Here is a 60,948-nt window from a genome sequence, read left to right as displayed (position 1 = left end):
CAGCAACACTGGAAGTGGCCAGTTGCAGACATTCCTATGTGCAACGCGGCTCTGCTGCACTGTAGAGCAGGTCAAAATAAGGGCAGTGAAGGGGCTCCTATGGCCTCTGACATGTTGCTCTGTGAAATGCAGTGGGTTGAAAGTATGAGCAAAGAGTATCACTGGGTGAGAGAGGAGGAAGCGGACATCAGTGGAAGTCCAGTGAATAACTGAGTATCTCAAAATGAAAGTGTGTTTTACATGTTGTCATAGGAACCAGGATGAATGGGCTTCACTGAGGGGCAGGACAGGGACAAAGCATACAATTTATCAGATTTTAAAGCCTAAATGATGCGCCTGCACTTGATTCATTCATTCCATCTATGTCTCACCGTGATGTTTTAGACTGTTCTAGTTGTTGTTTCCTATAGTTTTTATCAAATGATGATGTGATTCTTCATGCTGACAGCTTGGTGACATAAAGTAATGTACCTGAATGGGAACTAGTGCTCACTAACACATTGCAAATAAATATGCATAGCTCTGCATATTGTGTGGAATATTCAAAATCCACCCATTCAAATGGACACAGTCACACTTTACACTCTGCATCATCTCCTGTTGCTTGTTTCCTTGTACGTGAGTCATTGAAGCATGTGTTTGAATTCTGTCCACGGAGCACGGTGGTTGTTGCTACCTACCACCTACTGCACATCTCTACTTTTTTTTAAATTAAATAATTTATTTTTTGTTCTGTCCAGCAGTTCAACAAGCAGCATGTATTAGGCTGAATGCCATGTTATGATGGACAGCTTTGTTTACAAGAGGGGCTGTCTGTGGCTCTTCCTGTCACTGCCAGGCCCGGTAGTCAGGGTCCAAGATCTCGTGGGTCACGTTGAACCATTTATTTAATTGTTGTGTATGTAATTTGGGGGCATATTTATTTATGTATGACCTATTGTAATGCTGGGGGGATATATATCAGATTTTCCTGATTCCTAAAACACGTTTCTTGGAACTATGCCTCACATTCTCACAACATTATGAACACACAAATCCATAAAATGTCACCAAATTCTCCAAACATCCAATATTCAGGTCAAAATGAAGCCTTGCACCGTTTCATTTTAGCATTGGAGCAAAACCATTCACTCTGGCACCAAAACCAAACTTTGCCCTCAGACAAAACACACAAACCCTCGAACATACAAACACTGCAATATAGCCTAACACACTGGTGTTCATGTATGGTGTTCTACGGCCTGAATGTTAGAGACATCCCAAACCACAACCTAGCGAGGCTGCTCCAGTGTCTGACTCAACCCTGCTGTACAGAGCAGCCTCACTGTAAGGACACCGACCGCTTCTCCTGCCTGAAGCCTTTGATGATGGAGGCCACGGTCTCAAGCCTCAGCCTCCCTCAATCATGGAAGACACGGACGTGGTCAACTCCAGTTTCATCCCACACTGGTTGTCTCCTTGGTTGTCTTCTTCTTCTCCTCTTCCACCTATTTTTTCATTACTCAGTGCATCCATAGTTCCAAAACGCAAAGAACTGATTCAGGCTCTTATCTGTGTGTCGAATCTGATTGATGTGTGTTAAATTTTGAGGTGTAGTGTTTCCAACTTGGTAATTGTTTCCTAATCAAGGTCGAGTTGCAGTCTCTGTGTCAAGAATTTTGATGATTTCTAACTCTGAGCTGAGAAACTGAGAAACATTTGTGTGTAGAGTTTGCAGAGAGTTCATCAAATTTGACTCATGACTCAAAGCTGCCTGTGCTGCTTTGAAAATGGTATTATGGTTGTGAATATTTTGTTTAAATGCCTGGTTGTGGTGTTTTTGCAATAACAAAAAAACTATAATATAGTAACTAAACCTGAACATGAAACCATAGATAACAATAAATAGAGCCTTGAGAGACAGTTTCCCTGGTTTTATGCCACAGAGGTGGAATTCGCCCCGACAAGATGCAGCACATCGCTGCAGAGACACAGGAGGAGAAGAAAGAGGGACGATACGACAGGAGTAGGAATCAGACGAGGAGGAGGGAGATGGAGGAATTTCTGCATGTAGAGACTGGAAACACGAGCTGATCTTACACATACAAAGCTACTTTGACAAAGTCTGTCAACAAGGATTTTGATTTAAAAACAATCCACAACCAAAGTAATGTTCAACAGATTTGATTGGCTCTTAATGTTCATTAGGTGATGGATTGTTTCCTGAACTGGGCTGTAGTTAATCATAAGAGCACTTAGTTTTACTCAGAATATTTTCATTACTTTAAAGGCCTGTTGTTTATTATACACACATTTAGTTAATGTTTTTGTTCATTCTGTAGTATTTTTTAAATACTAAATGTAACTTGTACTTTATTGTACTTTAAATGTAACTTGTTTATGTTGAAATCGGTTAATCATAGAGTGTTTGTGTTTTATGTGAGATCTTATCTCATTCATAAACGTTATTGTTGCCACATACTGATATGATTAGTGCTGTTAATTTTTGGGGAGTGTTGCGCACACACGTGCCAGATGATGGGAGGGACGCTTGGGGGAGGCGGGGCGGGGCGGTGTTCCAGCCGGGCGGTGTCTGCTGAAGAAAACCGGGCAGAGACGCAGCGACAGGCCGCAGACACATTCATCCCCGGTGACGTTAGTGAAGCAGCGGACAGCAGGTGAGAGCGGACGGCGTTCAGGGCGTTTCCCCGCGGCTCAGACTCCTGGACGGGTCCTTAGCTTCAGAAATCAGCATAAAGACGTGTTTTTAAAAATGCCCCGGGGAAAATGAATTATTTACCAATTACTGCCCAATATTTTATTTGATGTTATTAGGATTAAAAAAGCCAGTTATGTTAGTACAATTATGTTGTTAAATACGCCTTTAAAATATTTTAGAGAATGAAGGTGCACATGTAACGTTAATATGGCTTGGATGTTTACGCTTGTTTTCATAATGATGTTAACATGTTAATGTTAAAGGCATGAATAATGCATTGACTAGTACGCTGAGACAGGTGCTGTGGAGACCTGAGCCGGAATGACGTCCTGTGGCGGCTTCACAGACCTTTTTAAAGCCGAGTCCTTTTTCGCTGCAGTGTAAAGTGGCCGCTTTACACAGCAGCAGCGGTGTGAGCACGTGCATGCCGGTCCACCAGCCTATGATCACACTGTGTTATGTGCTGTAAATGAATACAATACAAATCTCACGGTGGTCAGAACTCGACGTAGATAAAATGAAAAATATCAGCCGACCTGATTTGTTATAAACATTTGGTTATACGCAATTTTATTTCTTCATGTTTAAGTATGTTATGTTTGATGGTTCAAGCTGAATATCGTGAGTAAAGGTCTTCTGTTAATGGAGCAGTGACATCTGGTGGCAGTGAGGGTCTAATTAATTTTCCCTAATCTTAATAGACTAGACCCTTAATAGGTAAGATTATAGTTCTATACCCTTATAGACCCTTTTCTTGCTGGTTTGATGAAATAATGATAATTGTAAAAGCACTGTCAAGTATAATAAGATGACTTGAGGGCAAAGCTTTTCCATTGGGCAGGATATAAACTCAGCAGGGACAAAGAATCACTCCACTCTTAAAGGGAGTCTCAGTTATCATTGTAATAAGTTTTTTGAAGTACAATATTTGTTGATACACACAGGCTGAAACTATCTATACTTTGTATAAAGGCCTACTTTGCATTAAGAATGTTGCCTCTATATTCAATATTTAAATAACCACATGAATATATAACTGATTTTCTTTGGCTGCGGCTGTTATTTTCTTAGACTGAGAAAAACTGTTTATTTATTTAGATGTTTCAGAAGCATCTGTGGTCCCACGTATGCCGGCTGACATGTGTGAATGTGTCGCACAGCGCGGCCGCTGTGTTTGCATGTTTTCCCGAAAGCATAGCTTATTTGTTTACTTGCAAATGTCCCAACATGGGCATGACACGCGTCAGACATTCATCAAACGCTGGAGAGAATGAATCAAACTGTCCAAAGAGGAATTAGTTGTCAAGTATGTCTTTAAAGTCACTTATGGAGTCATAAACTGAATTGTTTTACTTGCACTTAAGTTTGATTAATTGAATCAGAGATTTAATTCCATCAATGTACAATATACAGAGTTCTGTTCTATGTTCCCATATGTAAAGTAACATGTTGTTCTTCCAAATATTATTGATTGTACAGTGGACCTACATCATGGTGCTATATCTCTTTTATCTCTTATTACAGGACTTGTATATGTAAGTTAATATCTTCTATAATCTTGTTGAATTTATTGTGGGGTACGTTAGGCTCGGCAGATGCTGCTTCTAGCTGCTAAAAAGATTATTCTAGACCAGACAAAAATACTGACTGAATAAATGAATGAATTATCTTTAAATAAGTGAAAGATGAGCTCAGTAAACTAAGGCTGCACAACTCCAGCCACCATAAGCCAAAAAGGCCTTTGTTCTTATTCAGGCCAGGTTTGACCAAATAAAATATACTTTGTCAAAAGTATACTGGTAAGTATACTAATAAGTTCACTGGCCACCATTAATGACTCAAATCTGCTTTAATACTGTAGCTTCTATGTGTCTATCCAGAGTGTATTACTCGACAGATAAATTCATGCTACTACTGCTGAGAGCTGCACGTTACTGTCCAACCATCTAACAAGTACCAAATATGCCTTCTTTTATCTGTTTAACAACGTTTTAATAGTGCTGCTAGCTCATAAGTTAAAGTGCTTTCTTTGAATTGGAATCATAAAACTCCACAGTGTTCAAATGTATTAAAATCACGATTTGCATGTGTCCTCCACTCTAGAGGTGCCAGTATGTCACAACAGGTCAGTGCTGAGCAGATGGAGGAGATCAAGGAGGCCTTCAAGAAAGTGGGTAAGTTAAATACACATGTGCAGATGTTGCAAACATCAGGCCATATATAAAGTTGAGAATCTGCCAGAACAATGTTCTTATCTTATAGTAATAGTCTGTGCTATTTCCTGTCATATGTAGTATTTCCTCACCCATTTCGCCCCTCTCCCTCCAGATGTTGACGGTAATGGCTTCATCTCCTCCTCTGAATTGTCTAATGTCTTCCGTGAGGTGGGCTGTCCCTTGCCTGGGTATCAGATCAGAGAGCTTCTTCAGAGGCTGGACCGAGACAAAGACAGTCGCATCAGCCTGGAAGAGTTCACGGCTGTAGGTAACACTAACTAACTAACTAACTAACTAACTAACTAACTAACTAACTAACTAACTAACTAACTAACTAACTAACTAACATGTTAGGGTTAGTTAAAATATTTAAATTAACTAAATCGTGGTCCAGTAACTGACTTATCTAAACAATCAACTTCTTCACAAACCAAATAATTGGACTCTACGTTCTTAGGTTTAAGTCATTTCTTGGTCTTTTTAATTGACAGAGATCAGGTTTGATTCACAGATTAACAAGTCAAAACATGAGGGTGTGGTCCCTGAGAGGACCTGGTTTGCAAAGGAGAACCAAACAGTTTGTTGGTGTGTACACTATGTGACAACCACACGGTGGCAGACTCTAAACCCTGGTATTTGTTTGCTCTGTGCATTCAGATTTTCCAGGAGCTGAAGGACGATCGTCTGGCTCAGGGTTTTAAGAAAGCTCTCAACAAAAAAGAGGGAGTAGTTGCTATCGGCGGCACCAGTGAGATCTCCAGTGAAGGAACTCAACATTCGATTTCTGGTCAGTATAACACTGATACTGATGCAGTGACATCACTAATACAGCACCAATCATGACTGAGTGAGTGACCACTGTGCTGTAGACCAGGAGCGAGTGGCCTTCGCCAACTACATCAACATTTGTCTGGAGAATGACGCAGACTGTAAGCACGTCCTGCCCATCAACCCCAACACTGGAGCTCTGTTCAAAGCTGTGACAGACGGCATCCTGCTCTGGTAAACCTCAAACGCCAGACTTTATGGAAATCAGCCTTTTTCAACATCAGCACCTGGTTATTATGAGTACTGGTCTAATTGTTACTCACACTTTTATGTTCACCCTTGTAATGTGCTTATTCACTCATTTATTTATCCTCATTGATCATCATCTGTACCTGTGAACTACCTGGTGTCAGTCAGTCTATGAGTCATGTGTCTTGTCTTACACGTGTTTGCGCAGTAAACTCATCAACCACTCTGTTCCTGACACCATCGATGAGCGAACCATAAACACAAAGAAACTTACTCCCTTCACCACACAGGTTGGTCAGTGACCTAATTGCTTATCAGACGTTGGCTTTATAGCTATTGATAGATGCCATTGTTGCATAAAAGTTCAAATAAATTATTTAAAAAAAGGTCTTTTTAAACAGTGATGATTAGAATTGATTTTACTTTAGATTATATTAGGGTAGTTTGAATTTGATTAAATAACCCTAAAGATACTTTCCATTAAAATTGTGTCTTTTTTGCATAACAGGAGAATCTAAACTTAGGTCTGAATTCAGCCTCGGCCATTGGCTGCCAGGTTATCAATATTGGAGCTCAAGACCTGAAGGAGGGCAAACCTCACCTGGTGCTTGGTCTCCTGTGGCAGATTATCAAGATTGGCCTGTTTGCGGTGATAGAGCTAAGCCGCAATGAAGGTACGGGACACAATCGTCTGTGGTTATAGGGCTATGAAACACAGAAAACAGTTAGACATATGAAAACATGCTGCATGGTACAGTTATAAAACAGACAAGGCTTTTGTTTCTGTGCTACAGCTATTGCAGCGTTGCTGGAAGAAGGGGAGAGTCTGGAAGCCTTGATGAAGCTCAGTCCAGAGGAGCTACTGTTGCGCTGGGCTAATTTTCACTTGAAAAAAGCTGGAATGTCTATATCCAACTTTTCTGGAGACATTAAGGTAACGGGATGCTCCAATCACTGCTCATATTCCTGCTGTGTCAACATGAGTGAACCCAAGCCCCAACTCACTGGTTCTGTGTCTCTGTACAGGACTCGAAGGCTTATTTCCACCTGCTGGAGCAGATCGCTCCAGACGGCAGCAAAGAGGACGTTCCTCGCGTTGATATTGACATGACTGGTTTATATGTGAGTTTATAGTCAACAGCTGTAATGGCCAAACTGGTGTCTGCACCTCATACTGTACCTGGGTCTAATTTTACTTTGATGCTTTAATTTAAATAAGACAAGTCTAAAATCACCTGAAGCTGTCAGCACTTGAGTTTGAGTTGATCTTCTTCCTGCTTCTTGTAGACTTAGATGAGACTAGATGATAATATACCATCCATAGTGACTCCTTGGTTTATATTTACACAAACATGCTCCTTTTCTAAACATCTCCCTCTCCAAATTTGTCTAGGAGAAGGATCCTATGAAGAGAGCTGAGTGCATGCTCAAACAGGCCGAACGCCTGGGCTGCAGACAGTTTGTGAGCGCCGCTGATGTGGTGTCTGGAAATGCTAAGCTCAACCTTGCCTTCGTAGCCACTCTCTTCAACAAACACCCATCTCTCACCAAACCAGAGAACCAGGACTGGATTGTAGAGAGTGAGCATCAGTATCTTCTGTGAAATTCCATTGCCTGCTCTCCTTCTCGGTCCTGTTAGGCCAACTCCTGTCTCTGTCTAGGTGAGACCAGGGAGGAGAGGACGTTCAGGAACTGGATGAACTCTCTGGGAGTGAATCCACGTGTTCACCACATCTATGGGTCAGTGTCCTTCTGTTTGGAACAATTTCCTGTCATTGTTAGATAGGAATTCAGAATTCCCTGTTCAAGTGAGTGTATGTTCACATTGGCAGTGATCTGCAGGACGCATTAGTGATTCTGCAGCTTTATGAAAAGATTAAAGTGCCAGTGGACTGGGACCATAGAGTTAACCAACCTCCATACAAGGGTGTAGGAGGAGGTCATTTAAAAAAGGTACAGTACTTAAAACTACAGTACCTTGTTCTGTCTCACTGCATTGTCTCGAATCATTCTAAAACACAGTAACGTGTTTGTGTGTGACAGCTAGAAAACTGTAACTATGCTGTGGAGCTTGGGAAGAAGAAGGCGGGCTTTTCTCTGGTGGGGATTGCAGGACAGGACCTCAACGATGGGAATGCAACTCTAACCCTGGCACTGATGTGGCAACTAATGAGGAGGTGAGCTACTTGAATCTTTAACTCATTTGACTAGATTGGAAAACTGCCAAGAACTAACAAATACCCAACTCTGGGGGATGGTATTGCGAATCTGTTGGACTCTTGATATTTAGGTTGCAATACTGCAGCAATACGGTAGAGGGTGCTGTTTTCAGAGCCACTATCTCACTATCTATCTTACTGAAGCCATAGGGAAAACAAACACAACCCTAAAATACAAAGGTAACTTTCTGTAACTCAGTCCTCTTTGATTTGTGGGAAATATAGATTTAATCTCTTTTGGAAAATGAGAATAACCAATACCACCACAAAGATTATACTGTAATTGTATATATGTTCTGATCTGCATGCAGGTACACGTTAAATGTTCTCGAAGACCTTGGACATGGACAAGTTGCTGGAGATGATTTAATCATTTCATGGGTGAACAAGACTTTGGCTGAAGCTGGCAAGACTTCAACTCTCAAAGGCTTCAAGGTAAGTACGGTGCACTTGGATTTCTTGAACGTAATTATTCTGAGACAGTTCCGAAAATTAACCTAAAACTAATCAGTTACACAGATAAATATCCTACACACTATTCACATTGTTGCATACAGTTTAGCTATACCAGCATGGGTAGTGGTGAACCTGTGTGTAATTATGTATTCATCAGTGTGTCTGTCTCTTCAGGACAAAGCACTTAACACCAGTATTCCAGTTCTGGACCTGATTGATGCCATTCAGCCAAACAGCGTGAAATTTGATCTGGTTAAAACAGGAACTCTGTCAGACGAAGACAAACTGAACAATGCCAAGTAATTACACACCTGCTTTTCTCCAAATGCCTTTAGTCTGATGTTACATTTGTGTCTATGACAGTATGTATACAGGCATGAAACACTGGCAACAAATGTAGATTTACTTTAATTTATTAGCTCTACAAAATGTAACATTAATATTCCTGTATATTATTCATTATTATTATTATTATATTCAATGTTTTCAAATATTAAGAACGTAGTGAGAGAGGACATAAAGTTAGGTGGTGCGGGAGAGGAGGATGCCGAAGTGAATGGAGGCAGATGACTGAAAGGGAGCAGCCCAAAGAAAATAGATTCATAGATATTTCTGTGACAACAGTGCATCTTTCAAAGGCCGAACTCAAGGACATAAATCATTGTGTGGACTACTTCACGAGTAAGGCATTGCTCTCGTGTCATCATGGTGACAGTATGACTCTGTCCTATACCAGGTACGCCATCTCCATGGCGAGGAAAATCGGAGCCAAAGTCTACGCCCTTCCTGAGGACTTGGTGGAGGTCAACCCCAAGATGGTGATGACCATCTTCGCCTGCCTGATGGGGAGAGGCATGAAGAAGGCGTGAAGTTCCACTGACTGACTGCTGATGAGTGACAGAGATCACACCAGTAGCTTTACTCATGGTTACTGTTTGTCAGATTAGGAGTGCCTCTAATGGAAATGAAAATAGGAAATATTTGGGGTTTGTTTTCTTTTCTAGATCATAGTTTTGCCTTTGCACAGTACAGACAGATTTAAGAAGTATTGAGCTTCCATTACTGTCTATGGATATAATAATGCATTTATCTTGAACCTGAAGGGGGATGATGTAGCATCATGTGACACAGGGAACTCCTTCCTGTGGAAGTTCCAGTAAGATGCCATTGTTCACTCTCAAGGTTTCCTCTGTGTTGTTGTCTCTATAGTTCACAAGATGAGAATTATTGTTTTTAAGTCATTTTAACTTCACTGAATAGCGTTTGTCTTTTTGATTGAAGTACTACTACTAAATGCAAATTTACTGTAGTAGTCATACCAATAATGACATAGCTGGTCCTAAATGCCACCAACCCACTCTTATATATAAGTGTGTATTAAGTGTGTTTTACAGGATAAACCCTATGTTTTACAGGATAAACAAAATGTATAAATATAGACATGCCTAAAATCAAATTAAACAGCAGAGTGAGGGCTGCAACACTACAGAAGCGTCCTTCATCTACATCAAACACAGGCGAAGATGTGATGGGCTAGTTTGCGACCTATTTATGGGTCTCCCGCTGTGATACTTTATTTAACACACATAAACAAGGGCTCAAATGAAAGCTCTAATCGAAAGGAATCTAAGGATATGTACCAAAGCATGCTAGCTATCACATGTGGTGAGTTATGAGATGAAAAATGCTAAGCTAATTGCTAGCTAAATAAACAATGTAGACATTCAGATATTATCACACAAAGTCCATATTACTGGTGAATGGATCCCATGCTCTGTTATTCCTACCTTCTGGGAGGTTACTCACTCACTCAGAGCTTGTCTGAAGTGATTTATAGGGGGCGCCGTTTGGAGACATTTTCATTGCACCAGGGCCATAAAACACAATAAGCCATTTTTAATGGCTACCAGTCCTGTCAATCTTGTGTTAGTGTTTTTAGGCCAATTTCATAGCTTATAACAAGTAAAAAGACACCTCACTGGCCACAGTCAGTTGGTGCTAGGTGGAAGGTCCTGCTTCACTGTATTGAAACCAACTTTTTGCTTTTTTCAGTTGATGTTCACTGATTGTGCTATGATTTAAGGGGGGGGTAGAAGTTTCAGCTGCCTCTGCTTTACTGAGATATTCATTCTAACAGCGCATTTCTCTTTGGATAGTACTGAAACATTTTACTTTTCTATTATTCATTAACATCACATCAGTAACACCTACACTAATTTTACACCTCACAAGTGTCCCCTACATTAAGACACTATTTGCAGTCAAATAGCCTTTGTGGTTGCAGAGATATATTCATTTGAATGTAGCTATGCCATTTTTTCAGAAAACACTCACTTCTTTGGATTTAAAACAGTTTTGTGTACAGTCACTTCAGGTGAATAAAATCATTTTTTCACTTTTTGCTTTGCTTGTGTCTCTGCATAACTATAACCCTTGAAAAAATACACCAATAGTAAAAGAAATGCTCAAGTATGTATTTACTTTATCTGGATCGATTACACAAGAAAACATTTAATAGGCCTAATTAATAATAGTATGATTAGAATATATTATATTAATGTCCAATGTCAAACAACAGCAATACTTTGTACTTGTACCTACCTATATATAGTATATATATCAGCTTCTTCAGTAGCTTACACATCCCATATGGGGTAAACAATACGTTCATCAGAGACTGGAGCTGAAAGGTCCTGCATCGCTGCATCAAAAGAGTACACGGTCAAAGCCCAGGAACCAAAACAATTTTGGCCAGAAGATACTAAGTCATGTGGTTCACATCATCACATAATAATAATATGGGTGGTTGTAATCAGTGTTGAGAGGCAGCTGTGGAGTGGGCTTGATGTATCCTGGGTCTAATTGGACTAGCAGCATTCATCTGAATGCTGCCTTTGCTGTACAGTATGTGAGCACTGCAGAATGAAGTGAACTGCCTTGTCTACAAAGCACATATTCATTCCTTTACCTATTTAAAGCGCAGCTCTTTTTAACTATAATAGTTCATAGGAAGTGACACACATATGTATGTATGTATGTATGTATGTGTGTGTGTGTATGTGTGTATGTATGTATGTATGTATGTATGTATGTATGTATGTATGTATGTATGTATGTATGTATGTATGTATGTATGTATGTATTCCTACAATCGTTTCTTTTCCAGTAATAAGGAGAATATTCACACATAAGGACACAATTATAGTTCAGAGGCCACTTCAAACACGATTCATGAATTTAGATGAGCTTGCTGGTGAAAAGGATCACACGCGCACACAGACACACAATTTGCAATTTAAATGATGCTTTTGTAGAGCGCCACGTGATCATTCCCGATATCAGTTACATTTATTCACTTGATCCATCCATCCAGCCCTTCATGTCAGCATTTGTCCATCCTTTGTGATAAACAGCTTGTCAATGTGAGTCAGAGGGGGATTTACAGAAAAATAAACTGATATGATGCAACTTCAGGACAAGCCAGGACGCCAGGAAACATATCAGGTTTGTGTTTCTCTCTCATCTGTTGTCATAGTGACTATACAGAGAGTAACTATGCCATCTGGTTTCCTGAAGATGCTGACAGTATAGATGATCTCTTACTGACTGACCTACCTTCACCAAATGTTGCTTATTTGTGCTTGTTAGTGTGTGTCATATTAAATTGGATAATAAACAGACACATATGTTGCCCCGAATGGGGTCAGTGAGTGTAATATGGCAGGTCCAGCGGTGGATTCACACAGGCTGTCTGTGAAAACATGGACAGAGGAAGAGAACGACCGAGCTGACAGCACTCTCAGCAGGTAGACAAACATGAACACAGCTCCATATGTCCCATTCACTGAAATAATGTCTTCTTAGTCTCTTCTTCTCATTTAGTTTAATGTTCTTCAACACAACTCAATGTTTAAATGTAACCATAGCCTAAGCCATCAGCTTAATCCTAAAACCACCTCTGAAAGTGTACTAAAACGTGGCTCCTGGGCTAAGTGGAACAGTTTTTTTATCCATCCAGCATGGCACACTAGGATTAAATGTTTTTTCTGAGAGTCCCTGATTAATGCCAATAATAGAATCATTGTGATAATGGACTAAAATGGACTGTCTATATATTTAATTATGACTTTAAAGTCATTTTAATCTGCAGTTTGCATTTTTCGGTCTAAAGATATGCATTTATAGTTTAATTAATCTAATGAGGAATAAATCTTTCCACTATAGAATACTCCAATACTGCTGTTGATGAATCATTCTCTGTCTTAATGTGGATTTAATGTGTGATGACAGCTCTTCAGAACTCCAGAGAATGGCAGCAGCTGACCTAAGAGAAATGAATTCCCCCAATTCCTTTCGTGGACGGGGTGCTCTGTCCAGGTACAGCAACTAATAAACTATGATTTTATGTAATTTTGTATATCTATTCTAGTATACATTTGTGCAGGATGACTTCAGTTCAAATGATAAAACTTGTAGTTTTGATTTTTAAATTGGATTGGGCTAATCCCACTGTAAATGTGTTTTATGGCCTTCAGGATAGTAAGTATGGTGATGACTCTGAGAGAATGGGCTCAAAAGAGTTTAGCAGAGGACACAGAGAGGCCCGATTCATTTTTGGAGCGTTTCAGAGGCCCCGCCCACATGGAGATACAAGCCCCGCCCAGCAGGTTCAGTCGCACCCACACTGGCTCCGATAATGAAATTCGGCAATCCAGACGCATGTAAGAAAGCAAAAACACATGCATGCAAGCATGCCATCACGCAGGCACGCACTCAGGCACACAAAATACAACACATTACAACAGAATCTCTCTAACATCCTGTCTTCTTTGTGTCAGGAGGAGAAAGTGTAAGATTGTGGTCTTATCCCCCTCTGATGAGGCATACTACAACTGGCTGATAGTGATCGGTGCTGCTGTGTTTTATAACTGGACCCTGCTGGTTGTTAGGTTGGGAACTATTGTTAACTAACCCTAACATGTTAATAATGTTGTCTAATGTTTCTGATTTCATTCTTTAAACTTGTGGCATTATGATTGCCTTTTAAAAATTGTCCTTTATTCTTTAGGGCCTGTTTCGATGAGCTACAGATGAGGAATGTGTTGGTATGGATGGTTCTGGACTATGTCTGCGATGGAATCTATATTCTGGACATAGCTGTCCGTCTCCACACAGGTACTAAATATTATGACCTACGAACTTGCTAATTTTCCTAAATGGCATTCTTACATGTCTTTTATTATCTTAATAGGTCTTTATATTGTTGTGGTTTTATTTACGCTATATTCACACAGACATCAACATTTATTCAGTTATGTTTTAAAGGTTTCTTGGATCAAGGCTTGATGGTGAAAGATGTGAGGCGTCTGAGAGAAAATTACGTTCGAACCTCCCAGTGTAAACTGGATATTGTCTCCATCCTTCCTACCGACCTTTTGTATTTGATTATTGGGATCAGCTACACACCTTTTTTTCGCTTTAACCGGCTGCTGAGACTGTCACGCCTGTTTGAATTCTTTGAACGTACGGAAACTAGAACAGGCTACCCAAATGCCTTCCGCATTTGTAAACTGGTTCTGTACATCCTAGTGATCATTCACTGGAATGCCTGTGGATACTACAGCTTCTCCAAAGTCCTGGGACTGGGCTCTGATTCTTGGGTTTATCCTAACATTTCTGATCCTGACTTTGCCTCACTGACCAGAAGTTACATATACTGTCTGTACTGGTCCACCCTGACACTGACGACCATTGGAGAGACACCTCCTCCTGTTAGAGATGAAGAATATTTGTTTCTAATATTTGACTTTCTGGTAAGTCCATAAATGTAAACTCAGCAGTTAAACACAATGAGTGTTCAAATACAACTTTTGTGGTATCTCTAGGTTGGGGTTCTGATTTTTGCATCTATTGTGGGAAACGTGGGATCCATGATCTCCAATATGAATGCTACGAGAGTGATCTTTCAGAGTCGCGTTGATGGCCTGAAGCACTACATGCATTTCCGACATGTCAGTAAGGTGCTAGAGCAGCGTGTCATTCGCTGGTTTGACTACCTCTGGACAAATCAGAAGACAATAGATGAACAGGAAGTGTTAAGGAGCCTTCCAAATACACTGAGAGCAGAGATTGCCATTAATGTTCACCTGGAAACACTAAAGAAGGTAAGAAAAACAGTGACTGCTTTGTACTTTTGTCTTGCAATGTTCCTGAAACATTCACGTGTGTTGTTGTTTGGACATAGGTACGTATTTTTCAGGACTGTGAAGCTGGACTCCTGGTGGAGTTGGTATTGAAACTTCGACCGCAGGTTTTCAGCCCTGGAGACTATATCTGTAGAAAGGTTAGTGTTACTATTACAATGAAAGTACAGAAGTATTGGTACAATAATTAACATAATGCATTAATTCACAGGTAACTGGTATAAACAAATATATATACAGATATATAGATTGATAGATAGGTGTTTAGCATTAAGCAATATTATTATTGCATAGTTTCCTTCTTTTATAAAGTATTTATGTGCATTTTACTGTTTACTATCTGGATATTTTTAGATCTTGTGGTTTTTGGATTGGAGGCAGTGTCCGTCTGACTATATTCTGCCTCTTTTAAGGGAGATGTGGGAAAGGAGATGTACATAATCAAAGATGGACAGCTGGCAGTGGTAGGTGAGGATGGAGTCACCCAATTAGCTGTCCTGACATCAGGAAGCTGCTTTGGAGAGATCAGCATTCTGAACATCAGCGGTAGCAAGATGGGCAACAGGCGTACAGCTAATATTCGCAGTCTGGGATACTCAGATCTCTTCTGCCTTTCCAAACAAGACCTAATGGAGGCACTTCAGGAGTTTCCAGATGCCAGGGTCCAGCTGGAGCAGAGGGGGAGAGACATCCTGCAGAAGGAGGGACTTCTGGAGGAAGTCAACATTTCTGCAGGAGAAGAGCTTGAGGAGAAAGTGGAAAGGATGGAAGGTGGCCTGGATCGACTACAGGTCAGTACTGTTCATTCAGTACAGATGACCACTGTTGGTGGTGATAATGATATATTTCGTAAATGAAAATGAAAATTTACAAGAATGATAATGAGAACATTGCTTTCAGACATGTTTAGCTCGTCTACAGAGTGAATTCAATTCTTCCCAGCTTCGAATAAAACAGCGAATCACAGCCCTTGAGCACAACATCACCACAGCAGTAACAGGCAGTGGCTTCCTGTCAGACGTCGATGGCAGTGAGAGTATCTGTGGTGGCGAAGGAGTGCGCAGTGAAATCAACATTTGTCTCTGATGGAAACAACTGAAAAAAATAACATCATAAACATCAAATTTGTTTTGATATTAACTGCATAGTATCTGACAATACCTAAAAAAACTGATAGGTTTCTGAACATTAAATGTAAGTACAAGTATGTACCTCACACACAAACACACCCTTTATTGTTTGGTCAAGTAATTATTTTGAGTTGTACTGTAATGTATGTTATTGTATTTAATCAGTTGATTATTATCACTAGTAAATCACTTAATAAAGATTGACTTTATTTGTGTATGGTGGTAAAACATCAGGGGCCTCATGTACAAAGGGTACTTAGGCATGAAAACCTGGCGTAAGCACGAGACAGAATTATTGACAGAATCTCTAGGAGCAGCCTGCGGCCAAAGGGGGGCTGGTTTGGGGACCACAGGGTTGCATCTTGGATCAGTTGCGGATGACGTTGTCCTGTTGGCTTCATCGGACCAGGAACTCCAGCGTGCGCTGGGGTGGTTTGTAACTGAGTGTGAAGTGGCTGTGATGAGAATTAGTTCCTCCAGGTCTGAGGCCATGGTTCTCGACCGAAAAAAGGTGGCTTGCTCTCTCCAGGTTAGAGGAAAGTTACTGCCCCAAGTGGAGAAGTGGGAGGAGCGTAAGATTGATTGTCGGATCGGTGCGGCGGCTGCAGTAATGCGGTCGGTGTATCGGTCCGTCGTGGTGAAGAGGGGGCTGAGCCGAAAGGCGAAGCTCTCACTTTACCAGTCAATCTATGTTCCCACCCCCACCTACGGTCATGAGCTTTGGGTCATCACCAAAAGGACAAGATCACAGATACAAGCAGCCGAAATTAACCTCCTCTGCAGGGTGGCTGGGTGCACCCTTAGAGATAGATTGAGGAGCTGTCACCTGGGAAGAGCTCGGCATAGATTTGCTGCTCCTCCACATCGAGAGAAGTCAGCTGAGGTGGCTCTGGCATCTGGTTCGGATGCCTCCGGGACGCCTCCCTGGGGAGGTGCTCCGGGCATGTTCCACTAGTAGAAGGCCCCGGTGAAGACGCAGAAAGCGCTGGTTCGGGGAGAGGGAAGTCTGGAACTCCTTGCTTAGACTGCTGCCCCCATAACCTGGCCCTGGATAAAGCGGTTGAAAATGGATGGATGGATTTAATTCTGCCCTAATCAACCATTATATGGAAACTTGATGGCTTACTGAGCTACAGATCATTGTGTCCCACACAGCTGGCATTGCTTGGCTCCCCCTGGATGCCCCTGTGGCAGGAACCCTAGTGTGGTCAGCAGCTGGATGTGCACTGGTCGTGCGGGATCAGGCACCTCTACCAGATTCTGATAGATGATCTATTAGATATTGTAACAGATCATCAAACAGTGCTGTAGAATACATGTTTGCACCGTTTTGACCATATTTTTATATCATCATATCTAATTGCAAGCACGTGGCTGTTTATTGATTATTGATCACTTTTCTCGGGTGTGACTAATGATCGTTTATACATGATCAACAGTTTCCCAGTTTCACCTGAGTGTCGCCAAGGGACGAATAGCTGTAGAAAAGTAATTACGCTAGCCAGGGAGCTACCAAAGATCTGCTTACTTAGTTTTTGACAAATCTAAATGGTACGATCCTCCCAGTGTAAACTTGACATCGTCTCCATCCTTCCTACCGACCTTTTGTATTTGATTGTTCGGATCAGCTACAGACCTTTCCTTCGCTTTAACCGGCTGCTACGACTGTCACGCCTGTTTGAGTTCTTTGAACGTACGGAAACTACAACAGATTACATGTGGCTTGCACTTACATTTAATGTAGATTTGTGCTTATGCCGGGTTTTTGTGCTTACATTTCTTACATGAGGCCCCAGAGCTAGTGATTTTAATTTTGTTTTTTTCTCTATATGTTAACCAAATAAAATGTATGCAGAGCAACAAACATTTAATAAAGAAGGAATTATGAGTTGAGACCTACTGATGTGATGCACTGATTTCTCTGTCAATCTTTTTTCCTTCTTAAGAACGATGACCACAACATACTTCTTCATTTTCTTTTTCTTCCTGGTTTAAACAAAATCTGATAAAACGTCACTTCAAAAATTTCACAAACATAATTTAAATTTTAAAATTTTATTTATAGCTGTTTTTCAAAACAAAAATCAGTGGATTATCACGTACAAGACAATATACGCGCTTCATTCCTGTGTGTTTTATATGGAAACTGTACGTTTTTAAACGATTGAAGGTCATATCGAAAACTTCCGCTCCCATAATGCACCGCGGCTCTATTCCTTATAAATGAACGCCTGACATCCGCTCTGCCTCTCAGTCTGGCGGTACCATGAAGTACAAATGTTAACGGTGCTCTTTGTTAACTTTGGTAAGTAGGTTTTGAAAACGTTCATTTTTGGGTGTATAGTAAAGAATGAAGTGATGATGACGGTCCTCCATGAAGTCGTTTCAATCGAGTTTGTGCGATACGCACAAACGCACTTAAAATGGCTTAAATCTTGGCTGCCTCAAGTGCTGTGCGAAATATGTGATTGATGGCGGACTGTTATAAATATTAAGCTTTCACGTATTGACAAGAAGCGTTAAACTAAAGGTTTGGGGGGAAGTCAATGTAATTGACGATGAACAGCTTCAGGCCTTAACTACTCTACGGACGCGCATGTGCTTCTGTTCAAGGGTTTGGTCTGTTGCAAAACCTCAAAGCAGCACAAGGAATAATTATTAGGTGTTTTTCACCGCAAACCTGTTTATTTTGAAGTTTTAGAATGTAGATTTAATTGTAAATATATAGGAGCAATGTAAAAAATCTGCCATTTTTATTGATGGCATGTAATTAATAAAGCAATTAAATGGTCATTAATCTTGTATTCAGCTGTAAAGCTTATAAAAATAACATTGTGAACTTGCTGATCAACTTAACTCAGATGTTTTCATGTGTCCATACACGTATCTGTGTCAAAGGCACGATGCCCTGGGCCATGTCAGACATTTCACTTCATTTGGGGAGCAGTTTCTAAAGGTCTTCCAGGAGCCTACTTCTGTATTTCAAGCTACTTGTTGCTTTATGCCTGATGTCTAACTGCAAGCAAAAACCTCAAAAGCATTTTACTATCTACAGCCAACCTTTTTGATTAAATTTATCTGAATAGGTGGTCAAATGTTTGACCTTAAATCCAGTTCCAAGTCAGCTGACCAGTCAGTTTGTGTCTGGCTCAGTGTTACGGTGCTGGTAGAGGAAGTCTGTTTTTGTGCTTAGCTGTGCATATTCTGTTTTAGAGTTTGCTACTGCTGAGCTGCTGCAGAACGTGGTTCGAGAGTGGCCTGTCCTGACCCACAAGCAGGATGGGCCTAGTACAGGGCCACACATGATATTTTACCCTGAACAAAGCTGAACTTCATCTTGGTTGAAACGCTTCGATTGGGATGCAGTCTTATCCTGTTTGGTTGTTACAGGCAGAGTCTCAGAGCAGCTCAGTGGTGGAGAAAGATGTGCTGCAGGCCCACTGATGGTGAGAACTGCTTTGATGATAGTAATAATTAATCATTCTGAGATTTACTATAGTGAAACTTTAACTTTGAGCAAAGCAGCTGACTCTCAATGGTCAATGTCATTCAGCATCCCTGGTGTTTCTTCATCTCTTCGCAGGAGCATATGGAGCCTCTGGGCCTGCAGGGCAAACATCTGCAGTAACTGAATCTGAGGTGTGTGTGTGTGTATAACAGCCTAGAGTGTAGACTTGCTGTAAACCAATCTTGTACTGCCGTAGTAGAGACTTGTTTCTCTCTGCTGCGGAATCATAAAATTGGAAGAAAAACTCAGGGCTTGGCACAGATTTCTGTAAAACCAGATTGCAGAAACCTGACTAAAGACCTGGAACATGCGAGTTTGAGTTGATGTTTAGTAACCCTGCTTTTTGTCTTTAATGAAAAACAATGAATTTATGTGGTTTTGAACGGAACATTAATGTTCAAATATCCAAATTGTAATTTTTACTTAAATTCATATTTGGAAAAGCTAGCTTCAGATGGCTTTAGTATTGATGGGATTTGTTAAATGTGAGTTTCCACAGAACTGTAACATCGATTTCCTTCCTATGTTTGAAGTTATGTCATTGCCCAATATTGGATTTTTGAAAATGAAATGGTACCAGTAACTGTGTCCAGGAGCATATTTTGTGGGCTAACAATATTATGATCGGTCTACATTTGTGGACAGCCTGCCATTAGTTAATGGACAAATGTTCTACAGATGAAGCAGTGGCGGCAGAAGGGCCTGGAGTTCTTCCTGGATGTTGCACAGGTCTGATCCACAGATTATTGCTGCCAATGATGTTTCAACAAGGTATTAAACACTGTTCCAGTTCTTTGTATATTTAATGGTTGTATTCAATAAAGACCTAAAACCTTTCTTGTTTTTAATTATCTTTAAAGGCTTGGAAATGTTGTAGATCAGAAAATTATTTAGGTAAAACTTAAATAAATTTTAGCAACAAATGATTTTTGAGCAGTCATAGTCCACTGAGTCTTGCTATTTATTGGTGTTAGTTTGTTTTTAATTTATTTTTCTTAGCCAATTTTAACACTGGACCTGAGGTGTATTCCACAAAATTAAGATTATGCTGGGATCCTAAATATTCTGGTCAAATTTATCCTTGCCTTGCACAAAAATAGGATCAGTTAATTCTACTGTAGTTAACATGGAGATTTAGTGTTGCTTGCATTGATTAATTGTTCTGACCTGCACAAAAGCATGAACTAATTTTAGTGACTTGTCTTTTAGTTTGGCTGCTAGTTTTATTAGTGTTTCTAGCATTCACTTTTCTCTCCTGCCAACTTTCTTTTTCTTTTGTCCAGCGTGTAACTAGTCCTGCATACTTTAGCTATAGAAACATTCAAATATCAGAATACTCAGCTTTTTGAGATGACTTTTTTTCATTCATATTTTTTAAGTTGAGCTTTATCCAGCTTTTTTTGCCTCATTGAAATGAATAGAGAACTGCAATGCCTTATGGGTAATGCAGTGTGTGGAGTTATCCTTGTATGTGTCCTTTAACTTGTATAGATATATCCAGGTGTTAATTTGCTGTTTCTTGAGCTATGAAGTCAACATTACAGCATTTAGTATTATGCAAATTGGAGTGCATTGCACTATGGGTAGGGAATCGTGAATAATTGTCGCACCCTAACAGAAACATGTCAGAACGAGTGGCCCTTCCAATGATTGACATTGAAGTTTTGCTGGATGAGGGACCATCATGGGAGGACAAGCCCTTGCACGGGATGTACCACCGGAACATAACTGAAGTGGCTGATCTCAACAAATCCTACCAATGGCTTGAAAGGGCCGGGCTGAAGGACAGCACAGAGGCACTCATCCTGGCTGCACAGGAGCAGGCCCTGAGCACCAGAGCCATAGAAGCCCAGATCTACCACACCAGACAAGACCCAAGGTGTAGACTGTGCAAAGAGGCCCCAGAGACGGTCCAGCACATAACTGCAGGGTGTAAGATGCTGGCAGGCAAAGCATACATGGAACGCCATAACCAAGTGGCTGGCATAGTATACAGGAACATCTGCGCAGAGTATGGACTGGAAACCCCAAGGTCAAAGTGGGAAACACCTCCCAAGGTGGTAGAGAACGAGCGAGCCAAGATCCTGTGGGACTTCCAGATCCAGACTGACAGAATGGTAATGGCGAACCAACCAGACATTGTGGTGGTGGATAAAGAGCAGAGGAAAGCCGTAGTGGTGGATGTGGCAATACCAAGCGATGGCAACATCAGGAAAAAGGAACGTGAGAAACTAGAGAAATACCAAGGGCTCAGAGAAGAACTGGAGAAGGCTTGGAAGGTGAAGGCCACAGTGGTGCCTGTGGTGATCGGAGCACTGGGGGCAGTGACCACCAAACTGGAGTAGTGGCTACAACAGATCCCTGGAAAAACATCCGAAATCTCAGTCCAGAAAAGTGCAGTCCTAGGAACAGCAAGGATACTGCGCAGAACCCTCAAGCTCCCTGGCCTCTGGTAGAGGACCCGAGCTTGGAAAGTGGTTGAGACCACCCGCGGAGGGTGAGAATAGAGTGTGTGTGTGTGTATATATATATATAGTGTATTTAGATATAAGCATGTTTTTTCTTTGTTAACAGCATTCACTGTATTGGGATTGCAATCTTTATTATTACCATCCATTAGTGTGTATTGCGTGAGCTAGAGTCTGTCATGTCACAGCTACAGTGTGAGGACACTTTTTTTTAAAGACAGAATTTTTCTCTTTAACTTGTCACTACAGCCACAGTTTTCACTCTCTGAACGTAACTTTTTCACTTGTTTGTAGTCATACTTGTCTTCTTTCTAATGATATGTCTGGTTAAGCCATCAGACCTATACTTTAGTTTGTATATGCCTCAAAGCACGGAGAGTTCCACAATTCCTCCTATAGACTAATGCATTTGTCTGAGAGACTTTTTCAGAGAGATTTTGAAATCATTACCATGGTCACAATTTTTAGTCTTCAAACATAAAACTGTTACCAGTTGCTCATTTAAGCCTTAGCAATCATAAAGTCAAGTCATTTTTTGTTAGCTATTATGGTTTTGCTGTAACAGGCCTGTTTAGCTGGAGTACAACTCTGCTTTAACAGAGCAGAGAGAATGGAGCAGATTTTCCCGCCTTTCGTCTCAATGACAACAGCGCAGTTGCAGCTTAGACTGACAGGTCAAACTCCTCATGCCCATTGTAGAAGCTCTATGCATATTACTGATTAGTTCATTGCACTGTTTGATTTTTTATTAATAATCAGACGCTTACTCTGAATCCTTTCAAAATAAAGCACCAATCCAAACCTTTAGCTTTAATAGCACTATTTCTGCTTCTGACTAGTTAATTATGACTAATTATTAAGACTATTTTACTGTTTAGGAAATATTTGCAAATGCTTCCTCCAAAGCACCAAATTTTCTCAATTTCAAATTTAACTACTTCCTCTGCAGCTAATTTTAGCTATATTGATTGTTTCTTTCAGCTCTTGAACTCAAAACTATATAATTATAATGTTTTGATACATATATATTCCATCACACTAAGCAAACCTTTACACACTTCCTTGATTTTCTGCATGTCTTTAATTTCAGCTCATCTTTTTCAAGTTCCCTCCATTTGAATTTTAATTACTTCAACTTCTGCAAATATTCAGCTCTCTTTAAACAACCCCTATTTCTCTTCAGATATATTTATCTATGATTTACATGTTTTGGCTATTTTTAGCTATGTTTTAAATGTTTCATCTAATTTCAGCAATTCCTCAGAAATACATTCAGCATGGAAGCATTCACTGTGCATTTTCCTATGGAAATGCTTTATCTGGTTATCATTGAAATTGTTATTACTGATTATTCATTAATTACTTTTCTTTCATGTATAGTATATGTATTGTATTTATTTATTTGCTGTTGGTTGCATTGTCTTGAGTTCAGAGGTGTCTATAGTATGTATGTATGTGTATATTTTATTATATATTATTGTCTTTTTTAATGTGCATCTGTGCTTCCTTTTTGTCTATGAGACTCAGAATAAATCTCGTACAACTACAATGACAATTAAAGAATTTTTATCTCTGTTTTTTGATGCTGAAAAACTTGCACTGGTGATTTATATAAAGTCTATAACGAGGGCACTGTACAGTCTGTATATGCTGTGAAGTCTACTGTAAATGCTCATTCACTAGTCTTTCTGGTCAGTTGTTCTGTATTGGGAAACTTATTCATAACATCACTATATACAATAAAAATGTGAGAACCATTTTCTACACCATTTGTTTTTCAGTGGAACATTACATCACTCAGCAGCCTTGCAAAATGTTTTGAGGCTTACTTCGACCTGCTGCCAGGTCCTTTTTTGGCCAGACTATCAAATCATCATACTATAGATTTAGCTAAATAAATACAGTGACCTCTAATTGTGTTAAACAAAAATGTAGCTACAACTATTCAGGAATCCTCGGGAATGATTTCTAAACTATACTTTAAATGTGAAAACATGTACGGCCGCCAAAATTATGTTGTATCTGTTCAATCTCCATATTAAAGTGCAGCTCTGAGGGAGAAGCACGCCGCACATTTAATCAGTAATTGTGTGATCCTATGTCTGACTGTTGTGACTGTCACTGTCTCTTCATCCCAGCTTGGCAAACGCAACGTAAGCAGCAAGGTGGGTTTAGGATAGATCAGGATGCTTCACCTGTGGTTCCTGGCCTGCGCATCTACAGCAGTTCGGAACGGAGAGGGCGCGTAGTTTTATTATTGAAGACCACAGCTGTGGCTTTGATAAGAGCCTTCAACATTTTGTTGCTGATGACCGGTTACACAGTTCATGTTTTAAATAACTGAGAAGTACACAATTGGCTCCAATGTTAAATGAAAAACAATCATGTTAATTGCAAGCATTTGTCAGAATAAAGAAATTAAGGTTAATAAGGCATCTATTTACTAACTCGATGTTGGTCCCACTTCTTTTTTTATTGCTGGCGCTGTATCTGTCTGTCGCCAACAGACGCCATGGCATGAGAGCAGAGGCTTTCGCTCGACGCCAACCTCTCCGTTGGGACTTTGAAGCGACGCCAGCTTCAGGAGGCGCAGGCGGGGTTTGGTTCTGGGTGAGGTTTTTTTTAATGAATCCCACCGTTTTTGTGTGAGAAGAGCTAAAAGGCGCCGCAGAAGTGGCGTGAAGATAAAGTGGGTATTTATTCTCGTTTAATGCATTGATACAGTTACACGTTGTAACACAAGTAACGACTCGGCTAAAACGCGAGTCTTCAGACGTTCGCTTTTACTTTCCTGTCAAGGAAAACGCGTGGCTAGCAAAACCAAAGCAGGCGCGTGCTTTCATCACGAGTTCATGCTGCCGAGGACGGTTCCTGGAGTCACCTTGTGTGAGTTGTATCTAAACGGGCCTCTGCAGATCCTGGTTAGAAAACTTTAACCGATGAGTCAACCGTAAAATGGTCTGGGTTTAGTAACGTAAGGTAAACGAGTGGAGCTTGGTCTGATCAGTGATTCATGGTATTTTATGGACATGTGAGCAGTTTTACTATTCCTTACAGCCCGGGTGGTGGTTTGACCAGAAGTCTGGGCTTAATAATTCACATCCCTTCATGTCTTTCTACCGTAAAAACGTTTGAATCCAATTTGCAAGCTGTGACAGTGAGTGTGGAAGGGCGGGTGCAACTTTTCTGACCCCTCAGACCAGTTTACTTGTAGAAACATGTTGCAAGCAAAGTAAAGGAGAAGTAAACACGTACGAGATTGTCTAACATATGGTGAAATCTGCCTCACACCGACAGGAGAAACTATGGAAGCAGAAGGAACTATATGTTGCGCAGGCTGTTGGTATAAAGTGTCCCAACAGCTTCTGTAAGTCATGTTGCAGTTTGTGAGGTTGTGTAAAGAAACAGCTGTGTGATTTTCCTGTGCAGAGCTGAGATGCACACTAAGTGAGCGAAGGTGGGACGTGGTTCTTCTGTGGGGCCAGCTGCCATGGCACGCTACCTGAAGCATTTCACTGCTGTGGGCGATAGGCATCCCTCCACCTATCACTCGGACATAGAAGATCTACATGCTGCCAGCGATGAGCTGGGTCCGGCCACGGGGGCGCCGTTGGGCACGGGTCCAACGGCTCTGACCTTCAGAGACTCACTGAAGAGACTCTATAGCTCTGACCACTTCCAGGTATGACAAGGTGCCATTAGGGAATGGATAGGCAACATGTTGTATCATATCAGGTTACATGTCTGTGGTGGAAACAGAGGTTGGATGATTGAGTATTAAGCTGCTGATGCTGTTTTCAGGTGTTGGTGGTGTGTTTGGTCATCATGGATGCCATCTTTGTCCTAGCAGAACTGCTCATAGATCTCGCTGTTGTTAAGTTGGAACATGGACACATTGCTCCCGAGGTGTGCTCAAAACCACTTAGATAAAGCAAAAACTGTATTTAAGGCCTTTCTGTATTGCAACTAACCTGTGTTTGTGAATGCAGGTGTTTCATTACCTGAGCTTGTCTCTTCTGACGTTCTTCATGGTGGAGCTGGCTGGAAAGCTGTATGCGTACCGACTGGAGTTCTTTGAGCACAAGTTTGAAGTCTTTGATGGTGTGGTGGTGGTGTTATCCTTTGTGTTGGATGTGGTCTTCATCTTTCACGAGGACGCCTTTGATGGGATGGGGCTCCTCATCCTGCTGCGACTTTGGAGGGTGGCTCGAATTATAAATGGTCAGTACCACCCAATAGTTAAAAAAGGTCTGGCTGTTATTTGTTAATGTATACTGCATGACGTTAATCATCACATCAAAGAAAACTAATCAGCTTGTCTATCAAGGTTTTTGAGGCATTATCAATCAAATATATTAATGACATCTTTGTAATACTTTTAGCAGAAGTGATTTTAGATACACAGTATACAAAATATACTGAAGTTTCTAGAGGGGATCGTCTGACTGATTGACTGTGATGTAGGCATCCTAGTGTCAGTGAAGAATCGTGCAGACCAGAAGATCAATAAGCTGAAGGAGAGCTACGACCACCTTGTTCAGAGATCCACAGAACTACAGGAGCGCAACGACAAACTGGTGATTCCTGAACCACTTCATCTAATAAAGCAAAGGCTTCGATTTAGACAGAGGGGATCGAAGGTTTGAGGTTAAGGTGCAGAAAATAGAAGGAAAGTAAAGGCATATACATTTATCTAATTTATCTATATTACATGACAGGGATCAAAGCTGTGAAAATGTATAATTTACAGCCTAAATCTCACAATTGAATGGGTATTAAATAAGGTTATCTGAGAATGTGTAGGCCTATGCTCAGACAGGTTGTGGATGAGAGAATTTCTGCACAATAACTAATAATCTGAATGTGACTGAAAATTTTTAGTATCTCAAAACACAGAAATCCATCATATCTGGCCATACAGTTTGTGTTCAGGTTTTAAATGAGGACCAACAATAAACTAACTCTTTTTTTTATCTTTGTTTGTTGTAGGAACACGAGAACCAGGAACTTAAAAGTCTCCTGCAGAAGCATGGCATAGTCTACTAACACCACTTTCAGTTTATTTAGATCACGTACCTTCTTTTGAAATTTCATATTATGTCTAATCTAATCTGATGATTTTCAAATGCTACCTATCTCCATAAGGCTATAAAGCCATGGTCTGTACCATCATCCATGTCCATCTGTCTTGTGTGGAAAAATAAATACATAGGTCTGATTATTTCATTTATTAAAAACAACATTAAAAATAAATATTTTCTACTTGACATTTAAACATTTCAGTGATGGGTTGTACACACCAGTGTACAGGGAGCTGCTGGGTCAGACAAAAGGGAAGAAGAAGTCAAAGGGTAGTTTGGTGTTGATGGTGGGCCTAGTTCTGTAACCAGGAGAAGCAGCAGTGGACACTGATTTGAAGGCCACTGAACTTCTGACTGACAGGAAGCTGTTGCCTCCAGACAGCAGGTCCTGTGCGATACACATCAGAGACAAAACGACAGATTAGATTTCCATCACGTTTTTGTTTTCTAGTTGCCAGCATGAAAACAGGACTCCTACCAGGCTGGTGGTATTGGTCAGGATAGCCTCTCTGACACTCACAATCTGGGTCTGGGGGTTCACCAAGGATCCATATTTGGTCCATTCAATTTCTAAATGAAGTGTCAAAGGTATGCTGCAAGCCTGGGCTGCCTGGGAAAGAAAAAAAACATACTGCTGGATGGTTCGGTCACTGATGTGCTTATACAGTCAGGACCATAAATATTTGGACAGAGACAAATTTCTTTCTAATTTTCTTTCTGTACATTACCACAGTGAATTTCAAATGAAACAACTCAGATGCCATTGAAGTGGAGACTCTCAGCTTTAATTCCATGGGTTGAACAAAAAGATTGCATAAAAATGTGAAAAACTAAAGCATTTATTAAACACAATCCCTTCATTTCATGGGCTCGTAAGTAATTGGACAATTGACTTCCATGCTATTGCATGGGCAGGTGTGGACAATTCCCTTGTTATGTCATTATGAGTGAAGCAGATAAAAGTCCTGGAGTTGATTAGAGGACTCGTGTTTACATTTTGAAGATTTTGCTGTGAACAGACAACATGCGGTCAAAGGAGCTCTCCATGCAGGTGAAACGAGCCATCATTAAGCTGAGAAAACAGAAAAAAAACATGGGAGAAATTGCTACAGTATTAGGAGTGGCAAAATCAACAGTGTGGTACATCCTGAGAAAGAAAGAAAGCACTGGTGAACTTAGCAACGCAAAAAGACCTGGACGTCCACAGAAGACAACAGTGGTGGATGATCGCAGAATCATTTCCATGGTGAAGAGGAACCCATTCACAACAGCCAACCAAGTGAACAACACTCTTCAGGAGGTAGGCGTATCAATATCCAAGTCTACCATAAAGAGAAGACTGCATGAAAGTAGATACAGAGGGTACACTGCAAGGTGCAAGCCACTCATAAGCCTCAAGAATAGGAAGGCCAGATTGGACTTTGCTAGAAAGCATTTAAAAAAGCCAGCACAGTTCTGGAAAAACATTCTTTGGACAGATGAAACCAAAATCAACCTCTACCAGAATGATGGCAAGAGAAAAGTATGGAGAAGGCGTGGAGAAGCTCATGATCCAAAGCACACTACATCATCAGTAAAACACTGTGGAGGCAGTGTGATGGCCTGGGCGTGCATGGCTGCTAGTGGCACTGGGACACTAGTGTTTATTGATGACGTGACACAGGACAGAAGCAGCCGAATGAATTCTGAGGTGTTCAGAGACATACTGTCTGCGCAGATCCAGTTGAATGCAGTCAAACTGATTGGGCAGCGTTTCATAATACAGATGGACAACGACCCAAAACATACAGCCAAAGCAACTCAGGAGTTTATTAAAGCAAAGAAGTGGAATATGCTTGAATGGCCAAGTCAGTCACCTGATCTTAACCCAATTGAGCATGCATTTCACTTGTTGAAGACTAAACTGCAGACAGAAAGGCCCACAAACAAACAGCAACTGAAAGCCGCTGCAGTAAAGGCCTGGCAGAGCATTCAGAAGGAGAAAACCCAGCATCTCGTGATGTCCACGAGTTCAAGACTTCAGGCTGTCATTGCCAACAAAGGGTTTTCAACCAAATATTAGTAATGACCATTTTATTTTCAGTTATTTCATTTGTCCAATTACTTACGAGCCCATGAAATGAAGGGATTGTGTTTAATAAATGCTTTAGTTTTTCACATTTTTATGCAATCTTTTTGTTCAACCCATGGAATTAAAGCTGAAAGTCTGCACTTCAATGGCATCTGAGTTGTTTCATTTAAAATTCACTGTGGTAATGTACAGAAAGAAAATTAGAAGAAATTTGTCTCTGTCCAAATATTTATGGTCCTGACTGTATTTCTCTCTAATCTGTACTTGCTGTTGTGTGAGGTAATTTCCCCACTGTGGGACTATTAAAGGTTGTTTTGTCATCTTATCTTATATGCAGCACTGTGGTGTGTAGTGGATGGATAGATTCATAGGATGTCCAAGGATATCTGAAAGGTTTTTAAAATTAAATACACAGTTTGCCACATAGTTCCCAAATTAAAAAAACGTTAATTTGTTGATTCTCAGCAGAAGTTACTCTTTAGACCCTGTTCTAAACTTACTCTTCTATTAGCGAACACCCTGCTGCCCCAGTGCCCTTGTTGAAGCTTACATTTTAGTTCTTGTGTGTTATCTTACATATTAACACTATATAATATTTTTTCATTTTTACATGGTCATGTTTTCTGTTCTCTCTTGTATCCAGCATGGTGGAGTTCTGCCATGAACAACACACACATATGTCTTCTAAACTATAATCCAATGTTCATTTAACATGTGAACACCATGGTGACACGTGGCACTGGGCAGTAGGGATGCCATCAATCTGAAGAAGGAGTCCTAACCAGCTTGGCTTGTGGAATGCCTGAAGTAGTTGAGTGGTCAATACCCTGCGGCCATATCCTGATCTGTCAGTCATCATCAAATTTATTCTGGCAAACAGTTTAATGCCTCAGAAACAAGAAGCAATCCTCCACAAACATTGTTTACAGTGGAGGTGCGGAGCTGGTGATGTTATCAAACATGAAATACGTATCTTAGGATCTCATCAATCCCACCAACATGCCTTCCATTAGGGAAGTAGAGGCAGGAGACATGGAAGTGGACTTTATCACCCAAGCTTCGGTTGAAATGATTGATACAGCTCCTTGGGGGCAAAACACCAGGGGTGGTTAAGATCTGGCCCTGAGTATGTCAAGGATGTTGTGGGGCTTGTTCTACAGGAGATCACACTTCTCTATGCCAAGGTATTGGAGACTATGATCGAGAACTCGATCATAGTCAAACCTTGGATTTAGGAAAAACAATGCATTTTTACCATGGCAATGCTGGACCAGTCATCAGGGTGCATGAGGATTTATAGGAGTTGGTCCAACCAGTCCACGTGTTTGAGAGAAGGGTGTTTAATGCTTTGTGGCGTTCTGAGAAGGGTGCAGCTGAGTGTATAGTGGCTCGGATGACAATCATCACCTTAAGTTCAAGGACCCAGGCACTTACATGCTAAGACTGGTACTTACATGGAACATGTTTATAAGACAGAAAAATAAATCAGTGTGTTCAGTAGCAGATTAAAAAAAAAGTTAAATATCAGTGCAATTAGTGATGTAAATTAGTAATATTATAATCATAATATTTCTAGATTAAATTCATTATGTCTTTAGTCATACAACCAAATGTCAAATGAACTGGAATGGACTTAATTTTGACAAATAATAATAACGGCATTTAAGCAATAAAAGCTAACCAGTTGGCACCTGGGCTGAATTGTGAACCCCCTCATGAGGTAGTGAAAGTGTAACTTCCCTTATAACACTGGCATGAATGCATTTAGCTAGGCTACCTGAGGTGTGATGGTTTAGACATCTCTCTTTGTGATTGTTTGGGTGATCATTTTCCCCAACATCACTTTTGTTGAGAATTGGTGCTACAGTATATAACCAAAACTGAATTGACTCTAAGGCAACAGAATTGAACTCTGCCAAGCTGTAAACATTCTTCAACGAGCACAGCAATTCGCACCGAATGCGCTTACAAATCTTTTATGTTATTTTTATTTTACATAAAACCAGGAAATAGCTTTAGGTTTCTGCTCACCTCAAAACTAAAGATGTTCTGGATCTGCACCCAGTCCAACGGACTGTTTAAGAGGCTGTTTCCAAAGGAAGCCACATATAGGGGATAGCTGGGTCCTCTTAGAACGTCCAGAAGCATCCGAGAGGCAAGGAGGCAGTTGGCAGTGTCCTCCAGCCTGTAACAAAACAAGTTGCTTTATAATTGAGATAAGATCATATAATTGTTAATATAGTGTAATGGAAAAATTTTACCTTAGTGCTGTTTCTTATCCAACACAGTCGTCATGTGCTGGTTAGGTGCAATACTGAACATTCTTACACAAACAACTAATCTCTTGCGCCCTGTCGTACATCAAGTCTAAACACCTGATGTTCCATTTGACTGACTAATAATTTATGATATATGTTTGTCTTTTACACCCGGACTCTGGCTCCATCCTATCTGACTCCCCACCAGACCCAAGGCTTTTAAAGCGAATGCATCTTGTCTTGGAAGCTTGGTGTTCCTTCCTTTGGATAACAAGACATGACGATGCAGAAGTGAGAAAGCAAACATTCTCACTCACAGTGAGATAAGGTGGCGCAAACAATTCCATTGCTGCAGAGAGACATTCCACCAGAGCCAGAGAAAGGGGTTAAAAGGCAGAAGCAACTTGAGGATCGTGGGCTCTTTGCATCACACCTTCGTGGTGTGTGCACTGATCTCCCCAGCTGGTTTTTGGTTTGTTGATGTGCACGATCAACATCCATGCTTTTTATTTGCTTTCCCCATTATTTTTATTTTCTTTATTATTTCAATAAATCGCACAAAGGGACAACTCTCTCATCTGCTTCTTTATGGAAAATTTCCACCACATATAGATAATATTTGTATACAGTAATAGGATTTGCCAAGTTTGAAGATGACGTACCTTAATGTACATCCAGACACAAAGTCCACCCCAAAGAGGACAGGAGAGCGCTGATGTGGTCCCCGAAGACAGTCCTGGTCCTCAGCATTGTGAAGAAGCGAAAGTGTGTCACTGGGATCGATGCTTCTTAAAATCCCTGTAAAGTCTGTTGAGGAACATGTCCTAATATGGCTTCACTATCCTACATTGCACACTAAAGGATATTCTGCTGTCCTTGTCCCAGACACAAGTGGCAGGCCAACAGTATAACCTGGGTTTCCACTGTAGGGGACAGCCCCTTCCTCACTGCTGCTCTGATAAGCAAAAACAGAGAGGATATTACTCACCCTTAGAGTAAAGAATAACACATTTGCTACTGCCATAAGTCAGACAGACCTAGGGAAAACTTCCTTTGCTTAGTAAATACTCGGATATTAGTAATATGTCATTTGACTTTGTGAGTCAGTACCTGGACAAATCTAATCTGAAACTCCTGTTTCAGGGGCACTGTTGCTCCTTGGACAAATCCAAGTACTAGCGACACCGTCACACTCACTATCTCCCCGGCTGTGTTGTACGTCATGGCATAAACAACCTGAGGAAACAGAATGCCTGGTTATCAGCTACTAGTTCTTCTAGTAAACAAGCAAACAGTATTACATTCACTTTATGGGTGCATTTGTAAAGTTATCTAATGCAACTGTGCTGCAAATAAGTCAACTTTTATGAAACCTGTAATGTCAGGCTCTGTTGACACAGTTACACAGATGTTTTCATCCTGCAGGTCAAAGTCAGTAATGATGTTCTAAATGCCTCTAATATATTGTTTTAATATTCTCTCTCTCGTGTATGTACTGCAGTCCATTTCTTCTCTATTCGGTTTACTGTTCACATAGTGGAATAAATGCATACAGGAGTTCAGGCCTATTTTGGACATTATTTACTTTTGGCTTTACGATTATACATGACATTGAACATGGCCTAGTCACTGGACAAATCTTTTCTTAATCTAGCTATTTGATCACATCGGTGCTGTTGAAGACTACCTTTAACTGTTTCAACAGATGTTGCCTGACGCAGGTTTTATTGTCCACATCGGTTTGTTAATCTACAACCTATTAATGCATACCTCATTTCATTTGACTTACCTTCAGCACCACATTAGCACAGAGATCTGGGTTCAGTAGAGTAGGTCTAAGGTTTTCTCCTTGACTGATGTTTAGCTCAGTCTGAGTCTTGTTTACAGACTGCAGAATGACTGAAGCCACCTTCACAGGAACAACCTTCAAAGACAACAGAGATGTGTGTGATGGGGGTATTTTGCCCTAAAGAATAGTGTAAACAATGGTGGTGCAAGGATTTTTGCATGTCAGCAGGTTCACTTCTGGATGGGGGAATGTCCGTGGGATGTGGTCCATTTCGCAAGGATTAGTATATAAGCACTTGCGTGGAAGGTCCAACTTCAGCTCGCTTGCTTGAACCTAAGAAGTGAATTATTGGGTTTCCCTGACTATAAGTCAGGACCTAAGTCTGTATAGTTGGTGAAGTGATTCAACATGCATGTGCTGTTTGTAAATACAAACTTTAAACAAATTATTTATTATTATTTGTATCCAGTGTGTATTTAAATAGCCTGCAGTTACTTTGCATCACCCGGCAACTTCACAACTATGGCGCTGCTTTGTAGTTTGCAGAGTGCATTTTGGGGAGTCAGCTGGACAGAACTAGCAGGAAGACTATTACTGTTTTAATGGGATTTTAATGTGGGATTAACACAATTACTTCAGAAATGTATGTAGGTAATTTAAGTTAAGAGTCAGTGAATTTAAATTACCTAATGATTTTGAATTTAAAAACAACAATACTTACGGCTGCACCTGTGTTCTTCCCCTGTGAAGTGAAGAAGATGTAAGATGTAAAAAAACATTTGTAAACATTTCCAGTGCAGTAGATTATTTAGCTTGAGCTTCTTTACATTTGTTTAATATCATAGTTTTTAGTTAACATCAACATCTGAAGCAAGCAGAAAAAAAAGCTAAATGATAACACGCTTCTATTAGAATAAGGTGAATTTCGTAAATTGAAGATGTAATTGGTTAAAAGTGTACTTTTCAAAGTGACAAGCAGTATAAAATGAGACTCACAGTAAATAAGTGATTGTTAGTGTAGGTGTCCATTTTAAGGGCTGGCAGAGAGCTGCAGTCCTGATACAGTACCACACGCCGACGGCATTGACTGCTCTGATCCTTTAAGAATGCTGTTGAATGAAAGGAAAAAACACAAACGTTCAACAATAGGCACAAATAAAGTGAAATTATAATTAAAATCACGTTAAAGCAATACTTAAACTAAATGTTATTTATTTGGCATTAATCTCAGTTGTTACACTTCAGAATTTGATTCAGATTCAGAATTTCCTTTGTAGCACTTTGTATCATCATTGGACAAGCTTGTATCAATATGTTATTACAGCTGTGGTGTCCACATACTACTTAATAGTGACTAGACTGTTGTTTCCTGGTTAGTGTGAATCTAAACATCTACATAGGCATACAAAAAACAGAGCATACCTTTTTTTAAAAGTACTCAAACTTCTAAATGACTGAATCATATTTAACACCTTTAACACCTTAAATGTAATCTATACTGACACAGAAACAAAATAAGCTAATACTACAGGTAAATTATTAACTAGCTTATTTCAAATAAATATTGCTTTTCAAGTGAGACAGCTGGAATAGTGGTCTGAATCCACTACTGCTTTGTGACCACAGTGACATTGGAAAGCACATTTACCTGCAGGATTGTTGTCCACACAATCAGCAGTTGGACCAGCAGCTGGCAACCAGAACAAACCTTTCTGTCCACTCTCACCTGCTGTCATGATCACATCGCCATACTGTAAACAAAAAACATGAGCAGCTGATAAAAACAATAACCCATTATCAAGTAGATGATTATCAAAATAAAATGTTTTAAAACATGCCTGGTATCCAGATGAGGCCTCAGGCTCTGCAGTGGAGACTTGACCACTGTTATCTTTTGAGATAAAATTAAAGCTGGGAAATTGTGAGTCAAAGCTGTTGTCAGTGGGGAGAGTAGGTGAGGGATGAGAAAACCCATCAGTGCCTAGACAGTCAAAATAACAAAAAGACCAAATGTTTATGGTTCATAAAAGCCCACAATATTACAACTTCTTTTAATTTGTAGGATTGGAACTAGTGTTAAGGCTTACGGCTGTGTGACTGAATGCAGAAAATGTTATCATTTGTCTCCTTCTGGATGGACGAGCGTAGTTCTGCAGGGCCAGCTGCTGCACTTCCTAGTCTGTAAGATGCTACATCATGGCTGCAAAACAGCTTGTAGCCACTGCAAAAACAAACAAATGACCACCAACAATGAACCTTTACACAGAAGAAGACAGGTCATCGTATAGACCGAAATTAAATCAATGCCCCCAAATGACACAATCTAGTATTTATGTGATGGTGCACATTGTGCTGTGGGATACATGCCTGACAGAGCTCACAGAGCAGCCGGTGAACAGAGACACCTCCACACTGCACTCTGTGTCACAGCAGCAGTTGATGTCACACACTCCCCTGACCGCATCACAGGGACACAACCTGTCGACTGACACACAAACACAGGCATGCGAGCAGATTAGTACGACGTGGAAATAAAGCCTGTGCTTCTATTTGTTATAAAAGTCGTCACACATCTAAACCTTGTGGCCTTAGCAAACAAGACGGTAGTGAGACTAAGTGTGTGCTGTGCTCGGTCGACTGGTTGCATGTAGAAACCGAGTACGCAACGGTTCTTGTCGGCCTTAATGCGATTTGCGTAATAACAATGCTGCCCCTGTAAACTATTTAGTTCAGTCACGTAGCTTTTTGCCGCCTAGTACCTTCTGTGATCGGAGTGAGGAGGCTGCCGGAGACGGGCAGAGGCTCTGCGGGCTGGGGTTGGACGGGGTCTGTCGTTGTGTAGCTCGGTGTGGTGGCTGTTAAGTTAAACGCTGTAGGTTGGGTGCTATAATTATCCGTAACGCTGTATGTGACATTGTAGTCACCGAACACAGTCGTGTTAACTATTTGGCTTGTCGCTGTTGCCAAAAATAAACACACGGACCAGAGCGCTGCTCCCGCGGAAGCCATTTTTAATCTAGCCGTTGCTATGGGGATTCTTCTTCTTCTCCTTTATAAGAAATGTGTACTGAGTCCATAAGAAATTACCGCCACCTGCTGTCCATCAAAGGCGTTATATGTGTCTGTATATTCGGGCTCACTGCACGTGCTCGTTTTCGTGTTCAGGAGGAAAAGAGAAAGGCGATGAGCTCAATAATACTTAAATAGGAAGCTGGTGTGTGAATAAACGGTTCACTAAATTATTTTAATATTTAAAAATAAAAAGATGGCCTATGATAAAATGTTTCGTTCTTTTACTTCTTTATGAGGATGTTGTCTTTAAATTCAGTATGATCCATTTTGAATTAAATTTAAGAAATTAAATAAAGCAAACAAAAATACATTTGTTCATTCTGAATGTTCATATCTATTCAGTTTCCAAAGGGGGATCTGCGAGTAATTTTAGTGAAAAATTTTTTTGAAGTGACAATTTAGTTTAACAAAAAAATTATACTGTCAAATAATAAATAATACAAATAATAACAACTAAATTCTTTGTGTAATGGTAAATGGTAAAAAGTCCACATTTATATAGCGCTTTAAACATCCATTCCAGTATCCAAAGCGCTTTAGACTAGTTTCTCATTCACCCATGCACTCTCATATTCACACATTGATGCCAGCATTAATATTTATTTACTCTTTTCAGAATGAACTTATGTTGACTGAAACATGTGAGCTTCCTTCTAAAGTCAAGACATGCAGTCATGTTGACTGGAGACTCTAAACTGCCTGTAGGCGTGGGTATACACTGTATCTTTATATCTTCTCCCCTCGGCCAAGCGTCCATGCGTGGCTTATGCAGCGAGCTAAACACTGATGACATTCAGTAACCACTCAGGAGGCGAAAGTTCCGTTTGTGCGATTACTGTTGAATACCACCAAACTTGTAAAACTGTAACAAAGCATAATGCACACAAATCAGCATTTGTTTCGTATGCTACATACGAAAATAAAAATAAAAAATAGTTATTTGAGGCACCATAATTGGTTCTATTTAGAACCTTTCAGACAATGATTATTCAAAGAACATTTTCTGTCAGTTGTTCATTAAAGAACTCTTAAAAGGTTCTCAGAAGAACTGATAAAAATAGTCTTTAATGCAAGCTAATGCTCTAAATAGTTGGTTAGTTAGTTAAAGGACTTTTCTAAAAATGACAATTTTACAAAAACTTTCAAAATAAAATGCATCTTAAATTGAAATGATCTGTCGGTAATACAAGTGCAAAAATGTTGTAATAGTTTACTGACTAGAAACAATAAAAACATTTTCACCCTCTGTACAGCTATTAACATATTGACAGTCCAAGCTCAGGCAAAGTTTCATCACCTGTTCTATATATTATATATTCACAGTAAAAATGTGACAAAAACATTTTCAACTTTGAAACCTTGAATATATTAAAATGTACAACATACAAACAAATGTAAGCTCTTGTGATTATAAAATAACACTTGTTTAGTAATGAAAAAATACATTTTAACTAAGAATAAACTAAACTAAATACACCCATTTGATATCCACAAGTATATTTTGTTCACACAAAACTGTAGGTGTCATGTTTTGGTTCCAGTTTCCAGCTTTATTCTGAAATACTTCCTGTCTCACTCTGGTCACAGTCGTTCTCATGCTACTCCCGGTTCATCATGCACACCTGACAGCTATCAGTAGTCAACCTGCTATATAAGCACCAGCTCGCACTCTAGTCTGTTGCCAGATTGTCATGTGTACTCACCACTTTCCAGCACTCTCGTACAGCTCACCTTGTCCTTGATCTCGTTTGAACCTGATTCCTCCCTGCTCCTTGCCTGTACCTACGTTGTGTAAAAGAGCGCCTGACCAAGAGATAAGCCTGCTCCATACCTGTACTTCTGCCGTGCTCACTCGTTGATGAAACCTTGCCTGTCCCCGGATCCGAGTTTGCCTGTAGAAAGCTCTGTAGAAATTGATTTCTAGAAATCATGTATTTCAAAATGTTTTTATTATTATAAGCAACTAACTTTATACATGACAAACAGATGGCAGGCAGGCCCTTTGAAAATAGAAGACAGGAGAAGTATTGCGGTGTTCCCCATCTGATCTGAAAATTAAACAGTTTGAAATTTAGAAATGTCTTACAGCTACGTCTAATATGCCTGTACAAGCATCTTAAAATATGGTTTTTATTCTGACCTCTAGCTGCATTGTATGTGTACACCTAATGTAGTGCAAACTCCTACAGAGGTCTGTGGGGGCAAGGGTAGCAGTGTAGAGATTGTAAGAAAGTGTCGTTGTGAATGAAAGCTTACAACATTAGGATTTAAAATATTTCTTCAAACAGTTTATTTTTTGATATAAACAAATTTACAAAACAAAATGGAAAAATGTACACACCAGTGCACTGCAGCCAAGTAGATACATGTGCTTACGGATTCTTTGTGTGTCTGTCTGTCTGCAGAGATGAGACATTTGAGTTCAGTGTTTGGTGCTATGGACACTTATTTGCCAGCCTCTGATGACCGTTTTGTCCACATCAGTTTTAAGCAATGATGATGCCTCTTTAAGAAACTAAAATAAAAATATATATTAGGATTTCACTATACTGAAATGCCAAAATAATATCAAAAATAATAATAATAATAAAACATCTATTATTGTTTGTACAGCATTTAATATTGATTACTGTGCTTTGAGACTGAGACTTTTAGGTACATAAATTCATACTGTCATCACAGCTTCCTGTGTTTGGCCTAGAGTATTTTATTTTTAAACTTGTTTCTCAGACATTCATGCAAAGCATCCTAAAAAGAAAATCCACTATATGTATACATGCATTTGACTGTGTTCTCATTCTGTTCAAGAAATTAGTTTCCAGGACACCAGCAACAAAAAGCTGGCATTTGGATGACTTCTTTAAAGCACACAGTACTGTACAAATGTTTGGATTCTATTCATCGTCTCTAGAGAAGTTCAGTCCACATGTCAAAGCAACTTACAGTATGTAAACATGTCCCATTCTGTTTTCATTCTAAAGGCAAAATACATTTTTTCTTCTATATTAATACAAACCCCCACTGGTCTGAAGCTGCTGAGGTCTTTGGCATGTGTTGTCTTAGACACTGGTTCCATGCAGGAGGTCTTCCAGAGCTGTGGTACCACCCTCAGCTTGAGGCTCAGATTGAAAACAGGCTCCATATCTCCACACAGTTTGCCTGTGCAGGACTTTAGCAGTCTGGAGCTTATACCATCTGGTCCGGTTGCTTTCCTGTGTGACTCCTTGGTCAAATATGTTATAATGTGAGTTCAGCTCATTGACCCAGCTCAGGTCCAGTAGATAGCTTGCCAATTAATTTTCCACAAGCCAAACAGATATGTCCAATGCTGAGACATGGTCTGTTAAAACAAGACAAAACAAAGACTGCATTGTATGTTCTGTGACCCAATTTGATAATAATGTTGCATGCAACATAATTTATTAATAAATCAATTGCATATACTTATTAGTTTAAATCAAATGTCCATAAGTGCTTTCTATTTTGACGGGTACCTGGCCGCACTGAACGAATACGTAGCTTACTTTATTTTCATTTATTATCTGAATGATGTTTTATTTTGGAAAATTATTGGATTCTCTCGCTACTTTCGACTATGACTCACTCTTGACTCACGCCTGTTAATGACTGGCCTCTACTTCCACCAGAGGTCACTTTTGGGTCCTTGATCAGAGATTAGTGCAGTTGGGTCTTTGTTTACTTAGATGACATCCTGATGCATGCGGGACATGCGGGAGCATGTGGAGCATGTTAGAGCAGTGTCGCTTAGGTTGTTAGAAAATCAGTTGTTTGTGAAAGGTGAGAAATGTGAATTCTACACTACCAGAACCTCCTTCCTGGGGTTCCTGTTGGAACCCGGGCATCTGGCAATGGACCTAGCTAAGGTTTCAGCCGTGGTGGACTGGCAGAAGAATAGGGATTGTAAGCAACTACAGCGCATCCTGGGGTTCTCAAACTTCTACCGGAAGTTCATTTGAGGTTTTAGCAAGGTTGCAGCTCCGCTCCAAGCTTTAACCTCCACCAAGTCTCAGTTTGTATGGTCTGTGGAGGCAGAGGGAGCTTTTAAATAGCTGAAATCCCGGTTCTCTGGCTCCCGTTTTGTGCCTGCCCGACTCTAGGAAACTATAAACATAGTTTATAGTGGAGGTGGATGCCTCTAGCAAGGGTGTGGGAGCAGTGCTATCACAGAGACAGGAAGAAGACGGAAGGATTCACCCATGCGCCTTTTTCTCTCACCGCCTCACCAGTGCTGAATGCAATGATGTTGGCAACCAAGAGCTGTTGGCCATTAAGTTGGCACTGGAAGAAAGGCGACACTGGCTGGAGGGGGCTGAGCAGCCTTCTCTGGTGTGGCCTGACCACAGAAACCTGGAGTAGGCGAAGACTGCCAGCAGGCTGAATGCCTGACAGTCCAGGTGGGCCCTTTTTGTCAACCAGTTTAATTTTACCTTGTCTTACAGACCGGGTTCCCAGAATACCAAACTCGGCGTGCTCTCGCCCGTTCCTCCTGATTGTCCACCTCACTGTTTGTTTGTGCCTCGGTGCTTGGGTAGGGGCACGATTCACGGCTGGCCTGTCACCCGGGAAGTTCCCAGATGCTCTCGCAATGCTATTGGTGGCCCTCCGACAGGTACAATTTGGAGAGGTACGTGGCAGCACAGTGTGCGCCAGAAGTAAGACCCTGCATCATCACAACCGTTGTTGTAGGTTCGACAGCTGCCCTGGGTGGAGTACGCCCACAATACGCTCCCCTCGTATGCTCTGGGCCGCTCCGCCTTTGAGGGGGCCTATGGTTTTCAACCCCCTTTGTTCCCATCTCAGCAGGCCCAGTGTGCGGTCCCGTCCATTGGATCCCCATGGTTTTGCTTTCCACTAAGCATTTACAATTGAAGGACACAAAGAGGAAACTCTCACCCAGGTTCATTGAACCGTTCAATATTAATAATTAACCCTGTAGCGGTGAAGTTGACCCTCCCTGCTTCCATGAGGGTCCACCCGGTGTTTCATGTGTCTTGTCTAAAGCCTGTTTCAGACTGTGAGCTTGCTGAATATTTTGGCACTTTTCCCTCCTGCTAGGCACGGAATGTTTGTGATTTTGTTATCTGTTATTGTTCTGCTTTTTGTGTTGGTTGGACTTCCCTTTTGTTTCCATTAAATCTGTGAAGCTGCTACTCTGGGCTCCATTGTCTCTGCTTCTCGGCCTGGTAGCTCAGTTGGTAGCGTGTCAACCTCGGAAGGCAAAAGGTCTGCGGTTCGATCCCCCGCCTCAGCATCAGGTGTGTCCCTGAGCAAGAGACTTCGCGCTAGCTCCCCAAGCGCCGCTCATGTGGCAGCTCACTGCTCCCCCAAGGGGGATGGGTCAAATGCAGAGAATGAATTTCCCCACTGTGGGACTATTAAGGGTTAATTTTTCTGGGTTCCGCACCTTGTTAGCTTTTCGTGAGTTCATAACAATGTCAAGCTGCTTGCCTCGGTCACTTACCTGCATCCGCTAACTTCACTATGGCGGCCTGCTCTGGCCAACAACACGGAATACATTACCTTGCTAAACTGAAACCACCAAGATAGCAAACATGGATTACGTACCAAGGCTGCTCTGCGTAATGTGCAGCGACAGGCCTTCAAACTCCTTTTCCACTTGGAGACCAAGCACTGCGCATGTTACGTGATGTAACATGAACTTATTTTTTTCACTAAGTCGTAGTCATATGTAACCCAGGTTACCAGGTTTGAATAGCGGTCCAGCTTATCAATTGATTAGTGAGGGGAATAAATGGATCAATATGGTTAATTGGGAAAAAAAGGAAAAACCTTGTAGAAAAAAAAAGTAATAAATTGTATTTTTGAATAATTCAACATGTATGCACAAACATGTAGGTGTATGTAAACAAACGTACAAAAGTTATCACGTCTTTAAAAAGAAAAAACGTTTTGGCCACTTTAAAAAAGTTTTCAGCAAGCCCACTTGAAACGGGAATACGAGGGGTTCATGAGATGCGGTGTGAGCGATCGGACGTTGTCACGTGATACGGGTCATTCTGCCAAGCCGAAGTCAAGGTGCCTACACACTAACTTTTGCTGCAGACTGTTAGTTCTACGTTTAAGAGAGACATTAATTTGATCTGTTGTGGTCATAATCGGCGTGGGACATAGTCTCTTCGGCTGTGAAGTCGCTGGCGGACAGAGCGTCGTGCCAAAGATACAACGGAGTAAGTTATGATCATTAGCCGCTATGGCGCTAGCTTGGACTGGCAGTCGCATGGGTTTTGCTAGCGCTAGCTTGACACGATGTATTTCTGAACCCCCGTGTTCCTGTTTCATCTGAAAGCGACACCTTGATTGCTGAGGGCCTTGTGATGTGCAGTTGTGCCGAAGCGTGTGTGTGTGTGTTGTGTGATGCTTGAACCTCTGGTGAGTAAAATGCTGTTACTAATAATAACGAAGGGTGGAATGTGCGGATGCTACTTATGATTTGGAATAGGGAGCTAAAGATGCTAAATTCATGGGCGTTACGAGTATGTATGTATGTGTGTGTATGTATATATAAAGAGGAAGACCGTTTATATTAAGATGGTTAAATACGTTTTGTTCTCTTTGTTTTATTTTACTGATAAAATGTGGCAAGTGTATAGCCGTTTAACCATTTTGTCAAATGTAAATATTGAGGGACATGTTCAGTCTGATTAATAAATAACAAGAATGGTTATAATTGTTATGTGGACATTATTGTAACCCTCTGTTGGCCTAATTAGGCCGGGTCTTTTTCTTTCCCTTGTTTGGATCTCCTTACTCTAAGGATCAAGTAAAGATCTCGTCTGCTGGGATTCCTCTTGGTCCTGAAGATAAAGAGGAACTCCAGTGGTCGTGGCGAGCCATCCAAAACCACCAATTGTGACTTGGAGTAGGATGTTTCTGTATTACTGGTAGAAAAATGTCTCATACTGCCGTTAATGTGTCATTGATGTGGTTTTAATACAGTGCATAAAAAATTGCATCTGCGTGCCAGAGTTTTACTCTTCCTCTCAATGCACGTTGCTGATACCCCTTTCTCCTAGAGCGAACTCAGACTTCTGATTCACTGGTCCACATGATAATTGGCATACCAAGAAACCGATACCTGTATCACTCAGTTATTATGGACAGTAAGCGCTGAGGTGGGTTACACATACTTTAGTGCAGAGAGGTTCCAAGAGATTGAGCTGAACTGTGCAAAGTGCAGAACAGAGTCAGAACCAGCGGCGGATGCGGCGAATCGTCCTGGGAAACAAGTAGCTGCGCGTGGAGGAGGAGCGTGCAGCGACGGGACTGGAATCGAAGAGGCCAGGCAGCTCCACACGGGTGGCTCGTTAACGTCACGTGAAAGACAATACCAAACATGGGTACGCCAACGAAAAAGTGCGTGGTGGTCTCTGGTCGGAGTCCAGCACTGACGAGGCTGGGAACACAAGACACCCAGGGAACTGTAAACCCCCTTTTTAAAAATATTTTAACCGATTGTTTAGTGCCTAGTTTTAATTACCACATAGTTTTTAAACATTGTAATAAATTGCATTTAATTGGTTTTAGTTGCAGACTACTGTTCGCTGGCATAGCTGGCCTTCTATTTAAATAGTTTTATTACATTTCGCTTTTTTAACCGATTTTAATCACATTCACCCACAACACTTGCATCAAAGCCAACATTGGACAAAGTAAATATATAAACAAATTAGAAGTTTGAACCGTGAACCTTTTTAGTAAATGTATTTAGTTATTTCCTCCTATATATATCAAAATGAGTCACATAAATCATATGAATCTTCATCTTAATAATCTTCTGCTTACCTTCTGAGTTAGAGTTAAGCAATTACTGGTTAAGATAAAGGTAGGTCTTGAAAAATCCATGGAAATTAATGGACAAATTCCACAGGTTAATAATAGCAAATGTAACTGCTGTCTGATGCCAGTTATACTGTTTCAAGATCTACAATTGTTTAGTTTAATCTTTTCAATAATGTCTATATGAAGGAAGGGTTTTCTTGTTAAGAGCACGTCCTTGTAGCACTTGTATGGTAGTTTATTGAGGCGGAACCAATGTTCGCCAGTCGAGGTGACGTCAGGGCGTTATTGTAACGCGATCTGCTGCATCAGTCACACGTAAGAGTTGTTTATTAGAGGATGTGGTGCTGAATTACGTTACAGCGTGGAGCTTTCTGAAAATGTAGAGGCCGGACCGACGGCTCGGTACCAAGTTTATTTTACTTCCTGTAGGTTAGTGCGGAGATTGAAGTTCGTTTTTCTAGCGTCTGCGCTGCACTGCGATCAAGTTGCTAACTCTAGCTCTGCAGGTATTAACACGGCACGCCACGATGTTTCTTAAATGTTCCGTTCCAGTTTTCCATATAGTATAACCTTTATAAGTTAAGTAATTGTTTAATTGAAAATTGTACTTGTCACATTTATTGTGTCATTTTATTTGATTGTTTTCATCCCTCAATAAATGTGTTTTGTACGTATTTTACATCCTACGTCCTTTATTTAGTTCTCACGGCATGCTGAAGATTATGGAAAAAAAGCACCTTGTGTCGTGATGCCCAATGGGAAGCTATAGCTGTGTCTGTTATGTCTGCATGTACAGTATACATATGTTCTTGTGGTCAGGTTTAAAGGGTTTGAAGAGTTTGTGTCAAATCTAAAAAAAACAAACAATTTCTGGCATGATCTTGAATGAATTTACCTAGAGAGGAAAACTGTATAGATCAATCTGCCAGCAACACTTTTGAGATATAGATTGATAAAACACACATGAAGCTATTACACAAATAACGAAAAGTGCTGTTTGACCGTGTTCAAGTGTTGTGTGCAGTCTTTTTAATTTTAATATTAAATTAAGAAACAGGCCAAGAAACAGTAAGGTTATTTATTATAATGAGATAATATTAATGCAATTGTCCACCATAAAATAGCTAAAAGATTAAGAATCCTTAATTTTTGAAAGAACGATCTGTAGAGGTTGAAGAACAAACAAAAATGGTTCACTAAGCTTGCATAGATTCCCAAAGAACGTATGTATGAACCCTTTTTTTCTGTGTGTACCATTACACATATTTCTTCTCAGCTCTCTCATCTTTTTTCTAGCCTTTGTGATACTTTTAAACTGTAACTTTCATTAAAAATTTGTCCGTAATTTCCTAACTCCCTTTTGTCCACAAGAGGTCAGCACAGGATACTGAAACGCACTGGTCCTTCTATGGTCCGAAGGAAAAGTATAATTCTAGTTCTCAGTAGAATAAAAAATACCCATTCATAATCTGAGAACAGTAAAATTACTGTACTAATATACTGGATAAATATTTATATTTATATTCATCCATTTTATGCCAAAGGCCTGTTTGTTAGTCTGCACTGAACAGGGGTTCAAACTGAAAAGTAAGATATTTTAAAAATTACTTTGTATAGCATAAATATTTATTTAACACAAATCAAATGCTTGCTGTTGCATTACACACTGTACTAACACAACAGTTGAGATCAGGGCCTTTTTTTATTTTGGTGCTAATCTTTGCATTTCTTGCAATTAATGCTGACTGTAGATAAAACATACCATCATATAAAAATAATTTTATACACAAACTTTACTAAGACCAACATCCACATTCAGACAGAATCATAGTGTAAATATTGTCCTTCAGTGACTATAACTACACACAACCAGACGTGGTATTTCAGTTGTTCTTGTCTTTGTAATTCTTTCTTTGTCCAGTTGATGGATCGTCTTAAATTTAAACTTATTCAAATAATATATTTATTTCTTTAAGTGTGCGTTTTTTTGTTTTCTTACATTTACTTTAAACCACTACCCTTACCTTAATTTATTCCAGTTGCCAGTTAAGATCAGCCTGGGCTGAAACACTGATTAATATATTCAGACTTTGTGGGTAAAACCATGGGTAAACACATAGACGGCAGTGAGAGTGTGCATTTGATTTGAATGTGAGTGTATAGTGTGAGCGCCTGTGTACAGCCATCGAATGATGAACAGAGGTTATCACAAGGTTACCACCTCACTTGTGTTTTCCGTGTATGTGAGAGTGTGTGTGAGTGGTTGAGTAGGAATGAGAGGAAGGAAGTGTAATTAGAGGATTAATTAAGAAGCAAGGGGTTTATTGAATCCCATGGTCGTTGAGAGGAGTCCTGGCAGGCAGACTTCTCTCTGATTTTTCCTCTCTTTGCTCTGACATCACTGTGACAATGCTTTGCTACTTGGGACAATTAGACATTGAATTTCACTTATGACACTGCTCAGCTTGTGTCTTGAGGGTCATGTCCTTGGAGTAGACAATTTTCTGCCTCGGTGTATCGCTCTGGGACGATCACTGTTAACAAATAAAGTTTGTTGTGCATTGTGTACTCTCTTCTGTGGTATTGTTATTCAGAGTGAATGGTGAGTGAAGAGACCCTTGCAGTGTTTTCCCATGCCCCATGCCAACCAGCTGGAGGCGCTCAGGTTAGTGCATCTCATCTGCCTAATTTTTTAAGTTAATGTCACTGTAGTTGTTAGCACACGACTAGCCAACTAGCTTTTCTGTAGCCCACCTCAGCCACATTGCCTACCCTAAGCCAAGGGTAGCTACATTATTATTTGTGGTCTTGTGGTCCAGCACCTCTGGGATCAGATTCCCTAAGAAACTCTCAAAATGTTACACTCTTAGGTTGATTTATTGAGGTACACTAAGGGGATAACTACACCATAATTATGTTACAAACAAGTCCATCAATCTAAATAACCCACAGCTGTGTCGCACACATTACATCTACCTAAGAAAATGGGGATAATTCTCGACGGCACCCTACTGGCATCTGACAGTTTTCACCGTATTCCACGACACAGTGACCATTACGGTTAAAGATGACTAATATTTTGCCCCTTTATTTTTGTTAGAAGGTTGGGATGCGTTTGACAACTTGGTTTAAAATGAGGCAGATCTTCTCTTTTAAATACCCAAACCCATTTCTACTTAAAGGAACGTTTGTGGGACATGAACCAAATGAAATGAACAATGTGCAACAACAGATCTGTGGTATTTGGATATTACTGTGTCTGAACAGATGCAACTTAAGTTTAGGATATTTTTTGATTAAACTGGTGATTTTGTATTAGATTTATAAATGTGTTTGGTTTAGTGTAACAGCACTGTAGCATAAAAGAGTTTTTTGGTAGAGTATTATTTCAAATTTGATCATTCATTTGGTCATATATGGCCAACTTCAACTAATGCTTTTCACAGAATTCTGAAGTAAAATTTCACACAGCACTCTAACACACTCACGGTGGGATGTGAAAGCATTTCCCAGCTAAGCATTCTAACCACTGAGCCACAGGGTGACTTCATGAACTGCTAGGGTTCATATAGTCCTATACACATGTATCTGGGTGGTTCAAGGCGTCATTGCCTCAGTTAGAAAAACGGAACGACCACTGGCTATATTTCACATTAAGACATCAGCATTGTCTGAAGAAACATCATCTGTTTACTGTCCTCAATCTGTCTGTGCTTCACTTGGAACAGCTACATTCCTTTGCTTTTTGACCAAAATAACCACATGTAACTGTTATGTTATTTACAGTCAGAAGTAACGCAAAGCTGTGTCTGGTCGACCTATCTCTCTGCTGCAACAATGTCCACACCATATTGCTGATTCTATATTAGTCACATCAGTATATCTGCTTTCATGTTATGTAGAAATGTTTCACTGTTTACTTCAATTATGCTGTGATTCTGATCACTACTCCACCTGGTGGATCACTGCACAGTTGTATCACACTTCTCAGGAGACTCTTAACAAGGCAGCTACACATTACCTATGTCAGTGTGGGGGAGTGTCACGCCTCGTGCTTAGTTCCCGAGGGAACACTGCTAAAGGTTTGCATGATCCAGGCAGCAATCCTAGTTCTGTTCCATCTGCATATGAGGCTGAGTTTGGAATATGTGAGCATTAGCAGGATGGAGTTCTGGGGTTACTGTATGGTATGGCCAGGCGTATGTTATGGACAACGAAGAGGTGCATTTATTGACTGAGATACTGTGATGAATTCCTGAGGCCCATTGTTGTGTAATTCATCTACAACCATACCCTCCTCCTGCAACATGATGATGCACGGCTTTATGTTGCAATGAGCTGTACAAAATTTTCGGAAGCTGAAAAAATCCCAGTACCTGCATGGCCAACATCCTCACTGGAACTGCCACCCACTGCACATGTTTGGATGCACTGGATCATCGTATACGACAGCATGTCCCGCTTCCTGCCAATATCCAGTATCTTGGTACAGCCATTAAAGAGGAGTGGAACAACTTTCCAAGGGCCACAGTCAACCACCTGATCAACTGCGTGTCTTGCACTATGTGAGGCAATTGGTGGTCACAACGAATGCTGACTGGTTTTCACCCCCCCCCCGTGTAACTGCTCATCATAGAGTGTCCCTTCATTGTGTCCAGTCTATGGCTCATCTGTGCAATAATGCAATAATCAAGCTGTCTAGTCAGCATCTACCTAGACCGTAATAATTTATAAATTTGAATTGATATTGTGGAGAGTATTCCAGGGACATTTTCCACCCCCTTCGGATGTTATCAGCCATAACGAATGGGCTGATCAGAACTTATCAGCGCATTCGTACGGGCCAGTAGGTGCCTGCTCTCCCTACTCGCTAACGGCTAACAGCTAGCTAAGTTGCTACATTCAGCAACTTCAGACGTTAATGTGGTTAGGGTTAGGGCTGGATAACGGGTGGGGGGTTCGGGTTACAGTAAGCTAACACAATATCGCTAGCTATTTGCTAGGTTATGCCAGCTGTTGTGACCTTTCAACAGCTGTAACTTTTGTTCATTTGAAGATAAAAATAGATGAATTTATTTTTATTCTGCGTATGCTTGGCTGTTAATCTTGTGTGTTTTTTGTGACGCTCTCAGGCCTGCAGCTGGCTCCAACCCACACTACGAACTCACACAGGCCTTATACAGTATCATGTCCTGGTGCTACAGAGCACCACCTCTGCTCTTCTAATCCTCTCTGCCTATCCCTCCCTCTGTCTCTGTCTCTATCTATCTGTCCACTTATCTGTTTATCTCTCATCAGGTCATCGTATTTACTGTCTCTGCCTGCAAACATCATCCTTGCCACCCTCCCTCACTCTGCTGATACCACTGTCCTTCATAAGCACACAGTTACAGATCAAAAGCCTTTTGCACAAGCCTCATACTGCAACTCATTAAAACCTCCTCATGTGTTATATATAAACAAATGACCGAATCCCTCTCACATTACTCAAAGTTTTGCGTATTTAAGATGTTGATTAGAATATTAGCTGCGTATCTATTCTATATCTATCCTTTATCTCCTGCTTTGTCTTTATCCTTTGTCTGTCTCTGTCAGTCTGTCATCTTTCGCTTTCTCTGATAGCATCATGTTATCTACTCTCCAAATTAAAACAGCAACCTTATGTCCTTCACTGACACATACTTGTGTGTGTGTAGATCAAAGGTTTTCCCCATTGTTTCAAAATTAAAGTCAGATGGTGGTGGTTTATTACTGTCAAATGATCGGGATGTGGATGATGATAGAACATACAAATGCTGCATTTTTTTTGTTAATCAAGAATAGATTTAAGAATAGAATCAAGAATAGATCAATGTATAGCCGTAGAACAGAAACAAAACAACAATTAAACAACGGTAGCTACTAATATGAAGTCCAAGGTGATCTCAGGACCAACTAGATAAAGCATTTCCAAACGATAATGCACAGTGAATGCTTCCATGCTGAATGTATTACTGAAGAATTGTTGAAAGTAGCTTAAGCATTGAAAACAGTTGGAACTGAATACATAGCTAAGTATATCTAAAGATCTGTTTTTTTTTAAATAGAACTGAATGTGAAACAAAAACAGAATTTCAGAGTTTGTTTTGCAAATGACAACAGTCCCGTAAATCCTTCTTTTGAATCTTGTTGAATGGCTTGTTCTAGCCAGGTTTTGAACCAGGCTCCCTGCATCAGAGTGATTCTCTTTAGCCCATCAGCCACACTAACTGCCTATAGTGCTGCTCAGACATACTACTACTGAGTACTACATACTACTGGAAAAACAAATATTTTCTAATCTCTAGTATAGCTGAACATTGGTAATACATTAAGCATATATGTCAGTTTATCTGGTAAATACGTATTGTTATATTAGAGAGAGTGAAAACTGTGACTGCAGTGATGTTAAAGAGAAAAATTCTGTCTCAAAAAAACATGCTCTCACACTCCAGCTGTGACATCATGCACTCTAGCTTACGTAATACACACTAATAGAAAAGCTGAGAATTCCTCAAAAACCACCCTATGCTTAAACTGCTGTAACTCAAAGTATTAAAGATATTAAAAAGCTGAACAATAGATTAACAGTTGAATAGTTGAAGATTATTTTGTAGTTCAAATTGTGTCAGTAGCTCAAAGTATGCGGAAATACACTAGTTAAAGCTGAAGGAAGACAAAGCTGAAGAGGATTTGAAAAGTTGTCCAGCTTTGTCCATTTATTTAAAGATACAATGATTGACACAAGATTTTGTATCAAAACATTAACATTTGTGTTACGTTGTTACAACATGTTAAAATGACTAAGTGTTTCTCTCCGTGTGGAGAAAGCTCTTCAGCTATGTCCCTACTCAGCTCTGATATCCTGTGACTCAATGGCTTAAGTCTCTGATTTTAAAGTGGGAGTCCACTCCCGTCTATGACATGTCTATACAACAACGTCAAAATATAAATATATATATTTTCCCCAAAAATTTGTTATATCATAATGTATCACCAATTTTCAACTGTATAATTCATGTTGTAAGAAATTTTGTTTTAGTGCTGCTCTGAGCAGTGGCATCAGCAACTGGTGTGGCTGAGTGGTTAAGAAGTCTCGCTCCAACCCTAGAAATCCTGATTTGATACCTGTTTAGAACAAGAATTTGAACAAAAGTTGAAGGAGGGATTTTAAGGACTGTTTTAACAACATGTGTTACTTTTTAAAATTAAATCAAACTGCTTTGGCTGTTTTTGCAGCATTCAGGTCTGCACCTTTTGCTTTGCAGATCCAAATAACTAGAGATTCAACTCACCAGCTGGTTTCAGTAATGATTCAACTGATTAATTACAAATAGTTAATTCGATTTTTTATACAGCATGATAAATACCCTGACTCCATCCATCATATATAACTCAAGATAAATTGAGTTAAATTTTTAAGGCATCAGCAACTTTTAGCTATATTATAAATGTTTCATTATACTAAGAAAAAAATATCGCAATATTTCTGCTTTCAAATGGTTTATTATGACTAGTTCATGACATTATTTTACAGTTTAGTAATTAGGCACACACTTCCTCCATATCCATTCAAAAAAACACCAATCCAACTCTTTACCTTAAATAGCACTTTTTCTGCCTTTGGCTGGTTAATTATGATTAGTTAATGAGCCTTTTTTATGGATACGGATACAAGCCGCCAAAATGAGCTTCCTCCGCAGGGTGGCTGGGCGCTCCCTTAGAGATAAGGTGAGGAGCTCTGTCACCCGGGAGGAGCTCGGAGTAGAGTCGCTGCTCCTCCACATCAAGAAGAGCCAGTTGAAGTGGCTCGGGCATCTGGTTCGGATGCCTCCTGGACGCCTCCCTGGGAAGGTGTTCCTGGCATGTCCCACCGGTAGGAGACCCCGGGGAAGACCCAGGACTCGCTGGAGAGACTATGTCTCTCGGCTGGCCTGGGAATGCGTTGGGGTCCCACCGGAATCGCTGGAGGAAGTGTCCAGGCAGAGGGAAGTCTGGAGCTCTCGGCTTAGACTGCTGCCTCCGCGACCCAGCCCTGGATAAGCGGATCTAAATGGATGGATGGATGGATGGCAATTACTTGCGCATCCTTCCTCCAATGCTCCAACTTTTCTCAATTTAAAATTCAACTGCTTCCTCCTTCCTACTCTCAGCTGTTTTAAATGTTTTTATTCTTTCAGGTCTTGAACTCTGTTTAGCTGATTTGATACATTCAGCTATGTTTCATCAAACACTTCCTTTATTTTCAGCATTTCTTCAATTTCAACATCAATTTTTCAATTTTTTTTTTTTACTTAAGCTTCCTAAGCAAATATTCAACTCTGTTTAAACAACTCCTTAATCTCTTCAGATACAATCATCTGCTTGCTTCCAGCTTTCTTTGTGTACATTCAGCTAAGTTTAAACCATCTTTTCAGATATATACAGCTCTATATTCAATTCATCAGCTACTTTCAGCAATTTGTCAGCAATACATTCAGCATGGAAGCATTCACTGTGCATTTTCTTATGGAAATGCTTTTTCTAGGTATTCTTCTTATTCTGTACTTTTTTCGGTTGCTTTTTACTTTTCAAAGCTTCATTGTAGGATCTTTGTTCATCATCAACTTTCTAAACGTGTGTCAACTTTAGGAGATGGGGGCTATTACTTTTCACGTTTACAGCTTTTTTAACTTTTAACGTTATTCAGCTTTTTTATAATGGTCATCTATGGGAATCATCAACTTTTTTTCAATTTGGATTTTACATTAGCATTTGCCATTGTCATACTTTGGAGTAGAAACGTCATTTCAACTTCAAAAGTGTCATCATCTTTAAACTTTTTCTGTGTAAACCAACATCCTCGTATCTCGTATCTATACTTTTCAACTTGTGAGCATTTAAATCGAGTGGGTTTTGCTAAATTTTCAGTTTTTCTATTAGTGTGTATTGCGTGAGCTAGCGTGCGTGATGTCACAGCTAGAGTGCGACAGCACGTTTTTTTTAAGACAGAACTTCTGTCCAGCCACAATTTTCACTCTATTCTCTAATTCTCTAATCTTTGTCTTCTTTTTACCTTGGTCAACTTTGTAATCTTTATCATCTTTTTACCTTGGTCAGCATTTTAATCGTTTTTATATTTGTAATCTTTGTCATTGTTTTTTCATATTCAACGTCTTCATGTCAGCAACTTATCAGCTTTTGGCATCTTTTCGGCAGCTCTCTTACGTAATTTCTCTGAGAAATTACTTTTTCTAGTTATACTAGAGAGACAACATACATCTAGGGTAAGGGTAAATACGGCATGGCCAATACTGTCACTGTGAAAACCTACAAAGAATGAACATCAGGACACTACTTCCTGTTTTTACTGTAGTTTCCTGTCCTGGTCTAATCATGTTCATCACTTACTGTTTTCTATATGTTCTACATGTTGGTTGGTTGAGTCTTTGTTTTCAGTTCTTGTCTAACTGTTGGTTGTGTTTCTCCTCCCAGCAATATGCTTTTCTATTTCTACTGTTTGTTAATTTGTTTCTTTCTGCTTGTACAGTGATTTTCAGTTTAACTTTCGTGTTCTGAAATCCTGTCCTGCCAGTTACTTTGTTTAGCATTTCCCTGCATAGCTGGTATTTTGCTGTAAGTAAGAATAGACCGTCCTCCCTCCACAGACCAGCAACAAATATTTAATGATTGTTTTTCAATCAATTTCTAATAACCTTTTGGCATGGTGAGCACATGTACTTTAAATCTTTCACTTCATAAACTAAGATTCACTGATTCAAGGCATACAAGACTTTAATCTTGTGTTGAAACAGCAGCTTATTCTACTGGTGGTGACAATGTGGATATTTAAAGGTTTGTCTTCATTGTTCTTTTCCCTTTTTCGTCTTTGGTTTGTCATTTTATGTGGTGTGAGAACAATTATTATAATTTCACTTCATAAACTAAGATTCACTGATTCAAGGCATACAAGACTTTAATCTTGTGTTGAAACAGCAGCTTATTCTACTGGTGGTGACAATGTGGATATTTAAAGGTTTGTCTTCATTGTTCTTTTCCCTTTTTCGTCTTTGGTTTGTCATTTTATGTGGTGTGAGAACAATTATTATAATAATTAATTGATTATAATCATGCTCCTTGTGACCCTATACTTACCACCATGTTATCTGTAGAGCCCACAAAAGCCATAACTAAGAACTGAGCTCAGTCTGTGAGTTGAGTCTGAGTCCATCCTAGTCAGAGACAAGAAAACAAGACTGTTAACTATACAGCATTGAGTATAATGAGAAAGCCTCAAAACTACATCTTGACAGCTTATTGTACCTGGACTGCAGAGTAAGTGTTATTTAATACTGCTGGCTAGCTAGGGATCTATTTAATGAATCAGTTATTAAGATAATCATTGCTCCTCCAATGAGGGTATTTTCTATCATGTCCTATCCATTAGCATAATTGACTGCTATTAATAATAGGCAAGTCTGCAAATCCCAAGTTTAGATGTCTAATGGAAAACTGTTGAACTGAGTCCACCAGAGGAATGTTGATTGTTGCAATCATATATGCACCATCCATTCACTTTGGTAATTTAACAACTGACTCATTTAGCTAAATAATTGGATTAGAATGAATGAGTGACGCAGAGTCAAAGCTTTGGGTACTGAAAAACGTACACAGGTGCAGACCATTTATCGTTAGTCCACTGCTTCCATTGACAATATACACACATATGTTTTTAGGTCGACTTGAAAAGAATCCTTTTGGCTTCAATTGTGTCACATAAAAAATAGCAGAGTGAAAAAGTTCTATATTGTGGTTTGTCTGAGGTAGTGTTTGTCTAATACTAAGTCCCAATTTTTACCAGTTTACCCAGTAAGTCACTGGTTTTGATTAAATAACATCTTTTTAGAATTTTTTTTTCATAATTTTATATTACGTAATTTAATAATTTCTACATTGGCAGCGAAGTTCAAAAGTTCACACGCAGTAGTGGTCTCCTTTCAAAATGTTGAGAATCAGGTAAAATCACTTGTGTCGTGTCAACATACAGTGCATTCCTCAACACAACATTGATTGGGCCACATCCTCTTTAGTATTAGGACAATATCACTTCTATTCACTGTTCTAAAATTGCTATACATACAGTAGATGCACAGATGTTTTATATTCAGTCTATCAAATGTGAATTATCCATCATAACAAAGACCTTGGCTTTGCCAGATTTCCATCTAGTTATTACTGGTTATTACTGCCAATGAAAACATAAAACCCCAACAGCTGATTTATTCTCAGCAGCCTGGTGTGCAGAGCTCAGCTTCAATCACCAACGGCACCATCTTGATTTACATCACTCAGTGTTTTAATAGAGCTAGATATGGTTAAATTTAAACTAGCTCGATTAATCAACCAAACATTCGATATCTCCCATTCCGTGGGTTAGTAAAGAGCCCACCACTTCTTAATATGAATTTTCCAGGAGATGTCTTTATTGATCCACAGACAGATGATTTGTGAGATACATTGTGTTTAGATCAATAAGAGTCCAGTCAATAGCTTATGAGGATAAATTAACGGCAATGATGTGAAGGCCACAAAGTCAAGTTTTAATATAATCTCAGGCAGTTCTTAAAATGAAGACATACATACTGCCTGCATCTGTGCCTTAGTTCAATTGTAGTTTTCCTGCACAAATAGCTGGAGGGGAACAGGGGAGACGAAAGCTGGGTGGACAGCGATTCTTACAGTAATCACACTCAACTATCTCTGATATTCTACTGAAATCCAACTTCACTACTGAGCTCTGAAGGGAAACCTTTGTGTGGATTGTGTATACACTGTACACTGTGAATGTGAAAGTGCCAATTTTCCATGTAATTTTACCACATACATTCTAGGTATAAGGTGACTTTTAATTTCTTTCATTCAGGTTAAGGTTATGCCACTAAATAAAGGATTACATAAAGTTAATGCAATTTTACACATAAATCTTATGTTTGTGTGTGTTGGGGATATGCGAGGAGCACAAATTATAATAATTGGATTTATAGATCCTGAGTGGAGATACCAATTATGTCTATAACATCGATTCACAAATTTTGGTTATTAGCTTAAATATATACAACTATATGACAAAGTCTATAGTTTGGTAAGTGAAACACTTAACTATTATTGATTTAATAATTATTAATTGAATTAATAATTACTTAATTTACGGGGCACCACCCTGTTTCCAGGGACCAATAACCAATTTGGAATAGCCAATACATTCTCAATTGTGTTCAAGGTAGTTGAAGGATGAGCCCCGTACCATAGCCGACTCAATTCACCAGTGCTGCAAAACCATATACAAATAATCACAGACAACGACAATTAAATTATGAGGCTTTATTAAACAATTAATGTTAACTCTGGTATCAACACTATCTTGAATAACTCAGCAAATCACAACTTAATCTTGTGGTGTGTTCGTCTGGACGTACTGTATGTGTATGCGTGTTACCTGAGGTAAAAGGTGTGTGTGTGTGTGTGTGTGTGTGTGTGTGTGTGTGTGTGTGTGTGTGTGTGTGTGTGTGTGTGTGTAAGAGAGAGAGAGAGAGAGAGCGAGAGAGAGAGAGAGAGAGAGAGAGAGAGAGGAAGAGAGGAAGACAAAGGAGGAGGAGCGTGCCCCCTTTAGGGGCGTGGTGAGGTGAGCCCTTTGAATGGAGCGCGCGTGTCCGGCGCTCACAGGGAAAGAAGTGTGTAAAGGAGTGTGAAGTGGGACTAGCGTGAATAAGGCTTGCGGTCACACAAACACGTGGGTCTATATTCGGCGATATAGTCAGTGGTTGAATCGTGCGCTTGGCGTGGCCGCAGCAGAAACAGAGCACCGCACAGTACCACAATAAAGCACTTAAGCTAGCAAAATCACAGATTACAACACTTCAATGTGCACCTCTTAGATTCACGTAGATCTGTAACAGCGTTACAGTCACATGATCGCGGAAATACACAGTGGTCAGATCGTGTGTGCAGGAAAAGAAAAAACACAACAATAAAACAATTACTGATCCTCTAAGAGTTCTACTCTGCTCAGACCTAAGAATGCCTCTGCCTTACTGCGCAATCCTGGTGAGAAGCTCCGGCGTTGCGTGCGTGCTTGCGCTGTTGCGGTCTGGTCCAGGTGTGCGTCGCGGTGATCGCGTCGTGATCAGCTGGTGCGGCGGCAAGTGAGGCGGTTAAGCTGGCGGTTTCCTGCCGTGTGGCTGGAAGTAAATGGGTGATCAGGCCCGTTCTCTGTGACGACGTCTCCGTTGGTTCAGCTGCTGGCTGCGGTGGAGGCTTCAGGCGTGCAGAGGGAAGCTCCAGGTGGGGCAGGGAGAGGGTTGAAGAGAACAAGGGACGAGTCTTCGGTCACGGCGACTTTTATAACCGTGTTTTTAGTCACGCCCGTCCTATTGTTTGGTCCAATCAGGACGACTGATGTCCAAGTTCTTCCGGCTGACGCCCCAGTTTCTTCTCCGTTTGTTGCTTTTGCCAGCGGGAGTTGGATGTCAGCGGTGGAGCCAGGTATGGGTCCCCAGCCTGGCGCCTGGTTTTGGCACTGAGATTTGAAATCTCTTTGTTCTCACTCACTACTATCAGGATGAAGACATTACATGCAGGCCGCAGTGCCTCCTTTGTTTGAGCACGTGGGACCTTAATAATAATTCTGTTAATAACAGATTATACAGATGAGGTCCCCCAACATGTGCAATAATTACATAAAATAAGATAAGTCATACCTCACCATCTCCCTTATGCTCTCTGCATCTGACCTGTTCCTTCACTGGAGGTGACCAACCACAAATGGTACACTCCAGGAGCTAGTGTGAAGTTTGTTCCTCAATGAGTAACTCAACTGGATTTGAACCTGAAACCTCCTGCTTCCCTGGCCACTCACTGTGCCACCAAAGGACCACGACTACTAGATGAGAATATTTTTAAAAACATGATATATAAATTACACCATAAATATATATGGTTAATTGGTTATTTATGAACACTGAAAACATATAAACGTATAAATATAACTGAAAAGTGATACAGTTAATACTTTATTGCTATTGCTTATGCAATTAAGTAGCACTTAAACGTGTCGGGAATAATAAGGTGGCCAAAGGAAGAGATACAGACCATAGTTAAGACACAAAAGCTCCTCACCATGCATGGAGGGTTCCACCCCAAATCCAGCACCCTGAGACTGTACGCAAGCCGCAAGGAAGGAGGCCGAGGACTAGTGAGCGTGAAAAACCACTATCCAGGATAAAACATCCAAGATCCATAAGTACATCAAGGATAAGGCTCTGACAGATGACGTGCTGAGTGAATGTCTCAGGCAGTGGAGAACAGAGGATGAGATGCTGGAAGAGGGACCATCATGGGAGGACAAGCGCTTGCACGGGATGTACCACTGGAACATAACTGAAGTGGCTGATCTCAACAAATCCTACCAATGGTTTACATATTAATACGTGACTGGGGCATCAGACACTCCCTTCACGCAGTTTCTTTCGTGGACGATACTTTTTCTGTAAATCCTAGATAGTGTAGTGGTTAAGGCGTGTGCTCTAAATGTTTTAATGTTTTAATTTCTGAAATTACAACGTTGGTATCTTATTATTATTATTCATTATTACTTTACCCATGAGACGATAACTCACTTAAACTTAAATAAATTGTTCTTCCAAGTTCTGTGAGGAAATATGTCAGTTTTTAAAGTAAAGGGAAAGAGAGTTTCTTTTAAAGCTGGCGTTTCTGTGGGCCATTCAGGGACAACGCTGAAGTTGAAGCATGTCATTACAGAAGGCGCCGCTGCATTGAGGGCTTTTAAAAATAAATTATTCCTGTGGGAGAATCAGATGTTGCAAGTAAATCTGAGCCATTTTCCTACAAAACAGTAAACATGCAGATCTCTATCGCTGTGTTCCCATGTACAGTCTTACATGTGTACACGTATTTACATTGTGCTAAGTTAAGCCAACAATTTGTGCTAGAGTTTGTTACCCAGCCGTAAGTAGTGAGATGTTTCTGTGAATTCATCACATCCCTTCCCCCACGGACAGGCGCATTCGTATGATAATATATTCTCATCTTGGCTGAAAGTTTTGCAAAGCTAGCTAATCTAGCGGGGCTGTCTTTGGCAGGTTTGGGCCCCCGGGTTGTCAGAGTATAAACAATTTGCTATGTCATACAGAGAACCTGCTGCGGCACATATGAGGCTTTTGATGGCATGTCTACATGTGCTGGTTATATCATTAGAATTGTTGTAAATTTCCATTGTTATTATGGTTATTATTATTGTTATATTCTTTAATTGTGATTATTATAATGAAACCCCCAACTTCAGTATCTCAGAAAATTAGAATATTACTTAATACCAATGCAAAGAAAGAATTTTTAGAAATCTTGGCCAACTAAAAAGTATGAACATGAAAAGTATGAGCGTGTACTGTACAGCACTGGTTGCTCTGATAATGGCCTTTAGCTCTTCTGCATTGTTGGGTCTGGCATATCGCATCATACTCTTCACAATACCTTCACAGTTCCCACTGCCTCAAAAAAGGCTCAAACCATTCTCAGCGATACTACTGTCGTGAATTCTCTTTGTCCTTCAATCACGGCAGAGATTCACACGAACACAACTTTGAAGTTTAAATCAATAGCATACAGGTTTATTATATGACAAATTAACACAATCAGATAATGATTACAAAAGAGTAATAGCAAGAGAGGCAGAGACTGAATTCACCTGCTTGTTCCTCTGCAGAGAGAACTGAGAGGTCGGAAAAGGTCAGCTGTGTGCTACTAGCGGACCCTCTGCGAAGCGCTCTGAAAACCCCAGCCTGTGAAGGCCTGCTTATAACCACCACCTAAAGTCTTTCCACATGTCCAAATAAGGACGTGTAGATGTTTTTCTCGGCTACTTGGAAAGTCCTGGCGCTGGGCCGTGTTATCTGTCCAGCTCCAGCTGCATCTGGCCCACCATCAACCTCCCAGTTCCTTTCCCAGGTCGGCGTGACATTTTGAATATTTCCTTAGGAACAGCTCGAATAAACAGTTTACGCAACAGATTCTGCGAACCCAGATTCTACGAACCCAGTTTAAGCAAACTCTTTCACCCCACCCCACACGAACCCATCTACTCTCTGTACTTGTGTACTCTCATAAGCAATGATCAATTTTACTGCTAAAAGTAAATGTAAATGTCTGTTTCCTGGAGTCTATCCCAGATGCTCCCCAGACAACAACCCTGCGAAACTGCAAGGGTTGAGGAACAGTCACTGCATCTTAACCTGACCCGAACAGATTGTTCACTACCTATATAATAATATATGATATGATACATAAATATACTACACTACACACCCTGGACACTCACTCTTTGAACTGTTGCCATCAGGGAGAAAGTTCAGGTCCATCAAAACTAGAACTGACAGATTTAAGAAGTTAAGTTACATTAAGTTTTTATCCCATAGCAATCTTTGATTAATTGATGGTTGTTTGTGTCTTATTTTGTCTTTTGACTGTTTCTGATTATTTATTCTGTTTTTTGTTTCTTCTTTGCTTTTTTATTCCTTTTCATTATATATATACACTCTATTCTCACCCTCCGCGGGTGGTCTCATCCACTTTCCAAGCTCGGGTCCTCTACCAGAGGCCAGGGAGATTGAGGGTTATGCGCAGTATCCTTGCTGTTCCTAGGACTGCACTTTTCTGGACTGAGATTTCGGATGTTTTTCCAGGGATCTGTATATATATATATATATACAAGTACACTGACACACCAGGACTAATCCTCGCACTCAAATCCAATATCTTGTTGTATGATGTTGATGTTGATGACAATAAAGTAGAGTATTAGCATAAAAGCATCTTTGACAATAAAGTTTATAGGTTTAAGCTTATCTTATCTTATCTTATCTTATCTTA

General features: G+C 40.2%; 5 protein-coding genes and 1 long non-coding RNA gene across 12 annotated transcripts; 5 read left to right on the top strand and 1 right to left on the bottom strand.

Moving 5' to 3' along the window:
• The first annotated feature begins 2,554 nt into the window (after positions 1-2,554).
• On the top strand, positions 2,555-11,006 carry LOC114864589 (plastin-3-like). The gene is made up of 16 exons (XM_029165476.3): positions 2,555-2,657; positions 4,802-4,872; positions 5,027-5,178; positions 5,572-5,701; positions 5,784-5,916; positions 6,140-6,221; positions 6,440-6,605; positions 6,726-6,865; positions 6,958-7,053; positions 7,325-7,511; positions 7,593-7,671; positions 7,764-7,884; positions 7,975-8,108; positions 8,462-8,585; positions 8,781-8,905; positions 9,343-11,006. Exons 2-16 carry the CDS (start codon positions 4,812-4,814, stop codon positions 9,473-9,475), a joined length of 1,863 nt encoding a protein of 620 aa, XP_029021309.1. The 5' UTR covers positions 2,555-2,657; positions 4,802-4,811; the 3' UTR covers positions 9,476-11,006.
• Positions 11,007-11,956: 950 nt separating this feature from the next.
• LOC114864946 (cyclic nucleotide-gated cation channel-like) lies at positions 11,957-17,832 on the top strand. 4 transcript variants are annotated; one of them, XM_055512389.1, is made up of 12 exons: positions 11,957-12,110; positions 12,314-12,412; positions 12,897-12,983; positions 13,142-13,327; positions 13,445-13,555; positions 13,675-13,781; positions 13,932-14,419; positions 14,492-14,770; positions 14,851-14,949; positions 15,223-15,277; positions 15,434-15,600; positions 15,710-17,832. In XM_055512389.1, exons 2-12 carry the CDS (start codon positions 12,324-12,326, stop codon positions 15,893-15,895), a joined length of 1,854 nt encoding a protein of 617 aa, XP_055368364.1. In that variant the 5' UTR covers positions 11,957-12,110; positions 12,314-12,323; the 3' UTR covers positions 15,896-17,832. The 4 variants fall into 4 exon arrangements, with proteins under 4 accessions (XP_055368364.1, XP_055368363.1, XP_029021795.1 ...); XM_055512388.1 differs by having other exon boundaries at positions 11,958-12,110; positions 14,576-14,770; positions 15,223-15,600; XM_029165962.3 differs by having other exon boundaries at positions 11,958-12,110; positions 15,223-15,600.
• Positions 17,833-18,122: 290 nt separating this feature from the next.
• Positions 18,123-23,672, top strand: LOC121201645 (uncharacterized). The gene is made up of 4 exons (XM_055512391.1): positions 18,123-18,244; positions 19,330-19,385; positions 19,523-19,578; positions 20,126-23,672. The coding sequence occupies exon 4, from the start codon at positions 21,070-21,072 to the stop codon at positions 21,790-21,792; it is 723 nt and encodes a 240-aa protein (XP_055368366.1). The 5' UTR covers positions 18,123-18,244; positions 19,330-19,385; positions 19,523-19,578; positions 20,126-21,069; the 3' UTR covers positions 21,793-23,672.
• Positions 23,673-24,411: 739 nt separating this feature from the next.
• hvcn1 (hydrogen voltage-gated channel 1) lies at positions 24,412-27,133 on the top strand. 4 transcript variants are annotated; one of them, XM_029165307.3, is made up of 6 exons: positions 24,412-24,525; positions 25,345-25,597; positions 25,717-25,821; positions 25,905-26,136; positions 26,380-26,492; positions 26,905-27,133. In XM_029165307.3, the coding sequence occupies exons 2-6, from the start codon at positions 25,406-25,408 to the stop codon at positions 26,959-26,961; spliced, it is 699 nt and encodes a 232-aa protein (XP_029021140.1). In that variant the 5' UTR covers positions 24,412-24,525; positions 25,345-25,405; the 3' UTR covers positions 26,962-27,133. The 4 variants fall into 4 exon arrangements, with proteins under 4 accessions (XP_029021140.1, XP_029021138.1, XP_029021139.1 ...); XM_029165305.3 differs by having other exon boundaries at positions 24,450-24,604; XM_029165306.3 differs by having other exon boundaries at positions 24,457-24,608.
• LOC114864447 (tectonic-1-like) lies at positions 27,129-36,162 on the bottom strand. The gene is given in 13 exon segments (XM_055512390.1): positions 27,129-27,384; positions 27,475-27,606; positions 31,099-31,252; positions 31,988-32,280; positions 32,436-32,561; positions 33,115-33,249; positions 33,836-33,856; positions 34,111-34,223; positions 34,763-34,865; positions 34,953-35,095; positions 35,202-35,335; positions 35,482-35,599; positions 35,874-36,162. Coding segments are annotated over 13 exon segments (1,869 nt in total). The 5' UTR covers positions 36,124-36,162; the 3' UTR covers positions 27,129-27,237.
• A 5,699-nt stretch (positions 36,163-41,861) lies between these two features.
• On the top strand, positions 41,862-43,178 carry LOC114864952 (uncharacterized). The gene is made up of 2 exons (XR_003787456.2): positions 41,862-42,597; positions 42,939-43,178. It is a non-coding gene; the product is annotated as an uncharacterized LOC114864952 (long non-coding RNA).
• Positions 43,179-60,948: the final 17,770 nt, after the last annotated feature.

The sequence above is a fragment of the Betta splendens genome, chromosome 10 (assembly GCF_900634795.4).
Source record: "Betta splendens chromosome 10, fBetSpl5.4, whole genome shotgun sequence".
NCBI classification, from domain to species: domain Eukaryota; kingdom Metazoa; phylum Chordata; class Actinopteri; order Anabantiformes; family Osphronemidae; genus Betta; species Betta splendens.
The sequence above is the reverse complement of the archived record's forward strand: the minus strand, read 5'-3'. Positions and strand labels throughout refer to the sequence as shown.

Excerpts from the sequence above, each read along its gene's own strand:
- LOC114864589 (XM_029165476.3), top strand. The coding sequence starts at position 4,812 with ATGTCACAACAGGTCAGTGCTGAGCAGATGGAGGAGATCAAGGAGGCC. Across the intron at positions 5,179-5,571 it reads GCCTGGAAGAGTTCACGGCT|ATTTTCCAGGAGCTGAAGGA; the intron begins GTAGGTAACACT and ends CTGTGCATTCAG. Across the intron at positions 8,109-8,461 it reads ATGTGGCAACTAATGAGGAG|GTACACGTTAAATGTTCTCG; the intron begins GTGAGCTACTTG and ends ATCTGCATGCAG.
- LOC114864946 (XM_029165962.3), top strand. The coding sequence starts at position 12,324 with ATGGCAGGTCCAGCGGTGGATTCACACAGGCTGTCTGTGAAAACATGG. Across the intron at positions 14,771-14,850 it reads ACCTGGAAACACTAAAGAAG|GTACGTATTTTTCAGGACTG; the intron begins GTAAGAAAAACA and ends GTTTGGACATAG. Across the intron at positions 14,950-15,222 it reads GAGACTATATCTGTAGAAAG|GGAGATGTGGGAAAGGAGAT; the intron begins GTTAGTGTTACT and ends GCCTCTTTTAAG.
- LOC121201645 (XM_055512391.1), top strand. The coding sequence starts at position 21,070 with ATGTCAGAACGAGTGGCCCTTCCAATGATTGACATTGAAGTTTTGCTG.
- hvcn1 (XM_029165307.3), top strand. The coding sequence starts at position 25,406 with ATGGCACGCTACCTGAAGCATTTCACTGCTGTGGGCGATAGGCATCCC. Across the intron at positions 25,598-25,716 it reads ATAGCTCTGACCACTTCCAG|GTGTTGGTGGTGTGTTTGGT; the intron begins GTATGACAAGGT and ends TGCTGTTTTCAG. Across the intron at positions 26,137-26,379 it reads GGTGGCTCGAATTATAAATG|GCATCCTAGTGTCAGTGAAG; the intron begins GTCAGTACCACC and ends ACTGTGATGTAG.